We start from the raw sequence: 72,089 nt of genomic DNA on the forward strand, positions 1-72,089 counted from the left end.
TATCAAGCTAAAAAATTATTTGCTTTTGCTTTTATTAACATAATTTTTTGGCGAAAACACCATTATGGTCCCTACATTTTAGGGCCACAGTCAATTTGATCCCTACAATTTTAGTAGCGATCAATTTGGTTCATGTTATTTTTAAGTGGCAGTCAATTTGGTCCTTACTGTTAACTCAATAACGGAAAATATTTACATGGCAAACAGTTTGCACTGTTGGTGCATATGTGGCTAACATAATAATATAATATTAAGTAATTAAATATTTAAAAAGCCACCTAAGAATTTTAATTTAAAACAAAACCCTTGTAAAAACTGAATATATTAATTGAAAGAAAAAAAAATTGATTATTTTTATAGAAAAAACCTCAATTTCTTTTATTTTTTCTTCTATATTCTTAAAACATTTTCTTAGCTACTAACCATAATTTCCAGCAACACAACAATCTAAAGCTAAACAATAAGCACACAGTTATTTAGACTCATTTTTCTTTTACAATTATCTATTTTTATCTATCTTCCTAGCAATTTCACACAACCATCAAAAACCACCACAGTTAGATTCGACCATTTCAACCACTGATGATGTCGAAAAATCACCAATTAGTCACACGGTCCTCACAAGCTTGGAACAATTACTGCACAACAAAAAGAGAAGACCTAACAAAAAGCACTGATGTGGTGCCGGCCAAAAACCCTCCGAAGGTCAAGTTAGAACTTTTCACAACTCTAGAGTACCAGAGTTGGGATGAATTATGCGTACCTTGTATTCTGAGGGTTCATGGGTTTTTATAGTAGAGTCGGCCTCTATTTCTTGCGCATCAAGCCGTTTCCTTCTAGGGATGATCCTCTTTAACTAGCGTATATTATGGAATCCTTTACTTGTTAGAATTCTTCTTGTGTTGGGATTCTTTAATGTTAATCGTGAGACGTAAGTTAATTCCATTTAGGAATCCTTGGAGCTAAATCAAGACAGATGAATGCCACGTGTCACTTACATCCGTCCACTGTGTGTCCATGCACCTTAAATCCGTCGACTATCAACCCGCCAGCCTAACTTCATCACGTTTACTTAAATGGATCTGTCACCTACATCTTTCAATCCTCTTCAGCCACCATCAACATCCACACCATTGAAGGTTGAACCACCCAAGACCGAAATCCTCAACCATCAAAAATCAGTTTTTCCATTTCTAATCCAACAAAACATTCAAAACAACAAGGCCTAGAATAGTATCCCTACCACAGATATCGAACGGACGAGACCCACTTCTCCTCCTTGCATCGCCCACGACAAAATCCTTCGCTACTTTTATTCCCCTTGGGCATCTGCTACTGAAGCCTCGCACGAAGTTACTGATGTCCCTTCTTGCTCCACCATGCTCAGCCATGGTTATTGGAAATAAATATTTGGATTTCTGCGTGTGTGTGCGCGCGCGCGAGAGAGAGAGGCAAGGAAGCTTATATTATTGAAAAATAGATTGGATTTATGCGTGTGTGTAAGAGTGAATAAGATAGAGAGGTGGAGAAGTTTATATTCTTTGGTTTCAGATTGTGGCGTTGCTGGTTATTGTGTTTGGTATCTAAGAAAGTGCAAGGATGGAAAAGAAAATAAAAGAAATTCAAGATTTATTTAATAAAAATCATTTTCTTTATTTTTGTTCTTTCAATTAATATTTTCAGTTTTTTTATTTTGTCTGATGCAGATTTTGTTTTAAATTAAAATGCTTAGTTGGCTTTTTAAATATTTAATTATTTAATACTATATTATTATATTAGCCACATGCGCGCCAACACTGCAAACCGTTTGCAATGTAGACATTTTCCATTAGTGAGCTAACGGTAGGGACCAAATTGACTGTAACTTGAAAATAACATGAGCCAAATTGACTTTTACTAAAATGTACTTACATAGGAACCAAATTAACCATGACCCCTAAATGTAGAATAAAAACCATGTTTTCACCTAATTTCTTAAATAATTATGGATACTAAGTCATTATCATTTGTTGTCTTCTTTTTTAATACAAGTAGGACTCTTAGCCTTTAGCTATGCTATTCTGCTCTTTTTATTAAGAATTGATAAAACCCCATGAATCGATAGACGAAAGTGTGGTGGATTGAACTGACACCTTTGAGTTTTAATTAAGATCCAGACAAGTGAGTCCATCATTCAGATGCCCCGTGAAGATTATCATTTGTCTAATTAGCCCTGTACAAAAAGAACAGAAAAATGACATCAACACATTACGGTGTCGCTTCCTGGGGCCAATTAAACTTATAAATTAACGCACAAAATTCTTCACTGTGTATGTTATTTAGCGAAGCAACCCCTTTTGTTTGTTTTAATTCCTTTATGTGCATCTGCTATCAACTGCAGTAATTATCTCATTCTAAAAAATAAAAATAAAAATAAAACTATGCAATAGAACAATTAAAAGACAGCTTATGTTGAGGTGACTACCTTCTTGAACTTGAGAAAGGAGAACTAAATTTTTTTGGTTAAATGATTCCACCTCTTAAATAGTCATGCATACAAGAAATACATTAGGGATGTTCAAAATTTAAACTAATTCAAATTACAAACTGATAATCAAATACTAACAATTAAGCAAATCCTAAATTTCCATCAATTAAGCCACTGTTATCCCAACATAAGACCGGGCCATAACATTTTTTTTTTTATGGGTTTATTCTCAAATGTAACTCATTTATATACAATAGTCCAAATCATTGGTGAACAACAGATATGAATCATATGATATTTAATAATACACGACAAGCCACAACTTACACCCTGGCCCATTTGTGAATCAAGTGTAGTATATCTAAATGCTTGGACTGCTTTTTATACCACAAATTGAAACCAAAAGGATATGGTTACAGTTGAAACCAAAATGACAATCACAACATCCCAGCTCTTTTTCCTGGTCTTCACAGCTATACTTTTCTCTTCTGCTCATTTTTCTGCTCAAAGTTCCAATGAAGACGAAGAAGATGTAAAAAAATCCCACTTCCCAGATGGTTTCCTCTCTGGAACAAGCACTTCATCATATCAGGCATTATTTCTTTTTCTTTTTCTTTTTCTTCCTCTGTTTAGTTACAAATGAGCTTCGTTGTAATTGTTCATAAAGTCAAAATTGCACAGTATATGTTTAATGTGAGGCTTAATACATATCTATACAACCCGCACACTTCAACGTCAATTTGGGGAATCACAAGTTGAGTCTGAGATTTCTTTGATGCAATTAATATGTTATAGGTTGAAGGTGCATTTCTTGAAGATGGTAAGGGTGCTAGCAACTGGGATGTATTTTGTCATGTTCCAGGTAAAGATACATATAAATATATAATCACTTTTCAGCTAAATGCACTTTGATCAATATTGACTGTTTGATTATTTTAATGTTCAGGAAATATAATGAATAATGAAAACGGGGACGTTGCTGACGATCATTACCATCGCTACCTGGTATAAAGCTTGACATTAATTTTTCAATTCACAAACGTTTGAATTAGTCGGAGAAAAACTTATTTTAAAATAAGAACAAAACTTACTTACAATACTTAGGTTACTTAGGTGTTTCATAGGTTATCTTCTTTAAGATTAATCAGCAACGTTTGTTTGTTTGTTTGTTTTTTTTTTTTTTTTTTTTTAAATGAAAGTGTATTTTTAGTTAAGTACAATCACATAACTAAATTTTAAGAGAGGAATCTAAAGAACCGCGTTTAATTACTGTAACTAAATTTTCCCTTTAAATTAATAAACTAATAAATTCTTGCATGATTTCTTGGGGGTAAGTCAGTTATGATATTTAGTGAATTTGGTTTCTGAAGTTTCAAACGGTGTAAAATGATCCAATTTGGTCTGTAAGCTAATATTGACGTGACATATTTTTAATGAAAATATTGCGACTTTTATAAAAAGAAGATAAATTTAATATAATAATTAAAAAACATATCTATATACATTACTTTAAAAATTATATGCTAGCGATCTATTGGATTAAAAAAAATGTCACAGGGCAAGCACGATTCACATGGCCACATTTTGAATTTCTCGATTAACTTATAGTGAGCTGTCATGGTGGCTACGTGACCTTTTTTAATCCAATTAGTCTGTGGGCATGTGATCTGTAAGTCATATAAACTATTTATTTTTGTAAATGTATCAAATTAATCAAATTATATATTATCGCGTAGATTGCTGTGTAAGTTGAAACTCTAATAAGGAAAAAATTAATAGAATAGAATGAAGTTCAATGACCAAAATGGTTGTCCATCCTAATTCCTTCAACATGCACAGGAAGACCTTGAGATAGTGCAGTCTTTGGGGGTAAATGCATATCGGTTCTCGATTTCTTGGGCAAGAATCCTACCTAGTATGTATCTGAATTCTGAACTTGTCATTTACCCAATGCCAATCCATAATTTTACCAACTCATTATTTCTTGACCTTAACAGGAGGAAGGTTTGGTGAAATTAACCCAAGAGGGATCATGTTTTATAACGAAATCATAGACAACTTATTGCTCAGAGGTAACCTTCTAGGTTTCTTTAAACAACTTCCATATCTTAATTTCTTTATAATTTGCCATTAACTTATTTCCAATAAAGACATTTAGAATTCAAATCGTTTCACCCAATTATCAAATTAAATATATATATATATATATTTACAATTTATGGTCTCGATTCTCAAAATAACAAATATAAGCAAAGGATTTGATGCATGATGTAGGAATTCAGCCATTTGTGACCATACACCACCATGACATTCCACAGGAACTCGAGGATAGATATGGGGGATGGCTCAACCCTCTGATACAGTATGTTTCAAGTCTCTATATTCTCTACATCGCAACATATACATTATCAAATAAATAAAATAAAATAAATTCTTCTTCAACCACATATTTTGTCACAACTTGATGATATGTTGCACTTGAATCCATCGCCTTTTCTCCACCATTCATAGTTGCTCATGTCATCAAGTTAAGACAAAAAATAAGAATAATGTTTTCAAGTTATGGCAAAAAATAAGAATTATGTTACATTGTTACGTGTATAACATTTTTACAACAAATTTTATGTACCAAATTATTATTACTTTTAATTTAAGTGTACAACTAAAATGACTTTTTGCCCACTAATAATAATTTACTACTTAAGATTTAATATAAAATTGTTGTAAAAGTATTGTGGACATAACATTTAAAAAAAAAATAACTCTTGAAACATTTAAACGCATATCGAATTTCACAACTTATTGACTTATATGATTATGTGTCTCTTGAATTGTGAAATTTGGTGTCAAAAAATACGTGTGAAAATTTGGCTTAATTTGCCATGATTTTTAAGGACCTCCCAGTTCCATTACTTTGCGTCCCACTCCTAAAGGAAAATATTCAAATTTTCTTAAAATCTTACCCTTTGTTTGTTTGTGCCTAATAATAATGAGTTATGTAGTTGAAACTTAAAATGTATGACGGCTTTGGTGTAGGAAAGATTTTGTGTATTTTGCCGAAATTTGTTTTGAGAAGTTTGGAGATAGAGTAAAGTTCTGGGCCACAATCAATGAGCCGGGCCTCTTCGTCAATAGGGCCTATATATGGGGAACATACCCACCGGGCCACTGTTCAAAGCCTTTTGGAAATTGTTCTTCTGGCAATTCTGACATAGAGCCTCTTAGTGCCATGCACAACATGTTGCTATCACATTCCATGGCTGTTCATTTATATCGTAAGCAATATCAGGTAACTTTTAGTGGGCAACAATCAACAAGGTTCTTATATATTGTTTTTGTTAACCAATACCAGTACGTATTTTCCATAGTATTATTAACATTATTATTCTTTGGTGTTTTGGGATTGTTAATTACTAAAGATTGATTTTCGCGCAGATGAAACATGGTGGGTTTATTGGGATCGTTGTAAATGCATTAATGTATGAACCCCTTACAGATGAAGAATTGGATCGGCAAGCTGTTAATAGAGCATTGGCATTCAATTTGTATTGGTAAGGATTAAATTTAGAAAAGCTCTAAAATTAGTAATTCTATTTAAATATTTACAAATTTATTTGAAAATAAATATAATTGATGTTATATAATAATATAATATATAAATATTTCTTAATTATGATTTTTATTTTATCACTTTATGTTTTAAAAATTGACATAATATTTTATTGATCTATGTAATAAAATTTATGATATTTTAACATCAACTTAAATTTTATTCCACATCATATGACTTTAGGCAGGTGATGTTCCTCCAAATTTTGAACAACGGTAAATATGGGGCTTTAATTAGGAGCATTAGGATAAGGTTAAGTTTGGGGTCGTACTAGAAATAGGTAAAACTTTGAGGTATTCATTTTTGCTTTTTTATTTATTTTTTTTTTTGGGGGGGAGGGTGTGGTGGACAAATATGCGTGTCTAATACTCTAATGAAGAAAAAAAAAATAGAGACATTTTAAATATGAGATGCCCTAAGATATGAAAGTGGGAGAGAGTGATGGGAAATACAAGAAAACAATGAAAGGATCAAGAGAACAGTAAGTTAAAATTGACTTGATTTTGAAAGCTAAGAGATTAAATAACACAATTACTAGTCGAAAGACTAAAAAGTGATGGGAAATACAAGAAAACAATGCAAGGATCAGGAGAACAGTAGGTTAAAATTGAATTGATTTTGAAATTTAAGAGATTAAATAACACAATTACTAGTTGAAAGACTAAATTAGTAATTTAATTAACATTAAAATAGTAGTGAACTTTTACTTTTACAAGATTCTTTAAATTCATAACTACTTTATGATGGTTTTACAAATATTACTCTTGAACTATGATATGAGTGTCAATTTGTTTTTTGGATTTTTTTAAATTTGCATGATTAAACATTGGATATTAGGTCTGTGAGAAATTAAATCAAATTCCTTTTAACATTTTCCCTTACATCTTAATAGATTTAACCGGATGACGTACACATAGTGCGCATACGAAATCCCTTAGGATTTAACTTGAAAATATTTACAAAATATTTGGTCTGTCACAACTTCAATATCTAGGAGCTTAGTTATTGAAATCCAAAATTGACACTCCTCTCAAAGTTCATAAGTGATATTTCTAAAAACTCACTACTTTTTAGTGCCATGTTTGCCTTTTAGGGTTTTTTTTTTTTTTAAATCCTTTTTATTAACAATTAATGACAGTTTTATTCCCAACTATTTGCGGTTGACTCTAAAACATAATTTGTTTCAATTTATTATAGAAACTTGTTTCAAACTCTAAATTCTTAAAGTGAACAATATATATATATATATATATATATATATATATATATATATATATATATATATATATCACTTTAAATTACTAATGCGACAGTAGTTTTTTTTTTTTTTTAATTAATGAGTTGGGACAGTCAATTTTCCTGTATACATGCAGGATACTAGACCCCCTAGTCTTTGGTGATTACCCTCCTGAAATGCGGCATATACTTGGAAGTGAATTGCCAAGGTTCTCCCCTAGAGAAAGAAAACTTATAGAAGGCAGTCTCGACTTCATCGGCATCAATCACTATTCAACTCTATATGCAAAAGACTGCACCCATTCTGCTTGTACTGATGGCGAAGATCGCCCAATCCAAGGCTTTGTAAACACCACTGGATATCGAGATGGCGTTGCAATTGGAGGACTCGTATGCTAAATGCTAATATAATTGTGCCCTAGCTAGCTAGCTATTCCTAATAAGGCTCCCTCTCTTATTTATTTTTACAATGTAAGGTTTCTTGTTTCTTTGGCAGACTGGATTGCCAAGGTTTTTTGTCGTTCCAGAAGGCATGGAGAAGATCATTGACTACGTAAAGAAAAGATACAATAACAAGCCCATGTTTGTGACTGAAAATGGTGAGTGTAATAGCCCACTATTTTATTTTTTCCCCCTCTAAAAAGAATGAATTAATTTATTCATGTAATTCTAGTTTCCTTTTTTTTTTTTTTTTGGAGAAACAAATGTAATTCTAGTTTCAAGTTTAATTATTTGACATTTTTACCTTAACATATAGCATTATTTGAAATGCTTTTTTTTAAAGCACCTATTAGGTGTGAAAAATGCCTCCTGCCTAGAATTCAAACCGTAAAAACTGATGGTAATGTCTCTTGAATTTTAAAGTGTGACATTTCAATCTTTAACTCATGTTCAGGATTTACGCCACCAAAGCAACAGAGTGAACAGGTGCAGGACTTACTAGAAGATATAGACCGAATCAAGTTTCATAAGGCCTACCTTGCTGCTTTGGCCCGAGCAATAAGGTGGGAATGAACTTCTTTCTTAAAATCAGAGGCCTACCTTGTTCCAACCACATGAATAATGTCTTTACTCAACGAATTGAAAGTTCAAATGAGACATTGGTTAAATGGCACGTGCATTTAATATATGTGTCATGTTTTTTTTTTTTTTTTTTTTTTTTATGTACATGTGAGTTAAGAGAAAGCACTAGGATAGCGCACCCCATCCAAGTTGATAGCGTCAACCCATCCAAGTTGATAGCGTCATACCCTTATTGTGTATTGTGGTATTTATATATATATATATATATATATATATATATATATATATATATATATATAAATACAGTAGAATTTTAATCTAATAACATTTGTTTCATGATTATCACTTTTTATTATTACGTCAAGATACCAATTAGTTTATATGTAGATTAGATTTAAATTTTGAACAAAATTCTAATTTGAGAACAAAAATTTTTACTAATTGAGCTAACTAGCTAGGACCCATTAAATTTTAATTGTAGTTAGAATATAGGATAGGTTAAAGTTTAAGCAACTCTCATAAATTAGCTAACTCAGAACAATCAGAAATTTAATATTTATTTTTATTTAAAAAACTAAAAGGTTATTTCTTTGTGCATATATGTAATATTTTCATGGTAGAAATTTATGTAAAAATATAAACCATTCTATTATTTGCTTAAATGATTTAAATTTATAGATAACATGATTTTTAGTCATCAATAATAATAATAATTGATAGTGACGTTTTTAAGAAGGCTGACGGGAATACACAACCCGTCAGCCAATCTCATTAGGATGCCGCCTTTTTTGGCGTTCAGGGCTATATCCCTTACGTAGCGGCAATAAGCTGACGGATCACGTGGACGAGACAGGGCTGACGACCTTGGCTGTAAGGTCCTTGGCTGACGTCCTTGGCTGACGGATCACGTTGACGTACATAAGCTAACGACAGTGTAGGAGGTACACGTGGGCTGACGACCTTGGCAGGTGAAAGCTGAAGGAGTAATCCAACTTTCATTTTTAGCCTATCTTGACTTCTGCTTATGTGAATATAAGGAAAGTTCTTGCGCTACACGTTCGACTTTAGTCAAGAAGATTCCTATAAGGAAAGGGCTCAATACAATAGGCAAAGATCCGCGAATTACTCTTTTAAAAGGAAAGTACTTCTTCACCAAGGCGCATATTTCGGCCACATACCACTATATATACCCCAAGACCCTCATGACCCAAAGGTACGCACATTTATCTCAACTCTGGCACTCTATGGTTGTTTAAAGATTCTAACTTGATCGTCGGAGGGTCTTTGGCCGGCACCACACCGGTGCTCTCTGTCGATCACCTACTTTCTCTTCGCAGATGTTGCATCAATCGGTGGAGTACTCGCAGCTTACTGGTGGTTTCTTCGGCATCATCAGTTGGCGCCGTCTGTGGGAAAGATAGAAATTCAGCCTTGCTCTATTCCTGAGACAAAAAGTTGTATGGTACTCACTCGATCGATTGCAACAATCAACAACCAAGGCGACGAACCGCATGCTACAGTGCTAGAAAGGCAAGTTCAGACGCTGGCTGCTGCCATCGAGCGTCTTACTAAACAAAATCACGACTTAGAAGAGCAACTACGGCAGGTGACCGCGCACCAAAGTGCACCGGGGGAGGACCAGGAAGTAGCAAGCCCAGAAGGGAGGAATGCCGTCAGGCCTGAAGGTAGCACTGCACCAACAAGGCTGGAGCGGCCCGAGACAAACCCGCCATCTGCCTCGGACTCCCTACCACCTCATATCACAGCCGAGATGCAGGAGATGAGGGAACGCATGGATATGATGATGAACGCCCTCAGAGGACGGGTATCCAGCAATTTGGACGACCTAGTTCATAGAACAGATTCGCCTTTCACAGCATTGGTGAATTCATGCCCCGTTCCTCCAAAGTTTCGCATGCCCCATGTGGAAAACTACGACGGATCCAAAGACCCATTGGACCACCTGGAGTCTTTTAGAACCCTAATGCATCTTCAGGGTGTACCGGATGAAATCATGTGCAGGGCTTTTCTTACCACCTTGAAGGGGCCTGCGAGGAATTGGTACACCAGGCTGACGCCTAATTCTATCGGCACCTTCAAGGAACTGGGCGCACAGTTCGTGTCACACTTTATTGGAAGTCATCGACACAAGAGGTCTATTGCGTGTATACTGGGCATTAAGCAGCGAGAAGACGAAACGTTAAGGTCCTATATAGCCCGCTTTAACAAGGAATCCCTCTATATAGACGATGCGGATGACAAGATACTTGTGACAGCATTCACGAACGGGCTACGAGAGGGTAAGTTCTTGTTCTCTCTATGCAAGAATGACCCGAAGACTATGTCCGATGTATACTACAGGGCGACGAAGTATATGAACGCGGAGGATGCCTTGCTAGCCAGAGACGACCATAAACCCAGAAAAAGGGAGAGACAGGAAGATACGAAACCCGATAATGGACAAAAAAGGGGGAAAACCAGAGAGGGACGAGATGATCGACGACCCAAGGCGCCTACAGGAAGGTACACGAACTTCACTCCCCTGAATGCGCCCATCGACCAAGTGTTGATGCAGATTAAAGACGAGGAAACTCTGGCCTTTCCTGGAAAACTGAAGGGAGATCCCAACAGGAGACCAAGGGATAAGTACTGCCGATTTCATCAAGACCATGGCCATGACACCGCTGATTGCTACGACCTGAAACAGCAAATAGAAGCTCTCATTAGGCGAGGGAGGTTACAGAGGTTCGTCAACAAAGAGAGGGCGGACCCGCCACAAAATCAAGCCCCTCGGCGAGATAATGATCGCCCCAGGCAACCCGTAGGAGACATAAGGATGATTGTAGGGGGCACCACGAGGGTCGGATCTTCCAAGAAAGCCCGAAAGACATACATCAGAATGGTCCAGAACGTCCAGTCGGCAAGTCCTGCGCTTGGAAGGTCACGGATTGGAAATCCCCCCATTGAATTCTCGGAAGTAGACGCCCAGCGCCTTCACCATCCCCACGACAACGCTTTGGTCGTCACCATACGGGCGGGAGACTACAACATACACCGAGTTCTCGTAGACAACGGTAGTTCAGCAGACATCCTTTACTATCCTGCTTTCCAACAGATGCGAATTGAAAGGGAGCGACTAACTCCCGTTAATGCCCCACTCATTGGCTTTGGAGGGGCGAGGGTACATCCACTTGGCACTGTCACTTTGGCGGTAACCGTTGGAGACTACCCACAGCAGGTCACCCGGAGCGTAACATTCCTGGTAGTCGATTGCTCGTTGGCTTACAATGCCATCATAGGACATCCAACCCTCAACTCATGGAAAGCCGTAACCTCGACATACCATTTGATGATAAAATTCCCTACTGATCATGGAATTGGAGAATTGAGAGGAAATCAGGTATCCGCACGAGAATGTTACGTAGCCATGATGGAGATGGACAGTCACATTCAAGCCATGAACATAGAAGAACGTCGGGTGGCGACAGAGCCCGTCGAGAGGCTCGAAGACGTACATCTCGACGAAGCCCACCCGGAGCGAACGACAAAAGTCGGAACCCTGGCCGACCCGGCAGTACGTCAGAAACTCGCAACTTTCTTGAAAGAAAACAAAGATGTATTCGCATGGAGCCACGAAGACATGCCGGGAATCGACCCGTCGGTCATAGTGCACAGGTTGAACGTGTCGCCATCTTTTCCGCCCGTCCGACAGAAGAAAAGAACCTTTGCCTAAGAAAGAGACCAAGCAATAGCAGAAGAAGTCCGCAAACTGCAAGAAGCGGGATTTATCAGGGAAGTGTATTACCCCGATTGGTTGGCGAACGTCGTAATGGTCAAAAAGAACAACGGGAAATGGAGGATGTGCGTCGACTTCATGGACTTAAACAAAGCATGAAGCCCTGATAGCAGGTTTAGACCTTGCTCAAGTTGTAGGGGCCACGAACGTGGTTGTTCATTGCGACTCCCAAGTCGTCACAAGCCAGGTAAACGGCGAGTACGAGTGCAAGGGTGAAAGAATGAAGAGGTACTGGGAGCAAGCAAGAAAGAGGATGGACGGGCTGCAAGCCAAAAAAGTCCAAATTCCAAGAGGAGAAAACGAACATGCCGACCGACTTTCCAAAGCCGCATCTGCGGAACCTATGACCACCATCGATAAGGTACTTTCTTTCATTCAGTCCTCACCATTAATTGACGTTGTCTGCATACAGGAAATTGGTTCCGAAAACAATTGGACCACGCCCTTGATCTCCTACCTAAAAGATGGCACGTTGCCTGATGAGAAGGAGGCTGCCAGGAAGCTGAAGGTCCGGTCTGCACGATTTGTCTTAATAAAGGACGTTCTCTACAAAAGGGGCTTTTCTCGACCATACCTAAGGTACGTGGACCCCGAAGAAGCAAGCTATACTATGAGAGAAGTACACGAGGGGATATGCGGCAACCATTCCGGGTCACGGTCATTGGTACAAAAGTTGATTCGGGCCGGATACTATTGGCCAACAATGCAAAATGACGCCCAGGTTTATGTGAGAGCTTGCGACAAGTTTCAAAGGTTCAGCAACATCATTCAGCGACCGGCGGAAGAATTGACCCCCATAACTGCCCCATGGCCATTCGCCCAATGGGGGTTGGATATCATGGGACCATTCCCGATGGCAGCAAGGCAGCTGAAGTTCCTCGTCGTCGGCATCGATTACTTCACCAAATGGGTTGAAGCTGAAGCCCTAGCCACAATCACTGAAAAGAATATTAGGGGTTTTGTATGGAGAAACATTGTCTGCAGGTATGGAATTCCAAGAGTCTTAATTTCGGACAACGGTAAACAATTTGACAACGACTCCTTCCGAGCCTTTTGTTTAGAGTTAGGAATCAAGAACCATTATTCCTCCCCAGCCCATCCTCAGGCAAACGGACAAGTAGAAGTCACCAACCGATCCTTGCTTCGAATCATCAAGACTCGGCTCGAGGGGGCAAAGGGCGTATGGCCTGAGATGCTACCCAGCGTGTTATGGGCATACAGAACGACAGTACGAACCCCTACAGGAGAAACCCCTTTCCAGCTGACATACGGAAGTGAAGCGGTCATTCCAGCCGAGATAGGACTCACAAGTTATAGGGTGGCCAACCACGACGAGGGAAGAAATGATCAAGAGCTTCGTTTACAACTGGATCTAATTGACGAAGTAAGGGTGGTGGCTGAGCAGAGACTCGCGCGATACCAGGACCTCGTAAGCAAGCACTACAACTCCCGAGTCAAGCACCGAGACTTCGAAGTCGGAGATCTTGTTTTAAGGAAAGTAATGGGCACAGCCAGAGATCCCACACAAGGAAAGCTCGGCCCGAACTGGGAAGGACCCTACAAGATCGCATCATGGCGAAGAAATGGCACCTATCACCTAGAGACTCTTGACGGGCAAAAACTGCGACACCCATGGAACGCCGAGCACCTCAGAAAGTACTACCAGTAGAAGATAGCAAGCAGAACGTTACTCCTCATTACCAGTTTATGATCCTTAATTATTTGTCTTAGCTTATTCTTGCCTACAGTATATTTTAAGTCCAAAGGGCTGAAAACTTATCTTCCCTATTTTTGAACAAAATTTTACTTATGCATTCATCATAATAAGAGGAGGTTCATTCAGAAACGACTAGTGAATTTTTTATGTCTTGACGAAAACAACAGGTTCCCTACATCTAAGTCCACAAAGTGGACGACCTGCTTGTAAGTCCACAAAGTGGACGGCCTACATCCAAGTCCACAAGGTAGACGACCTGCTTATAAGTCCACAAAGTGGACGGCCTACATCTAAATCCACAAAGTGGACGGCCTACATCTAAGTCCACAAAGTGGACGGCCTACATCCAAGTCCACAAAGTGGACGACCTGCTTATAAGTCCACAAAGTGGACGGCCTACATCTAAGTCCACAAAGTGGACGGCCTACATCCAAGTCCACAAAGTGGACGACCTGCTTATAAGTCCACAAAGTGGACGGCCTACATCCAAGTCCACAAAGTGGACGACCTGCTTATAAGTCCAAAAAGTGGACGGTCTACATCTAAGTCCACAAAGTGGACGGCCTACATCCAAGTCCACAAAGTGGACGACTTGCTTATAAGTCCATAAGTGGACGGCCTGCCTCTAAGTCCACAAGGTGGACGATCTACATCTAAGTCCACAAAATAGACGACCTATTCCAAAGTCCACAAAGTGGACGACTTGCTCCTAAGTCCAAAAAGTGGACGATCCCGTTGCTGAGTCCACCTAGTGGACGGCGTCATAAATAAGTCCACAAAATGGACAATCTTGCACCTAAAATCCACAAAGTGGACGATCCCAATCTAAGGACAACAAGGTGGACGGCCTCATTACTAGAAGGCCTTACCACCAAGCGCATAAGATGTACAAGGGCAATAAAATGCTGATATATTCCCTCTTGAGCTCGTCACCTTGCCATGATGCAACAAGGTGACAGTGTTATGCTCAAAGTGACGGTGTTATGTTCAAAGCGACGGCCTAATAACGGCGTTATGTTCAAAGATTAGCTGACGGCATTGTTCGTAGAAATAATGGGCGTATTGCCAAATGGATACGTCAAGCTAGATTAGCTGAAAGAAAAGGGTGACGCCGTTAAGAAACTAAGGCATACAATTAAGTTGCCCAACGACGTCGCCCATGAAACTGACGGAATGATAAAAAACGACCCTGAGTTTTCATGGAAAAGAAGCTGACGCCGTCATCAGTTCAGAAATTGAATTGAAAGAGAAAAATCCCGTCACCCCTAAGCTGACGAAGCTCATAACGAACATAATTCTGAATTACAATAAAAAACACACATACTTGAAGCATAAAATGACATTAAAATTAAAGTAAGCAATGTCTTTACAAAGGCCCAGAAAAATGGGCGTCAAGTACTACTACTCCGTCTACACTTCTCAAAAAAAGAAAAGAAAGCTTTAAGTTCATAGGGGAGCGTCAATGTCCCCCATCGTCTTCGGCAGTAAAAGGCTGGGCACAAGAGAGAGAAGGGCTGACGGCATTTGGGTCGCCATTGTGAGGATTTGGAGTCAGAGTGACGGAGTGATCCGCAGCTGGCTGGGCTAGGACGACGCTGTTGTCTCTCTGATTATTGTCGTCAGCTTCTTCATGAACGGCATCGCCTGCAGGGGTTGACGGGATGGACTCATCCATTGAAATCCTTGACAAATCCAAGTCAGGATAGACAGATTTCACTTGCTTCAAGCAGTCCTCGAACCCGTCCCCGTAGTAGGCAACACAAGCGTCTATAAAGGCTGACGAATCCTTGAACTCCGCCACAGCGTCATTCCTAGCCGTCTCCACTTGGACTAGGATGGACCTCAACTCCTTCTCCGCCGTCACCTTGGCCTCCGTTTCCATCTCCCGTCGGCGGGTCTCCTCCGTCAGTTTTTCCTTGTAATCCTTCAGCTCCGTGCCCAAGATGCAGTTCGCATGCTTGAACTGCGCCTGACCGTCAGCTAGGTACTTGATGCGCTCGTTCAGACGGGTGATCACCCCTTCCTTGGCAGAGCACCTGCTTGACAGTGCCTTCATGCGAACCATAGCCTGAAAGAAAAAGGGGACAAGACAACGTCAGGGTATAAAAAGTTGGTCGGGCACCAAAGTAGAAAGCGAGACTCACTCTAGTAAGGTCGAAAAGGCCTGACGCCTTTATCTCGTCAATAGTCTGCTCGGCACAAGGGTCCATTTCCTCATCCTTCAAAATGGACTCCGTCACCTCTACAGCGTAATCTTTATGGGTCAGCAGGCGACGGGCAGACCCCTGGGAGATAGGGCCTGACGAGGTCATGGGCCCCTTTCCTGCCCCATGAACGGGCCTGGGAGGCGACGGTCTTCGTGAAGACTTGTCCCCGGGAGTTGGGGCAGTTTTCTTCCCTGGACGGTCTTCCCTACCGTCGGGTTTCCTCTTGGCCGCGACCTTCTCGACGGGCCTGAGGGCTGACGGTGGGGTTGACCCACCCCCAGCCTTCTCTTGCTGCTTCTTCTTGGCCGCAGCGGCAGCTCGAACCCGTTGTCTAGCTGACTCCATTTCTGCAAAGAATAAGGGTCAGAAAGAGACAGCGTTAGGATAAAGACGAAGTTAAAAGACACTTACGACGACGGGAATAAGCGTTCAATTTGCAAGCTTCCTCCATCGGTTCAGGACCCCCACAATATAAGTGAAGAGTATCTAACGTGATTAGATCCCGACACTTCCTCTCGTCCAAAGGAATGGCCGTCACTCGACGAATGAACTCCTCTTGCTCCTCGATAATACGTGGACGATTGTTAGCTGCAATGAAAAGTGACGGGTTAGGATAGCAAAAAGTAGACGAGGCGAGAAGGGTCGACGAGATTAACCTGAATCTCTAACATAAGCCCATGTGTTATCAAAACCATTGGGCATTGACTCCCACTCCTCCTGACGACATACCCAATTTGTTCCTTCTACAAAGAAGTATCTGCCCTTCCACTTCCTATTGGAGTCGGGCATATCTGACACTAACTTCAACTCCTTATCCCTCACTGCAAAATGATACACTCCTTTTGACGAGGAAATGTGCTGAGGACGATAACACCAAAAGAACTCGTCCAAGGTCAGCTGACGGTTCCCGCCGCTCAGACGACCCCACAAGATCTCGGCACCAATGAAGGTTCGTCAAGCATTGGGGGCAATCTGGCTGACGGATATCCCGAGAAAGTTAGCCAATTGACGGTGTAATGCCGTCAGCGGCAATCTCAGTCCGGCCGCGAACATGGCGTCATACATGCTGACGTCCGTGGTTCGTCCCGAGTAACACCTCTCACCCTCCTCAGGCAGACGGATGGGAATGTCGTCTGGTATTTGGTAACGGAACCGCAAACTTTTGAAAACATTCTCCGACATCGTCGGGAGAAAATTGTTGACGGACCACTCTGAGGGTAAGATGAAGGGACGGTCATCACCAGAGGATCCCGAGGTGCTCACTAAGGCTTCCTCGTCACCGTCACTCTCACCTCCGTCACTGCTACTTGCCCTTCCACGAACCCCCTGGTCTTTATCGGCTACCCCTTCTTCATCACCGTTCACCTCACTTCCTCTAGAACTCTCTACTTCACCGTCAGAAGGAGTTGACGATTCTCTTTCTGACAACCAGGATAGGCCCTCCGCGGGCTCACGACCTGATGGGAAAACTTCGTCGTAACCCGCTCCGTCGCGGATTGACGATTGATCACTCGGCGTCTCCCTAGACATCTGACTACCTACAAACGACGGGTTTTTCTAAGATCCTAGGCAGACGACTTCACTAAAGGGCGTCACTAGAAAAAGTAAAGAGGTAAAGTAAGGAAAACTTACGTGTAGGAGGACGGTCTCAAGAAGATGACGGTTGCACGATCAACGGTGTGATAAAATTGGCAGTGACGAATTCTCTCTCAAGATGAACAAGGCGAAAAAAGTGGAAAAAAGGTAAATAGTGAGGTATATATAGGAGAGAGAAGGCGCGAAAGACGAAGCGACACACCCGTCCAGACACGGAGCCAATCATTCTACGCCATGTGTCCCACCATTTAATGAAGATGGCACAAACTACCATGCACGAGCCATTTCCCCAATAACGAGAACTCCATGACCCGTCACTCATATCTGACGGGGTGATGGAGTGGGGGGCAGTTGATAGTGACGTTTTTAAGAAGGCTGACGGGAATACACAACCCGTCAGCCAATCTCATTAGGATGCCGCCTTTTTTGGCGTTCAGGGCTATATCCCTTACGTAGCGGCAATAAGCTGACGGATCACGTGGACGAGACAGGGCTGACGACCTTGGCTGTAAGGTCCTTGGCTGACGTCCTTGGCTGACGGATCACGTTGACGTACATAAGCTAACGACAGTGTAGGAGGTACACGTGGGCTGACGACCTTGGCAGGTGAAAGCTGAAGGAGTAATCCAACTTTCATTTTTAGCCTATCTTGACTTCTGCTTATGTGAATATAAGGAAAGTTCTTGCGCTACACGTTCGACTTTAGTCAAGAAGATTCCTATAAGGAAAGGGCTCAATACAATAGGCAAAGATCCGCGAATTACTCTTTTAAAAGGAAAGTACTTCTTCACCAAGGCGCATATTTCGGCCACATACCACTATATATACCCCAAGACCCTCATGACCCAAAGGTACGCACATTTATCTCAACTCTGGCACTCTAGGGTTGTTTAAAGATTCTAACTTGATCGTCGGAGGGTCTTTGGCCGACACCACACCGGTGCTCTCTGTCGATCACCTACTTTCTCTTCGCAGATGTTGCATCAATCGGTGGAGTACTCACAGCTTACTGGTGGTTTCTTCGGCATCATCAATAATAATAATAATCATCATCATCATCATCATAAAGAAGGGTGGCCAAAAATCTCTCTTTGCTTCTAATTTTATTGCTATACTTGATTAATATCAGAATAAGAATTTGGTTTGGATGATATTGACAGGAATGGAGCCGATGTGCGAGGATATTTCATATGGTCCTTGATGGACAACTTTGAATGGGTACATGGTTACAAAAAAAGGTTTGGACTTTACTACGTTGATCGCCAAACGTTGAATCGCACTCCGAAACGTTCTGCTAGATGGTTTACAAGTTTCCTTACTAACAATAGTCACAGCAATAAAGATAAATTTTGGAGAGACTCGTTCAGAAACAAAGACATGCTTAAAAGATCAGGGGATAAGAAAGCAGATATATAATTATATCATAAAATCATTCTGATTTGCTGTTTATTATTGTTCTCTTATTCTTGTGGTGCACAGCCATTGTTTATTTGATTAGATGATACCGAATAAGCAGTAAGCTTCACCAAATACAAAATGTTAGAAGATGCAGTAAGCATGATGTTAAAGATAAAGAATAGTGCAAAATGTTGTGGCAATGTCTCCCTCTATTTCGGTGTTACATTTTTTGTTATGAACAGCAATTATCAAAGAGGTTTGTACTTATAATTTAATTTTATCAAAACATATCTATTAGACCAGCTTTATTATGGACTGAATATTGGGCTGTAAATAAGTACTATATATTCATGATGAGTGTAGGAAAGATATGATTTAAAATGAGAAATCTGTTTTAAAATAAGGGTGGCCCATATTGATGAAAAGATGAAGGAGAGTCATTTGAGATTATTTAAGTATGTTTTGTCATAATTAAGAGTGGGTAAGAGATGTCATGTTATCTCCATAGTGAAATAACTAAGTCATCCACAATTTAATTGTCTCTTTGAATTGAGATCTTGGAATCTCCAATTAGTTAGATAAGGGGTTTTTTTTTTGGTGATTTTCTAAACTCATTCCCCTCCATGGACAATTTCTCACTCTCTAGTCAAATCTTTTTTAATGGATCTGCTATATGACTTTTTAAGTCGATTGAAATATTCCTTTTGAGAGAAATTGCTTCACTATTTTGTTTCTATCTACATGTCAAGAATTATCATTGTACATATGACTATGCCCCGCCAATCATTGATTGGCCATCACAGTTTATACAAATAGGAGGCATAGGTTTCATCTACATTGGCATGTCCTCTAGGACAACAAAATCATTCTACTTCTACTCATGCTTTAATCAAAGTGATAAAGTTTGATTTTGTTGTCGACCTAGTAATGCAGGTTTGTTTAGAATATTTCCTAGATACAATTGCACCACCAAGTGCAAAGATATATCCACTTATGGATTTTGTTACTTATGTATCTTTTAAGATATATCCACTTACGAATTTTGTTACTTTTATATCTTTTATATCAAATATCACGTTCGCATCATTGTACCCTTCTAGTTTATTTGGATACCTAGTGTACCATAATCCATCGTTTAGGGTGTATTTCAAATACCTTAGTCCTAACTATTTCCTACTAGTGGTCTTCCTCTAGGTCACTTGTGTATCTACTCAACTTGCTAACAAAGTACATACACTATGCTTGTCAAGTGTAGTTCATTATGTACATAAGACAATCAATTATTCTAGCTAAGATGTAAATTTACATCCATAGGTGCTCTCACTGTACTACCATCATTATCTCCTGAATTTCTCAACTATTTTCTTAATACAATGTGGTTGAGATAAGATGAGTCCATTTGATATTATAGTAATCTTCATTATTAGTATCACACCAACAATACCTAAATCCTTCAGTTTGAACTTATCAATCAAAATCATGTTGGTATCTCTAATTAATTATGTCATTATTGCTACCTATAATGAGTATATCATCAACATAGAGACACATAATGATATAGCCACTTGTAGAATCCTACATATACACTTTTCACATTTGTTAATACTAAACTCATTTAACATCATTGCATTGTCAAATTTTCAATGTCTTTGCTTTAAACCAAACAAAGATTTAACAAGAGCCTACACACCTCTTTTTTTTTTTTTTTTTCTCTTGTACAGAAATAATGAACCCCTAATGTTGTTCCACATAAATTTACTCATTCAATTTGCCATTCAAGAATGTAGTTTTGATTTTCATTTGATGTATATCAATGTTATGCAATGCTTCAAATGACCAAATTAACCTAGTGGTGGATATAGGTTGCTTACATGTCCGCTTTTGAGATCTAATATGTACTCCGTATAGACCATATCATATCATTTATGTTAGAATTATAATGATAAGCTGACCAGAGGTCAAATACTATTTTAAAAATTCAAGAATTAAATTTACTTAATTGATAATTGAAGGACTAAATTGAACTTTGTTCTGTAACTAAAGGACCGAATGAGTATTTTAGACTTTTACTTATTTTTAAAGATTTGGCGTGGTAAGATATTATTGGATCATGCCAAAAGTAGCCCAATCCAAGAATTTTGTAGTTCAATTGACACTTCCTAGTATTTTTAATAAAAAAGTCTAAGTTCAAATCTTTTATTTCTATTGTAATTATTAAATTATATAAAGCTAGATAGTGGAAAAATAGTTTAATTTATATTGTAATTAATCCAAAATTGAACCTCATTTTTTTGTCCTTTTTTTTTATTTATAGATTCCTAGACAAGAAAAGTTTTTATTTAAAAAAAAAAAGAAAGAAAAGAAAAAGAAAGTACTGATTTTTTCTGTGTTTGCCACACACTGAGGTATAAGTGGAAATAAACTGTCACCGTCACCGTCTAGCCTAATTTTCCTAAAGCGATATTGATTCCGTCATTTTTTCTTTTTTTTTTTGGAGAATCGATTCCGTCATTTTAAAGCGCTAACCAGAAAAGGTATACCTGGAGTTGGTCTGGCTGGGGTGGATTGCTTCTTTTTTTTTTTTTTTTTATCACCCCTTTGTTCTGATACGATTTGAATTTAAGTTCTATCGTAATAGATATGATCCCACCTTTTAATGACTTGAATCAACTATTGAATAAGATTTTTTTGAATTAATTAGTACACTCTAAATTTCTTAAATAATCAATATCTAAATTATGGATAATATGAAAATATCTAAATCATTTAGTTTACTTTTAATAGATATATGATTTAAAAAAAATTATGATAGAATTATCCTATAAAAGATAAATATTCTACCTAAAAAAAAAAATTTAATCCGGATCTTTTTTTTTTTTTTTTGAGTGGTGCTTTTGTGGATAATGGCATTACTTTTTGTTGTCAACTTTGTCATTATGCATGAATTGCCTTGGATACCTTCAGTAACGCCAGAAGGCCCAGAACCATGAACTAGATAAGACACTTTCTTTTGTATTTTATTTGGGGAGAAAAAAAATCTGAAACCACAGGTTGCTAAAATTCCATAAAATGAATTATTGTACGGATTGGAGAAAGGTGACCATGCGTGGCAGGCACGACCCAGTTCAAGACTGTTAGTTGGGACTGGTTGGGACTGGGAGTTAATACAATTAATCAATTATCTGGAACACCAACCTTGCAGAGCGTGAAGACAATCTAACACTATCCACATTCCTCGGCTCTTGCCTATCCTATTTCACACTCAAAAACAACATATAATGTAATCCACAAATATAGAGAGTTAAAGACTTAGAATCAACTAGTGGAGGTAGAGGACCATTGTGACCAAAAAAAGAAGGCGAAATGCAAGAGAGAAAAGGAGAAAGAGGGACATGAGCTTTGGAATAGAGATAGCGATGGCAGTAATGGGGTTATGGGCATTATATTTAAGGCCGATGGTGATGAGATTCGCAGGAGAAATGGCAGAAGTGATGGGCTACGCAATCTACCACCTATTGAGAGGCAGGCCTTCTTTTGCTTTCTCTACCTATCTTCCTTACTCGTCTTCTTTTCTTTAATTACAGAGGAGACATGGTATATATATTTATGTAGCTAGGTCACTGGATTTATATTAAAGATGAACAAGAAGCAGCTATAACAGTACATGAATTAGAAAATTTACCTTTTGCCATTTTTATCATGGCACAAAGTCTCTTCAGGTCCTCCATTCCACTGCCACTGCTTGCTCTTCTTGATATCGATGCTGATGAAGGAGTTGATGACAAAAATCATAGGCTTGCTCTTCTTGTAGAGTAATGTTTATTTCATACACTTATTTACACATATATTACACACACACACAACTTTTGCATAAAAATTATAACTTGAAGTCATCATTTTAGTTCAAAAGGTCGAGTGTGTGTACTGCGTATATAAATGACTATGTGGAATAAACATTTCCATATTGTTATACAACAATGTTGTAAGCTCATGTTTAACATGAAAAGCTTTCATATTTGTAATGAATATAGAGCATGATAAGATGTTATGAGACATTGATTCTTGGTTTTCGTTATCCTCTTAATTGCTAATTTTATATTTTTATTTATTTCAAATTGAATTGTAGGAGAATTACTATTCTTTCATAAAATTTTAGTCACTTTGATGAGTCGCATCAAATAATATGGTTATTTTCAAAAGTAACACGAGTTAACAAGACGACATTTGGAGTGCAATAAAGGGTCCACTGAAATTATTCATCTTAAATTATTAGATATGTTTTGTCACTACTTACAAAATCTCATAAGAAACACTGGTTCAGAAAACCCCCCCCCCCCTATTTTACTGCTAATTAATAGCAATTTTAAGTTAAATACAAAATTAAGTACAATTAACTAGCCAATTGATATATGCATAGCTACACAATTACATAAAAGCAAATCAAACAATCATAAGCACCCAAAAACTACAAAGTGTTTACAGAGAGAAAAAAACCTTATTGATACCTGTTTTTGATAATCCAAGCCCAAAGGCCCAATAGGAAGAAAAGCCCAAACCAGCCCAAAGAATGGATTGAAAATGGACAAAGACGGCAAATGGGCCACACCCCAAAAGCCCGAAAAGTAAAAAAATACAACCCAAGCAATGGTCCAAAGAGAGAAAGTACCCATGGAAATTAGAGAATAAAGCCCAAAGTGGGCTCATTGGCCCTCTTTAAGATAAGGGTAGTGCATAGGAGGCAGCCATGGTAGAATGGCCCTCCTTGAAGAGTAAGAATAGGCCTTCAAGAGGCCGAAGAATAAAAGAATAAGAAAAGGCACAGCAGAGTCACCTAGCAGAAACCAATGAGAAGTAAGGAAAAGGGCACCAAGAGCTAATGGGCTCAACCTAGCAAAATGAAATGTGGCAAGCCCAAGAAGCCCACGTTACTCTTGTGCAAGGGACACAGATAAAACTCTAGATTTCACAAGAGCAAAGGGCAACGAAAAAAAACCAAGCAATAGTGGCAAAAAACGCATGGGAAATGAAGAGAAAAAATGCAAGGAAGAAAACAACAATATGGGATAGTCAAAGTACCACTAACTTGTAACCCAGTCAATGTAAGGGAGGTGGGACCCATGGCTAGAGAGATTACAAAGAGGATGGTTTGGTGGAAGGGGAAAAAGAGCCTAGTTTCGGTATTCTGATAGGACCTTTTTGGGAGATACTCTGTTGGGAAAGTATCTTTACCAAAACGGGTAATAACCTAGCCAGGATTGTCTGATGCATAATAAATAGAGAAGGTAAAAAGGGACTTATAGGGCTTTGCCATTCGGAAAGAGAGAGGAAGAGAGGTATTCACAGTAGATTGGGTCTTGCCTAAAATAAGAAAGAGCTTTTCGTAGAGTGAGTAGTGGAGGAGAGAGAAAGCCCTTGCCCTCAGTCAAAAAAGTAGTGGGATTGAACCCATTACATACAGCTAGAAGGTAGTGGGCAATCTCCTAGCGTGGTATGTCTATAGTAGACAAAGATAGTTAATGAAGAACAAAGATAAAAAGGAGAAAACACATAGACTTGAGTTGGGATATAAATAGGAACAATACCCATAAGGGAAACAACACAGTAACCTATGTAATATGAATAGGGAATTGAAAGTGAAAGAAGAGTAAAGGGAAACAAGAAGTGAAACTTAAGAAAAAGAGAAGAGTAACTATGGTAGAAACAACATGCATCACTAGGCAATCTTTTCCCTCCCTCACATAACAAAACCAAAATCTTTGTAATCTCATTTGAAAAAGTAGCTATTTTGACCTATTCTCCAAATCCCACAAATTTGTAGTTTCCTATGGTGATAAGGTTGTGTAAGTTGGAGTTTGGAATCTTTTTAGTTTACATCCTACAAAGATTCCTTTTTTACGTGCATTATTATGTCTGGCATTCTAACTATGCATAACCGCTAATGGAATATTTGGACTAATAATCATTCTGCTACTCTATATTTATATAATTTTGTTTTGGAGTGTTTGTCTTGTGCATAGATTGGTTCTAGGAGAATCTCGCGAAGAGAGTCAGGCCCAACTCCCTTACCCTTTCTAGAAACTTTCTACAAAGGCATGAAAATGCCCCTACAAACCCATACAGTACAAAAATACTTTCCAAGGCATATAACACCAACCAATTTACTAGTAAGAATAGTTTCAATACTTCACATTTACAAACTCTCCAAGATATTTAAATGAAATAATATTCAAGCTCCCCTGAAATGACAAGCGAGGGTCAAGCAAGACTCACTCTGCCTAACTAATTCTCAGATTTTGGTAACTCGCTTAACATATTGCCAGACATCCTAATCTCTCTCAATTGATTCTTTAGTCAACGGCTCCATTTACAGCAATTGGACTCTCATCTTAAATACAATCATACCCAAAATGTACAAATACATGAAAGTTTATTTGCATGAAAATACACAGAAATTTGACATATTTTCAACACTTAAATTCCCAACACCTCATATTCATACATGCCAATTACATTATATTTGAATAAAGTTTACCATGAACTATTTATCTCTTTATTTAAGAGGAGTTTAAATGGCTAAATATAACTAGAGAATGTAAATATGAGTTAACATGGATATATTTGAATTATATTAGATAAGAGAATATATGCATATGAATTTAAAAGGTTTGATGTGATAAATACACAATTGAAAGGTGTAAATATGATGCTTTGAATTTATGCTTCATATAAATTTGTTACATTTTAGGTTACATATCTTGGCTAATTCCCATATATAACAAAACAAGTGAGGTTTGTATTAAAATAAATATAGAGTTTGGCTTTAAACATGTTTGGAGTCTTGGGTTCTAACCATCAATAGAAAGATGACATTTATAATTGTCTTATACGATACACATGATTCATGTTAGGACATATGTGAATCATGTTAGGAATATATATCAATATAGAATTGACTAATCATTTGACAAAACGCGTTTTACTTGTAAGTGGGTAGCTCTAGGATATGTTTAATACTTCAAGAAATAATGTTTCAAGTTCAAGTGTTAAAACCATGCAAATCTGTCCAATAATCAAGTAAAGAAGTGCTGGATTTTAAAACTCGATAGTTAGCTCGATAGATAGAATCTATCGAGGTTTATAAGGCAGTTTTAGCCCAATACTCGAAAATTGATTGATAGATAAGCTATCTATCGAGATTTATGAAAATCATAATTTTTAGTTCTGATTTCATTCCAATCCGTGAGTACATGTTTAGGCTTTCTTTTCTCACAACCCTAAACATATATAAGGATTATTTTAAGAGCCGTCAAAGGTTGTACAATTGCGCGAGTGTGAAGCAAAGTTTGCTTTTTGTAAATTGTGACTAGAGACAGAATTTTCCCTAGTTCATCTTTCTCTTGAAGAAACTACTGCGTTTGTACACCGTTGAGTTTTATGACCAAGGAGTTTTGTGATCCTCATCGTGTTGATGAACTAAAGAACTTTGCAACCAACATCTTTCTCAGGTTGGTGATTATGTCACATACTAGGATCTGTGCATCTATTGGTTAGTCACGTACTGGGAGTCGTGCATTGAAAATGAGAGATTGTTATTATAGAACAAGTCTAATTGGGTACTGGGGTAAGGGTTCAACTGTAGATTGGTATAAGGTACTGGGATTCCTTTACTTATAATCGCTTGTTTTGATAATAGTAGATTCTAGGGAGTGGTGACCTTAAATTCACCCGGTGGGGTTTTGCCTTGGTGGTTTTCCCCATTCGTAAACAAATTACCCGTGTCAAATTTAATTTCTGCTGCATTCAATTATTTGGTGATTTGTTTGTGCTACCACGCGTTATGCATGTTAATTGGATTAATTAATTAACTTGGCTAATTAATCAATTAATTTATCACAAAAGGTCAATACATTCTTGGTCTATCAAGTGGTATCAGAGCAAACACACTCTGATTATGGTTAATCTTTGCTGTGTGATCCATTAACATCTGTTTGTCATGGATAGAGAACAGTCACTCATTATACCTCATTTATTTGATGGCACTAACTATGCATACTGGAAAGTACGAATGAGAGATTCCTTGTAGTCTTTAGATGAGAAAGTGTGGCAAGCTGTGGAGATAGGCTGGACTAAGCCGAAGGAAGCGTCGGCCAATTATGATGATGTTATAATCAAGGTGGCAAACTTCAACAGTAAGGCATTGAATGCTTTATTCAATGCGGTCACGAATAAGGAATTTAAGAAGATATCATCTACAGAAATTGCAAAGGAAGCACGGACCATCCTCCAGACAACCTATGAAGGAAGGAACCAAGGCTGTCAAGGATTCAAAACTTCAGAGGCTTACTACAAGCTTCGAAGAGATCAAAATGGAGGAGGATGAGTCATTCAATGAGTTTCATGCCAAGCTCAAAGACATAATGAACTCAGCCTTTAATATTGTGAAAACCATTCCCGAACCCAAGATTGTTAGAAATGTGCTCAGATCTCTACCCAAGAGATTTCATGGCAAGATCACCGCGATTGAGGAATCAAAGGATATTGATAAAATTCCTACGACAAAGCTGGTTGGCAATTTGCAGACCTATGAGTTGGGTTTGTCTAGGATCGGAAAATCGAGCAAAAGTAAGAGCATGACACTGAAGGCCAAAAGCAATGACACCAATGAGTCTTCTGATGATGAAAATTCTAAAATGAAATCCTACATCACCAGGCAATGGGAAGGGCTTCGACAAGGACCGTAATCAATCTAATTCTTCTCAGTTTAAGAGCTAAGACAAAGGGAAGAAGGATGCTTGAGATAGTGGTCAGTACACTGTTCCCTCAAGACCTAAGTGTTTTGGGTGTTAAGGCTTTGGACATATGAAACATGAGTGCCCTATATATCTCAAGACCATTGGGAAAAGTAAGGCAGTTGCTACTACATTGAGCAACACCAAACCTAAGGGTGATGGAATCCTAAATGCCTTCATTGCCACTGTCAATTCTACTGAGGGGGTTGTAGAAGATGTGGATGAAGAAGAGGACTTGGTGGAGTAAGTTTAAAGAGATGGATGAACAAGATGACATCCACACAGCCTATGCAAAGTTATACAAGGTCTCGAAAAAGCATGAGAAATTGTATAGGTTGGCCACCAAGAAGCTTAGTGATGTGGAGCTTGAACGAGAAGAAATTTCCACAAAATTTGATGAAGCCAATTAGACTATTGGAGCACTAAGATTTGAGAATAATTTCTTGGCTAAAAAGACCAAGAAGCTTGAGGTAGAGCTGTTCCAAGTTAGAGCTCAGCTGGAGAAGACTTCAAATACAAAGTTTGATGAGATGCTCAGCCTTTAGAAATCTGCTTCTGATTGAACTGGTTTAGGGTATGATTTTTTTTCTCCTAATATTACTTCTTCCAGTATTACTGTTTTTGTTTCTCCTACTAATAATGTTGAATTTGAGAACACTGATATCAAGACTGTTTTAACTAGTGAGAACATAGACAATGGTAAATCTATCATAGGAGCGCCCCCTAAGCTTGCTAAGAAAGAAACTAAAAACTCTAGGGCTAAGAAGGGTAATACCCAAAAGCCTAAACAAAAGAAGCAATATTTCTGCCATCACTGTGGAGCATCTAGACATACTCAAGGTAATTGCTATAAGTGGTTAGCCACTTAACAGAGCAACAATATGATCTCATCGAAAAACCAGAGTCAGTTTCCATCCTCTCTTGCTCCTCTTGGAGATCTACTCAAAGACCTCATGTTCCTTTCGAACTTGAACGGTTGCAACTTTTACCGCACTTCACCGGTTGAAGAGTTCGCTAAAAGGAAAGGTTCTACCAAGGTGTGGAAGAAAAAAGGCTCAAAGTGCTTGCATTACTTGTGTGTTTTTGTTTTCTTGTTTTGAGTCAGTCTAGTTTTATGCATTGCTTTGTTTAACATGTTTTTGTTTGTTTGTTTTCAGTTTTGCTTTTTTTTTTCATAAAAAAAATTAAAAAAAATTGAAAAAACAGAAAAATACAAAAACAATGTGTGTTTGTGTACATTGGTACTTGTGTACCTTGAATGACCATTGAAACAAAGTTTTCTAAACTTAGTATCTCTTATAGCTTAAATGAGCATCTCTATGCACAACTAAGCAAGTGAATTTTGTAGCTCGTGTTTGTGATGAGTAAGATTAAGTAATATTTTGTACTTAACACTCGTATCACTCTTTTTGACGGGTAGGACTAGAAAATCCTAAGAGAAAGGCATAAATAACTATCTTCCCACTATTGTCCACCAATCATGAAATGACATATGTATGCTTCAGTATAACAAAAGTGCAATGTCAAAAGCTAAACATAATTGGGTATTTCTTTTTTCTCTCTTATATGTCCATGCATGATATGCTTAAAAGAAAATATGCAAAGAAAAGTAAAAGCACAAAGATTCAAAATGCTTTATATATATGATTGCAAGCGTGTCTTCTAAGAGATATGCGAGTTATAGGATGTACCTCGAAGGTGATGTACCTCGAAGGTGATAGTCCTCGTCAAGCAATTATAATCATGAGTGAGTTAAATGGATTTGGTCATATCTCAAATCGTCATAACATGTAGACACCTATACAATCTTGCAATGTTTTTCACCCACAACATGAAATATTTTTTACTACTCTTAATACATGTGTAAGTATAATGTGATTTAGCCATCACAAGGAATACATGTGTTAATGTATGCCTACTAAACTGTCTTGACTTGTTTTTTAAATATAAAATTGGTTAAACTTGTTTAGTGTGTGTGTGTGTGTGTGTGTGTGTTTTAGATCTAAATTCTTGACATTTTTCTTGTTGAGAGATGTTTTTGAGAGCTCATAATGTTGTTTGGATCTTTGGTTGAGTAGCATACTTGATTGCAATCATGTCTGTATTTTTCTCTTATTTGAAAAGCTGTTTTAAACAATCTCGACAGCTTCTCGATGCCTCTCAACAGCTAGGCTATCTAACGAGCCTCTTGAGCCTCCTTTCTCGGCAGCTGTTATCGAAATTTTGATCTATTGAAGTTTTTGAGAATTTATCTCGATAGCTTCTCGACAGCTTCTCGACAGCTTCTCGTTTCATCGAGAAAGTTTTTATCTGCTCGATAGTTTCTCGATCCATTGAGGTTCCTTTGCTATGGATACCTCTTGATAACTTCTCGATAGATCCTTCTGACCATTTTAATTCTCGATAGCTCTCAACACCTCTTGATCCATCGAGAAAGGTCAGCGCAACATTTCTCTCATTTCTCCTCGATCTCTCTCGACAGAACTTGTCTCCTCACCTTCCCAAACTCATTTCTCTCTCTCTAAACCTTAAACCCAGAAGCTTTTCATTCTAAAGATCATTTTCTCCATCTGGTATGATTTCTTTTCACTCATTCTATCATGCATTTCATATTTTTTGACCTAACTTTAGGGGTTTCTAAAACGTTTTGGGGTTTTTCAAAATTGATGAGTTTTCCACAAAATCTTTGGGTTGGTTTTTGTTTAAATGGTTTTAAATCATCATGCATTGCATCACATTTACATTTTAACAATGATTCATGCATTTTAGATGTGTGTTTAATTTGTTGCAAGTATGTGTGCTAGTAGGTTTGGATTGAGCTGAGCCCATGATGTCTTTAATGTTGCATGTCACATGTTTATGTATTTTTCATGCATACGTACCTTCATTTCTTTATATTTTGATATTAAACTATTTGGTGCTTTTCTAATTGTCCCTCTCTCTCTCTTTCTTTCATTAGCTGCTCTATGGCACCTAAATGAAAATTTGTTTCGTCTCGGAACCCTCTTTGTTCCAGGGCATCTTCCTCTGATTTTACTCCTTCTCATCTTCGGTTCCGTGATGAGAAAGTCCGTAAGGACTTCTCTAGAACTTTTCTCTACGAGGCATTCATTCGGAACGCTAAGTCATCTTATTGGATTTTTTCGATACTGACCTTCCCACTATCATCCACAGTAGGGGTTGGGAGTCACTGTGTGGCGTCTCTGTCACTTGCCCCTCCATGATCATACAGGATTTTTACTCCAACATGTACGAATTTGAATATTCAGTACCTCTTTTTGTTACTCGCATTCGGGGTACGCGTATAGTGGTCATTCTGGATATTGTATCCAAGGTGCTCCACGTCCCGAGGGTAGCGCATCTTGACCACCCCAGCTATGATCGTCTTAGGACTGTGTCCAAAGACAAGCTCATGTCTCTATTCTATGAGACACCTTCTTCTTGGGGTGATCGTCAATACACCTATTGCTCGACCTTTGCTAAAGGTCTGAAATTCCTTAAAATGGTGATGACATTCGTTCTCCATCCATTGTCTCGCTATAACTTAATCACAGAGTATCGTGCTCAATTTTTGTTATCCCTCTTAGAGGACATTTCTATTGACTTCCCTTCTCACTTCATTCTATCCCTCATAAATGTCTATAGGGATACGGTAACCCATGATAAGCTCATTTTTCCTTCAGCTATCATGTGGATCATTGTCCATTTTTTTGTCTCCTATCCCAAGTATGATCACTTTTTCATCATGGGTGTCATTGACACTGCTACCATTAGACGGAGTGATGCCCAGCTTCGCCCGAGGTGGCCACAGACCGAGACAACAGAGCCTCCGACTTCTTCAGCCCTATCGACATCTGTTCTTTCTTCTTCTACGAGTGGTGTAACTCTCGATGCAATCATGGCACAGCTTCAATGCATGGATTCTCGCCTTGACACTCTCAATGATGAGTTGTGTTAGGTGAACACCCGTGTCGGTCGTCTTGCATGACGACAGGCTCACCTTGGTGGCTTCGTAGGGTCTTCCTCTCCTTCCCCAAAGGCATCTGAGGACAAGGATGATGATAGTGACTCCGATGGTGGTGATGCTAAGGATGATAGTGCTAGCTCTTCAAGTGATGATGCGATGACTGCTTGAGTTACTTGCCCTTTGTCATTCGTGACAAAAAGGGCAAGTAGTTTTGGGATGAGAGTAGTCATGTATTTAGGGAGAGAGTTAGCATAGGACATTTTTGATAGGAGGAGTGTCTATACTTTAAGGGATGTAGTGAGGACTTTTTTATCTTTTCTTTTCTTTACTTTTTAGATACATTGTTCTTACTTTGTGATAGCAAACCCTGTATTCATGTTGATATATATATTGAGATTGTTATTACATTTTCACTTATCTCTTCATGTCTTTTTTATTTTCTCTCTTTATGCACATGCTTCTTATTACTTGTATGCAATCTTTTATTTCTATTTCACACTAAGATGCCGTGATGAGTTTTGTTTAAAGTGTTTCAAAAATACAGGTTGTCAAAATCTTTCTTGCCATGAACTCACTTCTTGCAAAGTTTTTTAAGATTTTGTGTTAGGATAGATTTTATTGCATTCAACAAGTAAGTATGATTTGAGTGATTTATGACTTCTCTCATATGTTCTTTTGTTTGTTATGGTTTTGTCACGGATTGCTAAAGGGAGAGATTGTTAGGACATATGTGAATTATTTTAGGAACATATGTCAATATAGAATTAGCTAATCCTTTGACAAAACATGTTTTGCTTGTAATTAGGCAGCTCTAGGATGTGTTTAATACTTCAAGGAACAAGGTTTCAAGTTCAAGTGTTAAAACCATGCAAATCTGTTCAAGAATCAAGTAAAGAAGTGCTGAATTTTAAAACTCGACAACTAGCTCGACAGATAGAATCTATCGAGATTTATAAGGCAGCTTTAGCTCGATGCTTAACAACTGCTCAATAGATAAGCTATCTATCGAGATTTATGAAAATCAGATTTTCAGTTCTGATTTCATTCCAATCTGTGAGTACATGTTTAGGTTTTCTTTTCTCACAACCCTAAACATATATAAGGATTATTTTAAGAGTCGTTAAAGGTTTCACAGTTGCACGAGTGTGAAGCAAAGTTTTGTTTATGCAAATTGCAACCGGAGACAGAATTTGCCCTAGTTCATCTTTCTCTTGAAGAAGCTGCTGCGTTTGTAGGCTGTTGGGTTTTGTGACCAAGGAGCTTCACGATCTTCATCGTGTTGATGAACTGAAGAACTTTGCAACCAACATCTTTCTCAAGTTGGTGATTAAGTCACGTACTAGAATTCGCGCATCTATTGGTTAGTCATGTACTGGGAGCCGTGCATTGAAAATGAGAGATTGTCACTACAGAACAAGTCCAATTGGATATTTGGATAAAGGTTCAACTGTAGGTTGGTATAAGGTACTAGGATTCCTTTATTTGTAATCGCTTGTTTTCATAATAGTGGATTCTCGAAAGTGGTTATCTTAAATTCACCCGATGGGGTTTTGCCTCGGTAGTTTTCCCCATTCATAAACAAATCACTTGTATCAAATTTAATTTCTACTGTATTCAGTTATTTGGTGATTTGTTTGTGATATCATGCGTTTTGCATGTTAATTGGATTGATTAATTAATTAACTTGCCTAATTAATCAATTAATTTATCACAAGGGGTCAATACATTCTTGGCCTTTCAATTCACTTGGCCCAACTAACAAAGTGAGTCATGTGCATTGCACAAAATATGACACATGTCATCTTTCTGTTGGTGGTTGGAGCCAAACATTTTCCTTAAAATAATGTGGTTATGTCTTAAGTCAAGTTAAGAAGTAGCTTAGAATGAATCAAGTTTCTAAAGGATTACTCAAGTGAAAATAGTTTCTCAAGCTAACTTATCCAAATAGAATGTTTGTGCAACTCTTGTTGAACAAAAATTCAAATAGCAAGTTTACTTAAGCCTTTCTCAATATTCGCTTAACCAAGACTTTGATAAATGAGGAACTAACTTAGTTAGCCTAACGTATTAACCTATTATTTTCCTATATATAAGGCCAACTATGAGCGCATCACTCGTCCATAGGCTCTATGTGCTTGCTCTAGGGAATATGTCTTAGCCAAGTGAACCAAAGGAGGACGGTTTGGGAGTTGCCACCTAGTTTAGATCTAGGAACCAACTAGGCCCCTTGCTAAGGGCCATGTATATCCAAATTCAAGGTCCAAAGTTAAGTGACTGAGTTGAGAAGGTAGACACCCAACTCCTTCAAGATTTTGGACTGGTCTCCACTCATGATATTTCATATCTTAATTCTATTAATGAATCCTCTAATAGGCTATTCTAACATGTATACAGACACTCACTTCATTTGTATTGCACACAACATATTATCTTCTTAACATCAACACATACATCCACATCATATTCATCACATAGTATACATCCACATCATATTCATCACATGGTATATGTCTTTTATTTTATGTGTTGTGAAATCAAGAATTTATTTTGGTTTACTTGCATTTTCCACATGTGTATATGTGTTTGTTGAAGTGGTTCAGGAACATACAAGTTAATTTAGTCATGGCTGCTGTCTACACTAGCAACTGATAGATAGTAGTTAAGTTGAATTGTGTTTAGGGTATTTTAATTTTAAATTGGCTGTTTTGTAATTTTGAGTATTTCATGTTTGTGATGTGTTTTGTCATGGATTGCCAAAGAGGGAGATTGTTAGGTTCTAAGACCTTACAGACTAATGTATTAGAACTTCAATGTGTACTCTGTTGGTAAACCATGATCAAAACATATAATCTAGGTTTAGGCTTGCTCAAAGTATGTTTTGTTGTAAAGTTGGAATCAAGTGATTGCAGAAATTAGTGGACAAATTTTACAAGGCTCAATTGATCAAAAATTAAACTCGATCGATCGTGCAGAATTAATTTTCTGCAGAATTTTCAACTTAGTCCAAGCCCGTTTGACGTGTAGGAGAACTTGTGGTTGCTGTAGATCAAGAGAAATAAGTAGTCTGTAGACTTGGAGTTGTCACGTGGTCATGGTAGTAAGTTTTCTACTCGAAGTAGCAACAGGATGTTAGTGCTCTAAGTTCTATTGTATAAACTTCAATTCTTTCATAGTGGATCTGTTTTACCTTGAAGATAGCTAGGTTAAATCCTCCCCAAGTTTTTTACTAGTTTGATTTTCCTAGGTTATTAGATCTTTGTGTTCTTTATATTTTTTGCATTAATTTTGTTTTACACATATTGGTTTAACCTAGTTTTAATTAACAAACTTGTTAATTAACTTGAAATAATATTAGGTTAATCATACTGTGTTAAGGAGTCTTAAATTTTACAGAGACTGCACCACCAAAGTTGAAAATTCATGTTTTGTGGATGAGGAAAAATTCTTTGAAATGAGTGTTCATTTACGTTGTCCTTGCTATAACACTTCCAATCTTTTGAAGAACAACATCGCTTGAATTTTTTTGCTGCATTTTCTTTTCAATATTTGATTTCTCAAAGATCTAAAAACATTGAAAAGTAATTGACAAGAAGATTTTTTGACCTGTGTATTTTGTTTGTTTTTTTAGTGTTGAAAGTCTTGAGATGTGTTATCATTAATATAAATATCTTTCTCTTGACTTAGAACATGCTTGACATTGTGTAAATACTTAGAAAGTACGTGTAAGCAGAACTAGTACATAACTATTTTAAGGTAAATGAAAATTTGTATTGTCAATCTATAAAAGTGATATATAGATTGTACTTTCTATTTTAGTACATGAACCCCCATTTAAAACTCATTTGTACATTAATTTTATGAGTTAAACATTCATTGAAAAACCTTACATTTTTAATTCAAGCATTGCTATGAATTTCAATGTTTCATTGTCTTTTTTATAAACTTCTATTGGAAAAAATAGTAGAAATGACTACCTTGACTTTAGTGTGAAGCTACTATGTTGCACACATCTTAGAGAGAGTTGCCAATTTTCATAGTGTGAAAATCACCCTTCAATATAGCATAAATAACCATGAAGAGATAAGGTTGCAAAAGAAAAATCCTGCGAAAAAAGAATAAAATACTACACCATCAGAATATTCTTTCCCCAAGTAAATCACAGAGACTTACTACTTTTACTACATAAGAAGGTAGCATCATCTCAGTCAGTTTCTTTGTAGGCTAATAAAAGGTTAAAGAGAGGTGTGAGGACCAGAGGACCTAAGAACCCGAGGACCCGAAGAAAGAAAGACCAACATTAGAATGAAAGATGCGGTCTCTCCGGGTGTGCCCGAAGATGAGGTGGCGTGGACGATAACTACATAAGGGACACGTTACAAATATCTGGATGTATTAGGCTTATTTGGAAGGTTGCATTAAATGCTTGGCAACAACCATTCTGGCCGCATTAATTAGCGAGCATCACCTCTATCCGTCGCATTAATGTGGACATGACCTGAACAGTGCGGGATGCAAAGTGGAAACTTGTTCCATTGCCGACGGACAAGTGTCACGGGAAAAGGACCGCAGATTGCAAGGTGTAAGGCTACGATGAAAACAGAGAATAGTATAAATAGGAATCAAGAGACTACGAATAAGGACTTTTGTTGTTGAACCCTCTCTACCAAATGTATTGTATGAGGACTCTTACATGAATAAAGCAGCAGTAACGTTTGGAAGCTGATTTTATGAGTTTTTCGTCCTCACAAGAGGAATTTGGGGTTTTTGTTTCATCCAAGGGCGAGGGTTTGGGCTTGGAGAGGCAATCAACCCATTGTGTAGCCAACTATAGTTATTACTATTATTATTATTATTATTATTATTATTATTATTAACTATAGTTATTTTTCGAGTTTTGGATCCATATAAATATTGTATTCCGTTATCATATAATTTTCTTAAGTATATTTCGAACCTTACGAGTAAAATTCGGGGTTTATTTGTGTTAAACCGGTATACTTAATGCCTCTCATCAATATATTCCCTTAGTAGTGACATTCGTTTGTCAATTCAAAATTAATAAGAAGCCCGATAAACATTGTTTACATATACAATTACAGATGAGAGAGAGAGAGAGAGAGAACAAGCACATGAGGAGCAAGATGGTGCTGATTACATTTCTTTTGATCAGCAACACTGATAATTATAACAACTATGAACTTTTACATAAATAAACTAATGAACAAATATGGATGTCTGCTTACATATTCTTATTAAACACATATTCCTTTATTTTTTACACCAAGATTGGAAAAAAATTTGTAGTACTTTGTGTTAGCATCTAACATGTGGTTCCCTTTTACAAACAAACAAATGAAGCAATTAGCAAAAGATAAAAAAATGGACATTAGATCAACAGAAATGATGCAGAACTAAAAAAGTTAATGAAGGACCAGTTATCGATCAGTGTATCATTTCAATATTCCTTCATTATTGATTTGGTTGGCACCATCGGTACTGGTGTTTTATTAGGAGAGCCGAAATTGGTATACATCAAACTTTCTTCTTTGTCAAGCTCTATCAAGCTCTTGATCACTATTTCTGTAGCACTTGTTACAACTTCTGACAAATTCCTACAAGCACAATAGAAAAATTAATAACGGATGAATTCCAATTTTTCCTAAACTGGAGAATCGAAGGATTGGCAGAACTATATATTGGAAAAATTTTGTGCTAGTAAATGGAACAAAACTTAGTTGTAGTTTTTTAAATATTGTATCTTAAATTTTCCAATTAAATTTAATTATATAGTTGCATTAACTAATAAATCACAAACAATATTATCTTTACTCAGAAGCAATTAAATTCAACCATATAGTTCATTGATCAATGAAACTACATATTTGAATTTAATTAAGGTACATTAGGCATAACACTTAAGAAATTGTATCTGAATTTTTTTCTCATAAGTAATATAATCCATGGGTTCAAAGTCCTTTAAAAAAAAAAAAAACTGAACTTGTACATCTAAGTATTCTCTGGTGCAGTTTCATTTGTACTACAACTACGTAGTTATTTTGACTACATCAAATGATCGATTTCAGAGGATAACTTCTGTTTAGAACAATTGTAATTAAAGTATGTAACAAAAAGAATATTTGAGAATGCCATCCAAAGAAGTTGGTAAAAGTCTAAAGGCATCATGCTATAATAGAACACTATCTTAGGATGCTGCTAAAAGTATCCATGAGGAGTGTGCAGTGGGTCAAAGAGTTAAGGATCAACTAGTTATTGGCTAATACTAGGACAAATAAATGAATAAAAACCTTTTTTCCTAACTCTTTGGTAAAGATTTTATTGTTAAAACTTATAATTACAGATGCATGCATGTGATATGATAAAGTTCAAAAGAGTTGAGGGCTTTGTTCCAATTCGTTGATGAGTGATAATTCCTTTAGTAGATTATTTTTCTTGAGGTAATGATTGTATCATTAACCTTACTTAACATAGATAGAGATGAATTATTAGGAGCCTCGGACTATCTAAGATTAATCATTCAAATGTATGAAAAGTACTTGCTACTTTTGAATATAGAGTAAAACTAGTGCCTTGGAGTCTCTTAATTGGTAAAGATTGATACAACATGTTAGGAAACCATTTTAAAAAAGAATTAGCTTGCACAACTAGTCTTTGCACCAATGAAATCACTGGCTCTAATATTACTTCTTGGTATTATAGGTTTATCAGTAATGTATTAGAGTTGAATATTAACACTTTGGAAAAATTCACTTTGTGAGTGCTGAAAATGCAACAAATTAGAATACTACTTAAACTGAAAAGTCTAAGCCAATAGTGAAAATATCATATCAATCACTTATTCTTGTTAATTAGTACTACTCTTTACGTAACAATCTAATAAAGTTCATAAAATTTACTTGGTAAAAATGAAAATGGACATACTATTGCAGCACCAATTGTGCTGAAACAAAATAATAGTAATAATAATAATAAGGAAGATTGATCTTACCCCTTGGAGGAGTCAAAGGTAAGCCCCACGGTGTTCTTAGCCTCATCAAGAGCCCAGTTAAACCTCCGAAGATCCTTCTTGTCACATATTACATTTCTTGGAACACGTAGTTGAGAAGGCTTAATGTCACAAAATATAGGTATGACCTTCTTCTTGGTCTCCATGAATAGAGCCAGTTCATGAAGACAAAAATACGATTGACAGTAATTAGGCGAAAACATTGCTACGCCTACCTTGCAGCCATGTATTGCACCATCAATCTTTTCAAATAGTTTGTCTCCTGGCTTCATAGTTTTGTTGTCCAAGAAAGGACGTAGGTTAAACCTGGAAAGATAATCATAGAGCAAAGTGGCTATTGTTCGCTTTGTGTCAATCCCTCTATGGTTAAGGAAAACATCACATGTGGGTTTAATCACACGTTTGGCCAATTGGGTTTTGCTTCTGTTGGAGAATAATCGGCTTTGGAATTTCAAGGCTGGTGAACGATGCATGATTTCTCTAAACATTAGCGTTATGCCTTGCTTGGTATAGGTGTTGTATTAGGGTATTATGGGTTTCTTTCCTAAATTGGAATGTAGGTGCTGTTTTGTAAGATTGTATTTATGGTATGCTGGCTTGCATTGCCTTATATATAAGGAGGTTCAAATTTTACTTTTCATTGTATTTTTTTACTCTTTGTTGTTTGGTATTAGTAAATTGGAAGCTTCAACTTTAATTGAACTTTTTAACTCTTGAATTGATTTTGAAAGAAAGAATTTTTATGGAAAGAGATTGAAAATCAACATACAACCGTGTTTTAAATTTGATAGAAGAAGGAGATCGATGAAAATCAACATGTCCCTTCAAACACGCTTATTGACTCTCTCTCACACCCAAAGTGCCACCGCAGATACAGGGTCCACATTCGATTAGAAAAATTCCAGTTTTTTTCAACCTTAAGATCGGGTCGAATATATTACAGCGTGGAGACATAAAAACATAACATGCCTGAACTCGATTCAGTGCTTCAACTTTGGAATTTAATGCAAGAAATTCAAAGTAATTTCCTTAGTCTGAACACCCTTTTCTTTTAATTTTCTAACAAAAATGAAAGTACCTGGTAACCTTAACGTCTATATTAGTATTCAATACCAGTTTTCTGTATAGCTTACTACCAACCTGAAGGGTTTCTTTGACTGTTTGAATACAAAATTCTGGTCACAGTATAAAGTTTCCTCGCACCAGGTGATGTAGAATAACGAGAATAGAACTGATAGAAATGGGAGTTCGTTTTCATTATACATGAACTTTATTTCTAATAGTAATGATTTTTTATGAATATATTATGGTAGGCGTGATCTGGTGGACTATATAGCAAGGACATAAAGAGAGAGACAGTACAAATACAATAATATGATTTTGGAGAAAAGCCTAACTCCTTTTGCCTTTCCGTGTAAGACAATTGAGCTTTTTTTTTTTTTTTTTTTTTTTTTTTTTTTTTTTTATAACTTTTGTTGTACCCACATCGTGATCCTTGCAATACCTTTTGCCCTACCACGGAGCTTGACTGAGACAACCATTGCGACACAGATATGGCAAAGTATCCCATTTGCAACATTATGTCCAAGAATATTAATGTAATAGATGATGTGATGGATGTGGCTATCGTGTTGCAGATTTGCTTTTGTTCATCTCCAATAACTGATTGGTTGATATTTTGCAATAAATCCTAATTAATGTTGCATTTCATGACATGTAACCTATTGACCTAAACGTGTTACTCAAAAGCACTTTGAATTGAATGGAGTGTAATAATTAATGAAGATAGTGTAGGAGATATACTCAAGATTTAATGGTTAAAAATAAGGCAAATTGATGACACCCCCCCCCCCCCCCCTTGAATTTTTATTATTATCACATTTACCTACTTTTAGTTTGAAATAAGACACTCATCTATCTTTAAATGCAAATTATTTATATTTATCTCCCTTGGACGATTGAAAAATAACTTTGATAAATCTCAAATTTCAAATTTCAAATTTTCTACTTATATTGTTATTCATATGTATCAGGATTTTTATGGGAGATGAATAAAATGTCTTAATTCAAACTAAAGAGGAGGTGAGCGTAAGAAAAAAAATCTCAAGGAATGTTAGTTTTCCTTTTAAAAATACTAATTATCTTTAGTATGTAAATGTGATTCTCTTATGAAATTTTAGGTTTTATTACTATACATGTGAACTCAAACAAAAGAGTCTAGATGGTAAAACAATCATGTTCTTATAATTCTAATTTTAGGATACATTGGAGGTTGAAGAAAGTGGTTAATGGGGTCTAGTTCAACTCTCCCTTCTGAGTTTTAGGGGAGAGTTAGGTTGTGAGTTCAAGATCTATAGGGTACATATATAACTCATCAATTAAAAAAAAAAAGTTGAAGAAAGGGTCCAACCCTCTTCAAGGATTTAGCCCTAAACCTATCATAACGATTTTACCCACCCTTAAAGTATGTGACATTCACGGGAGGGTAAGTGGTGTTCATAGGAGCATTCTCAAAGTCTTGGGATATTATGTTATATATGTAATATATATTCATCATTCTCATATGTATAGGGAGCCAACACGTACTCATTGTCTAGCATTCTTTGTTCCATCCGAGAAAAATAAAAATCCATTGACTGCTTTTGGTTTGCCATACAACTTTTTCCCTATTATATTTTCCAGTTTTCAGATGTTTGACCCAACATGAAAAATGTTGATAAAAAATTAGGAGAAAAAAAAAAAGATTTGATTAGCAAAATAATAGTTTTGGGGCGTAAAACAATTTCCACTAAAAAAACCTAATTTCCCACCCACCTATCAACCACCACTATAGTCTTCGTTACTCCTCCCCACTACACTACCATACTTTTTTGACTCAGTCACCTTCGATTGGTAAGCCACCACCCCTTCCACCGGAGACAAATGCTTTTCCAACAATGAACTTGTAGGGGTATTGGGCCCAATAGTATATGAAGGATGGCCCAACGAAGTATTTTGGGCTGGAAACCCAAAATCCGAAGACATCAAAATGGTCGTGGACTATTTACATATCCAAACACGTCCGAGGAGTAGATTTGTCCTCGGATTTCAAGGCCGAGGACATAGAAAGAGAAGTTTGGTATCCCTGGGTTATATTATAATGAGTCCTACAATTATGGGGATGCACGGTATACGTGGAGGGCGAGAGAAAGAACGGTGGAATGCCTAAAAATAAAGCTGCTACCACCGCCCATACATTAAAAGCTCTGTAAATTGATACGCTGACTGTATAGATGGAAGGATGGGACCTGAACATCGAGCTTGGAACTTGGTCCCTAATCCCAGCGGGCTTTAGGGAAGAATGGATGGGACAAGTATCCAAAAAGGGGGATTGCAACCAGAAAAGTGGAAGGTGATGAAGGGAAAGGAAAGGATATAAATAGGAGGAAAGGCATACGAAGAAGGGAGAGACTTTTCTGAGTAAAAGAGATAGAGCCAATAGTAAATGATAATCAACACTTGTATCCAAACTTGAGAAATATCATTAGAAACCATCCTCGGACACAATCCGAGGACGATTTCTCAGTCTTACTCTTTGCAAACGATTCTTTGTTCTGTTCTATTGGGCCCAAAGCCCGTTCTTTTTGTAATTGTCTAAACCATCCTTGAAATCTAAATTACAAGCCCATCCTCTACAAATTCATTGTAAAGAAAGGCCTTTCAAGCCCATTTTTCTCCCATTCGTAGTTTGGGAACTTGAATTGTGTCCTTACAATTGGCGCCGTCTGTGGGAATTTAGTCTTTAAGGAAGTTTAGGACATCATGGTAGGATCAGGACCACAACGCAGTGCGGAGTCCGTGGGCTCTCAGCGTGAGGATCTCTCCTTGCATCCTGATCACGGAGAGAACCGAGAGGGAAGTGTACATACTACACATACCATCAGAAGTGCAAGTCATTCGCAAGGAGGAAGCAGAGCTCCTTATGAAAGAAATGCCAGGGCCATGCAGAAGGAGATTGACGGCCTAAAGAGGAGATTGCGCCACGAGAGGCGAAGGAGAACTCCTCCGACCTCTGACCCCTCTTCGGAAGGATCCGAGGATGACAATTACGGGCAAAGATCCAGAACTCCCCCAGGTGAATATGCCTCTTCCGAAGAAGACAATCTGCATGGGAGACGTGGCAGAGACTACCCCCCTAGGGGCTTAGGAAATGACGCAATGGGAAGAGCATTGCACCAAATCTCCAGGTCACCCTTCGCGCGCAGATTGGAAGAAGGAAGGTTGCCTCGGCGCTTCACACAACCGGCCTTCACTCTTTACAATGGTCGGACGGATCCTGTAGAGCACGTAAGCCACTTCAGCCAGAGAATGGCAGTGCATTCCAGGAATGAAACTTTGTTATGCAAGATTTTTCCTTCTAGCCTAGGGCCCGTAGCCATGAGATGGTTTGACGGCTTAAGGGCAAGCTCCATTGATTCTTTCAAAGAGCTTACTAGGGCATTTGGTTCTCGCTTTATCACGTGCAGTAGAGTTCCTCGTCCATTGGATTCTTTACTATCCATGGCCATGAGGGAAGGGGAAACCCTGAAAACATATTCGGACCGGTACTGGGAAATGTTCAACGAAATTGACGGAGACTTTGACGATGTAGCAATAAGGACCTTCAAGGTCGGCCTACCAACAGAGCATGACTTGAGGAAATCCTTAACGAAGAAACCTGTCAGAAGCGTACGTCGACTGATGGATCGCATCGACGAGTACAAAAGGGTTGAGGAAGATCAGCAGCAGGGAAAGGGCAAGGCGAAGGTTATCCCACAAGAAAGGAGGGATTTCAGGTCGGACCGATACAACAACAATAGGCCTACGCGGGATTTTTCCAGGAAGGCTGCCACATACCCCCACAAGTGGTCAACACCGTCTTCGGGGAGCCGGTGCAGAAGAATGTTGGAGAAAATAAGGCATGAGCCTTTTTTCAAATGGCCAAATAAAATGGCAGGGGACCCTTTGAGACGCAACCAAAATCTCCACTGCCATTATCACCAGGAGAGAGGTCATACCACCGAGGACTGTCGCACTTTGTGGAATCATCTGGAACAATTGGTTAAAGAGGGAAAGCTGAAGCAGTTTCTGTACCAACCCAACGGGCGAGGAAACCAATCGGGAGTGGCAAACCACGACGGTCCTTCATCCAGACCTCCTCTAGGTACTATCAACGTCATTTTTGCGGCACCTGGTAGGACTGGCTCAGCTCCTTTCAGGGTAATGTCAGTTGCTCGAACATTGGCCGAGGAGTCACGGGATCAGCCGAAGAGGATCAAGGCAAGTATCCTGCCAGTCCTAAGGTTCTATCAAGAGGAAAAGATGGGGACCATCAAGCCTCAAGATGAAGCCTTAGAGGTAACAATCAGAATTGGGAACTATGATGTAAAGAGGGTAATGGTTGATCAAGGTAGTGGTGCAGATATCATGTACCCTGACCTATTTAGAGGCTTGAAGTTAAGAGTTGAAGATCTTATGCCATATGACTCACCCTTGATAAGCTTCGAAGGGAGAGCTGTCGTTCCAAAGGGACAGATTAGACTGCCTGTGCAATCAGGTCCGGAGGTAGTAGACGTAGATTTCATCGTGGTCGATGCCTACTCTCCCTATACGGCTATTGTGGCGAGACCTTGGCTGCATGCGTTAGGGGCTGTTTCCTCAACCTTGCATGTCAAAATCAAATTTCATTCTGGAGATCAGGTGGTGGAGTTACTTGGGAGTCAGTCTGTGGCTCGACAGTGTGTCACGGCTGCAATTCTGCGTCGACCAGAACCAGACTCCCCGTCCTCGGCTAACGGTGAAGCATAGCAATCAAAGTCTCTTCCCATAGCCGAGGTAGATGAAGCAACGTGTGAAGAATTGGAGAAAATTATCATAGACAATGATCCTGAAAAGTTCTTCCAGGTTGGAGTTCAATTGCCGCAGGAAGAGAAGACAGAGCTGATTTTATTTTTAAAGAAAAATATGGATGTATTTGCTTGGAACGCGTATGAGGCCCCTGGGGTTGATCCGAACTTCATATGTCATCATTTAAGGGTCAATCCAACCGTAGTGCCGAGGAGGCAACCACCTCGGAGGTCCTCAAAGGAACATTCGGAAGCCGTCAAAGAGGAAGTGCTCAAACTCAAAGCGGCAGGGGCTATCAAAGAAGTGTTTTATCCTGAATGGTTAGCCCATACTGTGGTGGTGAAAAAGAAGAATGGGAAGTGGAGAGTATGTGTAGATTTCACAGATTTAAACAAGGCTTGCCCAAAGGACTCATTCCCGATGCCTCGGATTGATCAACTGGTTGACGCTACTGTTGGACATCCTCGGATGAGTTTTCTTGATGCTTTCCAAGGTTATCACCAGATACCTTTAGCCGTTGAGGACCAGGAGAAGACAGCATTCGTCACTCCTACGGGAAATTATCATTATAAGGTAATGCCTTTTGGCTTGAAAAACGCAGGGGCTACCTACCAAAGGATGATGACGAGGATGTTTGAGGCACAGCTAGGAAAAAATATTGAGGTATACGTGGATGATATGGTAGTAAAGAGTAAAGAAGTTTCTGCACATCTGGAAGATCTGAGCAACACTTTTCAGAAGCTAAGAGAGTATAAATTGCGGCTCAATGCCTCTAAATGCTCTTTCGGTGTGGGGTCGGGCAAGTTTCTAGGATATATGGTGACTAAAAGATGAATTGAATTGAATCCTGATCTTGTTATTGCAATAAGCAGCTTACACCCACCTCGGAATCCTAAAGAGGTGCAAAGGCTAACAGTATGACCGTCGCTCTCAACCGATTTATATCTCGGTCCGCGGACAGATGCAGGCCTTTCTTTCAGTTATTAAATAAATGGAAGGGTTTTGAATGGACCGAGGAGTGTGCAACAGCTTTCCAACAGCTAAAAGAATATCTCTCGCGACCACCAGTTATGTCTCGACCGCAGGTTGATGAGATTCGTTTGCATATATTGCGGTGGCTAAACATGCGGTTAGTCCGGTTCTTATCCGAGATGACAATAACATCCAGAGACCGGTGTACTATGTAAGCAAATCTCTGCATGAGGCGGAGCGGGGTAATTTGCCACGGGAAATAGCTATCTTGGCTGGGGTGCCTGCTCCACGACGACTTCCCCATTCCTTCCCGTCTCATACGGTTGTTGTTCTTACACAACTCCCTCTCAAATCAATTTTGCGAAGTGCAGATTATATGGGAAGAATTGCCAAATGGGGAACTGTCCTAGGAGCTTTCGATATCAAGTATATGCCTCGCACCTCTATAAAGGGGCAGGTCATCGCGGACCTTGTGGCAGAGTTTGCTGAGCCTTCGTTAGAAGACTATCAAGAAGGCATGGGTAAAAAATCAGTAGGCATGATTTCGTGTGAAGGGCCTCCGTTATGGAAAGTCCATGTTGATGGAGCAGCAAATCAGAGGGGATCAGGTATCGGATTAGTTTTGATATCCCCAGAGGGTATTACTTTTGAGAAATCCCTAAGATTAGGATTCTCGGCCACCAACAACGAAGCAGAGTATGAAGCGGTCCTCGCAGGGATGAACATGGTTCATAAAATGGGAGGAAAGGCGGTGCAAATGTTCTCGGACTCACTATTGGTGGTAGGCCAAGTAGAAGGGAAGCTAGAAGCAAGGGATTCCAGAATGCGAGAATACCTAACCCAGGTCAGGTTTATGCAATCTAAATTTGAGTCTTTTCTACTATTGCATGTATCCAGATGTGGCAATACCCATGCCGACTCATTAGCCACGCTCGCGACGTCCTCGGCACAAAGTCTACCACGAGTTATCCTCGTTGAAGATCTGTTGAAGCCCACTGGGACGGATGGTAACTCCACTCAAATTCTTCAAATTAGGACAGGACCTAGTTGGATGGATCAAATAGTAACATTTCTCAGAAATGACATCCTACCTGGAGAAAAAGCTGAAGCGGATAAGGTTCGCAGAAAAGCCACTCGTTTCTGGTTATCCGAGGACCAAAAATTGTACAAACGTTCCTTTTCGGGACCATATTTGCTATGCATACACCCCGAGGCAACAGAGCTACTTTTGGAAGAGCTACACGAAGGGATTTGCGGAAGTCACACAGGAGGAAGGTCTTTAGCTCACAGGGCCCTTACTCAGGGCTATTGGTGGCCAAATATGCAGAGAGAAGCGCAAAATTATGCAAAGAAATGTGACCAATGTCAAAGGTTCGCTCCAAATATACATCAACCAGGTGGAGTCCTAAATCCTCTATCTAGCCCATGGCCTTTTGCCCAATGGGGCTTGGACATTGTTGGACCCTTCCCCAAAGCAACGGGAAACCGACGGTGGCTTCTCGTGGGAACAGATTACTTTACCAAATGGGTTGAAGCTGAGCCATTATCAAACATCAGAGACCCGGAAGCAACAAAGTTTGTATGCACGAATAACGTTACCAGGTACAGCATCCCTCATACTATCATTACAGATAACGGTTTACAATTTGATAGCAAAGCCTTTCGGAAATACTGCTGTGATCTGGGCATTACGAATAGATATTCCACTCCGGCTTATCCCCAAGGAAATGGGCAAGCCGAAGCGGTCAACAAAGTAATAGTGAGCGGACTCAAAAAGAGGTTGGGTGACGCCAAGGGGAGGTGGGTGGAAGAACTGCCACATGTCTTGTGGACGTATAGAACTACACCACGAAGATCCACAGGTGAAACACCCTTCGCCATGACTTATGGAGCCGAGGCAGTAATCCCCTTAGAAACTGGGTTCCCAACCCTGAAGAAAAGCTCCTTTATTTCAGATAGCAATGATGATCTATTAATGAGAAACTTAGACTTAGTTGAGGAACGGCGAGAAAGCGCCATGGTTCAACTAGCTTATTATCAACATAAGCTCAAGCAGGGATATGATTCTCATGTGAAACTTCGACCTCTTGGACCAGGTGACTTAGTATTAAGGAAAGTTTTGGGCACGATGAAGAATCCTGCGTGGGGAAAATTGGGGCCCAACTGGGAAGGACCTTATCGTATTACTTCGGTCGCAGGAATAGGGGCCTACAATCTGGAAGATTTGGACGAGAATGTTGTACAACGTCCCTGGAATGTAAATAATCTACGAAGGTACTATTACTAAATAAAGGGCACTTCGGCCGTTCTTTGTTGTAAACTACATTATATTCGTTATCTTCATTCGTCTAAGTATCAAACTGAAACTTGGTATGCCTGGATCCTCGGACCACATACCTCGTCTAAATTGATATTCTTTACTAAGTGTTAAACAGAACCTAAGTTACGTCTGGTCCTCGGATCATCTACTTTGGGAAAATTAACACTTTAAATTTATTCATCTAAGTATCAAGCTGAAACTTGGTATGCCTGGATCCTCGGACCACATACCTCGTCTAAATTGATATTCTTTACTAAGTGTTAAACAGAACCTAAGTTACGTCTGGTCCTCGGATCATCTACTTTGGGAAAATTAACACTTTAAATTTATTCATCTAAGTATCAAGCTGAAACTTGGTATGCCTGGATCCTCGGACCACATACCTCGTCTAAATTGATATTCTTTACTAAGTGTTAAACAGAACCTAAGTTACGTCTGGTCCTCGGATCATCTACTTTGGGAAAATTAACACTTTAAATTTATTCATCTAAGTATCAAGCTGAAACTTGGTATGCCTGGATCCTCGGACCACATACCTCGTCTAAATTGATATTCTTTACTAAGTGTTAAACAGAACCTAAGTTACGTCTGGTCCTCGGATCATCTACTTTGGGAAAATTAACATTTTAAATTTATTCATCTAAGTGTCAAGCTGAAACTTGGTATGCCTGGATCCTCGGACCACATACCTCGTCTAAATTGATATTCTTTACTAAGTGTTAAACAGAACCTAAGTTACGTCTGGTCCTCGGATCATCTACTTTGGGAAAATTAACATTTTTAAATTTATTCATCTAAGTGTCAAGCTGAAACTTGGTATGCCTCGATCCTCGGATCAATTACTTGGGAAAAATTAATACTTCTGTTCTTTTTTTTTTGACATAAACATCAGATATTTGCATAGACCATATGCCTTATCTTTACATAGTTCAAACTAGAGATCCAAAATGAAGAATCAAATACTCAAAAAAAAACATCACTTTATGCAGTTCCCGGCATAATTAAACCCTCCTGGAGTATCAAATTTCAATTCAAGTTGTTGCTAGTAACTTTGGTAAAAGACAAGAAGATGATATTTATGGAATGATATGATCAGCATAAAAACAAAAAAAATATATATGTATAAGAATCATCTAAAAACAAACATTCATTCTTGTATTAAATTCCAAAAAAGTACTTTTGCACCTATACTTAGGTATTACACTTGGAGACAAAATAAAAATAAAGAAAGGAAAGACAACAAGCAAGTCACTGTTTCAGCTTAATCTTCAGAGGGCCTTTGGAGTCTTGAGGAGATGGAAGCTGAACCGAGGACCCAACGGCAATTCCTTTGCCTTTGGGATCATCTATCAAGGTTATTGGGTTAGCTTGATCACCCAACTCATCCTTTGAAGATTCCCGAAGATCACTTGAAGGCTGTACGTCTTCAATTGCCTTTTCTTGTGCAGGGTCAAGTTGTTCAGGGGCATCTTCAGGAAGAGTTGAGTCTTCAGCCAAATCACCCCCCTTATCCTCGGATGATCCCTGGGCAGCTTCTTGTGCAGTGTCAGGAATGGAAGAAGCGCGAATTGCAGGAGGATAGTAGACACTCTCTGCTTTCCAAAGAGTGGAAGAGGCATCAACCCCAGCTTGGGAAAGTGCCTCATTCCACACTTGGAGGCAGTAGTGCCTACATACCTCGGGAACCTGAGCCTTGAAGGTTTCAGTGACCTCCTTCACGCCTATATCATAACCGTCTTGTTCGGCTTGGTCCCTCGAGTTCTCGGCCTCTTCCTTTGCTTTCTCAGCCTTTTTCTTCTCCTCAATGGCTTCTTCTTTGCCCTTGATGGCTTCTTCTTTGGCCTTCTCAGACTCGTGCAGATCTTTCTTAAGATCCTCTACGAGCCTTCGTGCTACTAAGAGGTTATCCTCAGCTTGGCGAAGCATTAGGCACTGATCCTCGGCCTGTTTAGTCGTCGTTTTCAGATCAGCCTCTAAGCCCGCCTTGGCACTCTCAACCTTAGCCAATTTTGCTGTGACCTCCTGCAGTTTCTTCTTATGAAGGTCCGAGATCTTTTGAGCAGTTTCACGCCTGGACTCCTCGGCCCTCAGAGACGTCTAGGAATTCATGGCAATCTCTTCCGCCCTAGGGGCAGATTGAACGGCCTACAAACAAAACATATAAACCTTAGACGTATAGATATATATAGGAAATAAAAACAAAAGTCAAGGTTTTAGAGAAAACTCACCATTGCAAGCTCCTTCTTCAAAGTCATGAAGACGGTGTGGTCCCTTTTCTTTCTCAGCTCAATCATATCCTCGGGGAGTAACAGTGCTTGCTCCAAAGCATCTGCGACGCATGCCGCTGTCCCTTCATCGGAATTTCTAATGGACGCATCCACGGTGATGACCTCATCGTCCATAGAAAGGTCAGGAAGCCATACAGGGGCGCGTACGACCGCCTGTTGGTCGGTTCTTCTTTCCGACCTAGTCTGTATGGTGCGGGCTTGCTTTGCACCCTTTTCAACCTCGGGCTCCTTGGATACAGAACCCTTTCCTACCTCCACAACTTCCTTCCCTTTCGGCTGATCCCTTTTTCTTTTGAGATCAGCTATGTTGGCACGTTGAGTTTGGGAGGATGGAGGAGGAGGAGGAAGCCTAGCTTCAGGGCGTTTGTCAGCACCCTTTTCTTGAGTCCGAGGGCGCACCTCTTTTGGAGGTTCTTGGACTCTAGGGTCCTTGTCAGCGCCCTCAAGGACATCTTTCAGGCTGGGTTTAATCTTTCGTTGAATGCCCATAACGTCAAGTTCTTCAGTAGTAACCTTTGAGATTTGGGTAGAAGTGCCGAGGATGGAAGTTGAGTCTTCAGGAGAGTGGAGTTGATTAAAAACCTCGAACTCGTCCTCGGAATCTGGTACGTCAACTTCTTCTTCTTCTTCTTCTTCCTTTACGTAAGGTAGGAAGATGCGGCTTCACCAGAGGTTAAAATTGTGGAGAAAGGAACCGTGGGAATCCCAACCGGAACAAATGGTGGCGGTTGGATTGGTTGGGTGACCAAGGTACCTTGAGGAATGGTAGTCCCCCCGGTAGCAAAAAACCCTCCACGGCAACGCTAATCCGAGGAAGACGAGGATCGCGGGCTTTAATCACGCACTTCGGCGCCCGAAAGGCTTTTGATATTGGAGTGTAGCCGAGGATCGATGAGCCGCACGGAGTTGACCGTCGGTGTGCACGAAGATCTCGGCTTGTAGGATCCTATCCAATCGCCCGAAATCCACAAGGTTAGGATGACGATCCGCCGCGTGTGGATCCGCAGAGTTGTCCAAGTAAAAGTGGGTAAGAGTAAGTAAAAAGACGAAAGATAAAAGTATGTAAAAGAAACTTCACCTGGAGTCCCTTCCCTTGTCGGACGGGGAGGCCGTCGTGCCAATTTCCCGATATGATCGGGAAGTCATTTTTTAGGCCCTTATTTGATTCAAAGGCGGACATTGAATTAGCCTCGACTTCGGGTGTCTAGACTTTAGGTAATATTCATCTTTTTTGCTTAGGTGATGGAGGTTATAAACCCAGTTCACGTCGTGGTGAGTGAGCCCTAGGTTCATCTTCTCATTTAAAGCGTCTATGGAACCTAAGATCCTAAAGACATTTGGGGCACACCGGGTGGGAGCCAACCTAAAAGCCCTAAGATAATCCCTAGTCACAGTTCCCATGGGGATTTTCATTCCCCCTTCGATGAACGCAATCATCGGGATTACAACTTCCCCCGTTTTTCTTTTTGTATAAAACTCTTCCTCGTTACAGTACCTAATGGATACATCCGAGGGAATTTTGTACTTAACCTTAAACTCGTTCTATTTTTTCGTTTGAATCCACCAGGACGCAAATCTACCCATTCTTTTTGAAAAAAGGGGGGGTGTGGAGAAAAAATAACTATGCCGAGGATGAAAGACACAGTGAAAAAGAGAAGATGGGAAAGAAAAGAAACAAAAGAAAACAAAAAAGCTGATAAGGAGGGGCAGAGTATTGAAGAACTTACTTTTAAAAAGGAAGAAAGCACGGTCACCTCGGACAGGGTACTTGATAGACAGAGAGAGAGTACGGGGAGATGAAAAGTGTGGCAGGTACGTTATGAGGTTTCTGTAGTGTGAAGAATTTTGAAGAAAATTAGTATTTATATGTCAGAAGATGTTTTAAAGCGGGCGAATTCCCGCCTCAACCCAGGAATCGCTCTCGACCGTTGGATATGTGTCATATTAATGAAACGTGGGGGACATAGAAGCGCCAACAATCAATTCGGGGGCGTTTCGCATACCGAAGCATTGGGAACACGCGATGGGTGAGTGAGACGTTATTTCGTCAACAATGTTGCCAAAAGTCTGCAGGGTAACAGGGTCTTTTTAAGTCGAGATTCTATTTTTCTCCCGAGGTGAAAAAATAAAGAAACTCGAGGGGCTATTGTAGGGGTATTGGGCCCAATAGTATATGAAGGATGGCCCAACGAAGTATTTTGGGCTGGAAACCCAAAATCCGAAGACATCAAAATGGTCGTGGACTATTTACATATCCAAACACGTCCGAGGAGTAGATTTGTCCTCGGATTTCAAGGCCGAGGACATAGAAAGAGAAGTTTGGTATCCCTGGGTTATATTATAATGAGTCCTACAATTATGGGGATGCACGGTATACGTGGAGGGCGAGAGAAAGAACGGTGGAATGCCTAAAAATAAAGCTGCTACCACCGCCCATACATTAAAAGCTCTGTAAATTGATACGCTGACTGTATAGATGGAAGGATGGGACCTGAACATCGAGCTTGGAACTTGGTCCCTAATCCCAGCGGGCTTTAGGGAAGAATGGATGGGACAAGTATCCAAAAAGGGGGATTGCAACCAGAAAAGTGGAAGGTGATGAAGGGAAAGGAAAGGATATAAATAGGAGGAAAGGCATACGAAGAAGGGAGGGACTTTTCTGAGTAAAAGAGATAGAGCCAATAGTAAATGATAATCAACACTTGTATCCAAACTTGAGAAATATCATTAGAAACCATCCTCGGACACAATCCGAGGACGATTTCTCAGTCTTACTCTTTGCAAACGATTCTTTGTTCTGTTCTATTGGGCCCAAAGCCCGTTCTTTTTGTAATTGTCTAAACCATCCTTGAAATCTAAATTACAAGCCCATCCTCTACAAATTCATTGTAAAGAAAGGCCTTTCAAGCCCATTTTTCTCCCAGTCGTAGTTTGGGAACTTGAATTGTGTCCTTACAGAACTCATGGCTAAAATTGATCAAATAGGAAAAGAAAAATGATGCTCAGCAAAATAATAGTTTTAGAGTGTAAAAACAATTTCCCCATGAAAAACACAACACCCCACCTATCTGTCAACCACCACTATTGTCTTCATTGCTCCTCCCCACTACCACCATCATTTTATGTCTCAGTCACCATTGATTGGTAAGCCACTACCCCTTCCACCCGAGACAAATCCTTCTCTAACAACAAACTCATGGCCAAATTGAGATCAACAATCAACCCATGACCCTCGAATTCCATCCAGGTATGGTTCTTGTATATTTTCATATATTTTTTTCAAGTTTTAGAAAATTAATCCCCCATCTAAAGATATGCAAATCCTATAGTATTTTGCTTGTATAGTTTAAGCCTGGCTCAAAATTTGTGGCATTGAGACTTGAGAGTATTGAGGTAATAGTCTTTATTAGAAAATAATTTTATCCTTTGATCTAGTGTTGGTTGGATTTTTTGAGTTCATTATGTTATATTAGTGAAATTAACAGTTAATCAGATGTTGGTGCTATGGATTTGTGTTCGTTATCAGATGTGATATTATATATACTATGCTTTATTATATAGTATATACTATGTTAAAAGTTGGTATTATGGGGTTTTTTTTTTTTTTTGGTTCGTTATGAACAGAAATGGTTCTTTCATTTCCATATAATAACTTGGAATCTAGCTTTTTTTTTTTTCCACGCAGGTGAAATGCATAAAATATTTTTTGAAATATTATTAGAAATACAATCAAATGTATAGGAAAAGAAATTGTTATTTTGAAAATGTTTTCACCTATCCAAAAATAGTTTATACTATAAAACAAATACAGCCTTATACCTTCTTTGCTTGCTATCCTACCAAATTGTTCTATAAATGAAAAAATCAATATATATATATATATATATATATATATATATATATATATATATATATATATATAATTTGCCCTAACGCTGGTTAAGCTCGTTCGTTGTTTGACCCATATAAAATTTGCCCTAACGCTGGTTAAGCTCGTTCGTTGTTTGACCCATAAAAAAGAACGGAGTTATTGTTTTCAAGAATAGTAAACGATTGGTCCAGCCCATTGTTTACTTTTTGAAAAGGTCAGAAAATGATACAACTAAGAAACTCAGACCAAACGACAAACTATCTAGAAATTTCTTCCTGTTTGTTTGTTTGTTTAATTTATCTGTCAAAGTCATATACACTGAAACCATAGTGTAGTCACATGCCAACTTTCTTTTTATTCCCACAGTCTTGACTGACACGTACTGCGTCTTGGTAAGTGTTAAACAAAAGTTTTTTTTTTTTTTTTTCCTTAAAGTTTATTTAAGCAGATAAGATTTAATAAAACTTAGAGGCAATTTAATAATGTTGTTTTAGTAATATTATTTATATTTTTTAGAAATATGTATAGGTAAAAATGTATATATAAATACATGTAATATTATTTAAAAACTGAAAATATGTATTTAAATATATGTACCAAACGAGTCTTTAAATGTCTTAGCTATTAATCCTTAAATTCATCTTTTGTCTGTTAGATAGTTGAATCTTAAAAAGAGAACTTAAGGAATAACACTTATTGTACATAAATTTTGTTATATTTAGACATTATACTTATACATAGCAGTAATCAAGAGTTCCCCAAATAAGAGGTACCCGTAAGGCTTGTTTCTTCTAACCATGGTTTAATTTAGATTCTTAGAGTCCAGTTTCATGAACTACTTGCTTTTCTGGCTAGGTATACAACGATTATTTCATTCAAAAGTGGGAGAAATTATTTTTTTCAATTGGACTTATGTATTCAACAAAGGCATTTAAGATTTATTAAAAACAAAAATATTGCGAATAATGCAAAAACTCTTTGCATGCTTAATAAAGGAAACAAGGGCAGTAGTAATACTAAAGTGTGTAAATTACAACAACAAAAAAAAAAAAAAACATAGGTAACAATAATAAGTTCTAAACCTTAGTAAAAAGAGTGGCCTAGCTTTTATGGAACAGGATACGATTTGCCATTACACATACAACGATATGATATAGGGCACGTCTCTGCCTGAGTTAGCGAGGCACATAGTACAAAGCTCACCATTACCAATCGACATGGTGAACAGGAGCCACAAGCATGAGTGCAATCGGGTAACCTTGATCCAGCAACTTGCATTGGATGGGCTTTCCTGAGTTGCTTTTGACCTTCCAGGTGCGAATGTGATTGCACCATTATGCTGGCCGTACTTGCCAATGTTGCTTGCTCTTGTTCATGGTGATCGTGGCCATTATCTGTCAATCATGAGAACCACTGTTGTAAGAGTACTATTGTGCGACAAAATAGTAAATAATATTATCAATAATTTCAGAATCAGTGAAAATAATCAGTATTTTTTTTTTTTTGTAGAATCGATAATCAATTGATAATGATAGACAATTAAATAGTGTTAGTGATTGACCTATATAAGAATCAATAACAACTTATTAACTCAATAGTTATGAAAAATATTGTGTCTATAATATTACTCTAATAGGTTAGGGGTGGCAATTTGTTTTAGCGGTGTTGTGTCGAGATATGAGTATTCGAATACTTGGATCAATCCTAACTTAACTATTTAATAATTGTGTCAAACTCCCTCAAATTTAACACAGCCTATTAATTAAGCGGGTTAACAAGACACGACTCACTTTTTAACTTGTTTAATAGGCAATCTAAGAAAAAATTAAGTAAAAAAATGAGTTTTTTATTTGTTTTGGGTAAAACGGTTAGGAATTTTTTGAGTTTTAATGAATAATTTATCGATATAACCATTTAAAATTATTTTAATGACTTAATTATGTTTTGTATTCAAATTCATTTTAAAGAAAAGTTATATGTATTTATATTAATCATGTCATTTTATTATGATTATGGGTTAAGTAGGTTAACATAGAATTGACCGATTTATTAATTATATTGAGGTGTGTCTACTGTCAACCTGTTTTTGCCACTAAATCATTTATGCTAGATACTAAGCTACAAAAAATCATGCCATGTTCATAGGTCGTGTCCAATATTGTCATCTCATATATATTATATATCACCGGCACATAATTATATTATACAACAAAGGAGTAATAGAACATGACGTTCTCGTGTGGGTTTAGGTTCATTTTTTAAATTATTGTTTTTATCAAATGAATTGAAGAATGAGAACGAAAAAAAAAATTATTAAGGACAAGTCAAAGATTACATTAAAAGAATATTTTTCTTATTCGGTGGTTCAAGCATAACATTAGAACCTACCTTATACGATACTTTGTTGTGATGAGCATACATGTGTGTCGATATAACGTCATACATCAATAACGAACGAAGAGTACTGTATATAGCAAATAGTCATTTATTTTTGCTTAGTATAAACAGCTTGATTCTAAAATATATTGGTCTATGATAAGCTACTATTTAACGTAGTACAGACTTAATTACCACATTTCTTGTACTAAAAAATATCCTAATATATTTGAAATGTTAACTAAATAGAAATAGTTTATCAAGATACTAAGAAGCATACATGACCGAGCCCATCCGATGGCAAACATGTTGGCTACAATGAGTAGTAGTACAGCAAGGAAGATGGAAATCCTCATGGCCTTGGAGTTTCTCTATTATGCTTCCAAATTAAAAGAGAGAAAAATGAGAATGGTGAGGCTTAGTTACTGAGAGATGGATATGTATATATTATATAGTATTTAAAGAAGGTGAATGAACCAAAGAAAAGGTATTCAAGTGTATCACAGGCCGTATATGCATGGAAAAAAGGTCACATGAAAATGGGTGAGCTCAAAAGGTGGTCACAAGGTTTTCTCTTCTTCACTGAATTGCACAATGCACATGAACTTGAATGGTACAGAACAGTGAAATGGCTGCGTTGAACAATATCTGGGTGCTTCTATTACTCCACATGATTTCATGGCACTCTGTACTCAGCAGCTGGTTGAGCCATGCAAAGGGCATGATTCTTAGAAATTACTACTAGTTTTGAAGCCTTGTGTGCCTTAATTAAAGAGATCTCACTCTGACTCACTGTATAGACATTAATTACCTGACTCGACTCTCGTATCTTCTCGTCACTCGTGGACGTACTATATATAAATTGTAATAACCTGGAGGTAATTACATAATTCAACATAAATTCAAATTGAATTTTTTCATACCTATGACTTTGTGAAGCACGCAGTTCCTGCCAAATTTTTGTTTGTTAGCTTGTACAAAAAGAGGAAACTCCTACGAAAATTTTCATATACTATTATTCAACATTTTGAAAAACATTGAATGGAAAATTTTCATAACATTTAAATAACTTTGCTTGAAATATCAATTATTTCTTGTAAAATACTACTCCATTACCATTTTTATAATCCCCTTTAAACTTTTTGAGGGCTAGCATATTCTTTTAGGAGAAACCAAGTCTCAGATACTAGGGACAACTCTTATCATAACATTTTTTTTATAATTAAATTATATCATTTTTGCATTAATCTACATTGACATCATTGTTATTAAAATAATTCTAAAAACATATTCAATCGTACACTCAATTTTATAACTTATTAACTTATGCGACTATAAATAGTAAACACTTTCCACTACTAATCATATGGATTCATTACAGTCACAAATCAACAAATTATTAGATTGAATGTGAAAATAAGTATGTCCATAGGTGGACTGCTAATACTTCATGTTAGCAATTTTTTTTTTTTTTTAAATATTTAAAGTTTTAATTTTTTTATATACCTAAACTTATTGTTCAATTTAGGAATGAGGTATCCTTTAAGATCAATTTCATTTTGGTCACATGAAGAGGATTAAATTGACGAAATTAATTAATTATACTTAAAAAGTAGGAATTAAATTAACTCAAATAATTTTTTAAGAATCAAATAATACTTTTTGCCTTAATTTAACTTATTAGAAATTTTATAATTCCATTGGTTGACACCTTACGATATTTATAACGAAAAAACCCATGATTCAGATCTCTCTACTCTCGACTTTACCTTATCAAATAAATAAATAAATTTAAAAGAGAAAGCAGATAAAGTTACACAATCTGTCACTGCAGTTGTACTTCTACTCGTGATTCGTACGCGCTTCAAATGGTTGTGGGTCTTGCACCATTTTGACTTGCATGCATGAAGGGAAGTAAATTACACACCTGGGACATTATGTGAATGCATAAATATTGACGAGGCCCAAATTATGGGCTTATGACTCAGTCTACTTTGTTTCGTTTCCCACTCGGCCTTTCTCTTCCCAACCCTTTCATTAATTTGCCTTGTCTTTATGTGAAGAGTTTTGGGACATGCATAGAAGATTTTGAAAAAGTCACCAATTTCTTTTATTTTTATAAATTCGATTGTTACAATAGGAAGAAAGAGAGATTTAAACCTGAATATCTCAATTAAAAATATCATAAAATGCGAGTTCTAATTGCAAAGCTCTAGGCGAAAGTCACTAAATTTATGAACAGGTGATTCTATAGGACCAACAGAGAGTCTACCTAAAGAAGCTACAAACTTTTGTTCCCTATGATATTCTCCTTGATCATGTAGTTCGCATTTGTCTTTTGGTTGTTTAGAGATGATTGGGAACAACTAATGCAATTTTCAGTGTTGGATTAGTGACACTTTTATGGTTCAGCCTTTGAAAAACCCAGCTACTATAGCACCAGAGATGTTATTACATGCTCTAATTTGTTTTGCAAATTTGCCAGTAAAAGAAGACAACAATTAATGAGCGGTTAGTTGTTGTGTTGAGACCTTGAGGGTTAATAGCCCACCTAACCCTTGACCATATTAGCAGTCAGCAGCTAGCCCAACAAAGCCTGGGTACATTGGGCTAAACTTTTCATATTGGACTTACGGCATCTCAACTATTCCTTCAATAATATCTTAGGAAACGCACTAAGGATAACCAAAACGGGTTCAAGCCCACTGAACCCAGCATGTAAGAAAGTTGAAATTCTATAATAAGCTTTGTTTGGAATGGTTTTTTTTTTTTTTAAGGAGTTTGGTAGGTTTTTTAAGTTGTGTTCTCAACACCTAAAAAATAACATAACCTTGTGGTTGTGAGGTCCATTAAAAGAAAAACGCACTGTGTTTTTTAAAGCTATTTTTTATCTTAAAAAGCATGTCCCTTCTTCATAAATAAATAAATAAAATCATATCCCAAAACCAATGATCATATTTTGGTGTTTTCAACATCAATTTTCTATGCTATGCTTTTCCGAAGTAAATTAATAAATCAATTTTCTATTCTTTGAATTAGACAAGGAAAAATTTGTAATAAAAGACAGGCGTCCATAATTTTTTTTCCTGTATAAATTTAAGAAGTCCTATTATGATTTATAAGCTCAGAAAATATACTAGCTCTGGATGTCATCTACTCATCTTTGGAAGGGTAAAGCAGGAACAAAATCGCTAAAATAGTAAAATAAAATAAATACTAAGATTTAAAATTAAATTAATAAATAAAAAGATAAAACTAACATCTATTCATTATTAACAAATATGTCTAATATTCTTTTGACTAAATATCTAAATAGTGTTACAAGCTAAAATATATAGTTTCTAAAAAGAAAAGTAAAATATGTATACTCTAAAAAAAAGTTATGTATATGTCCAATAAACACACAGTTATATTAGCAATTTGTTGAAAGTCTAAACTCTAAAGCTACTTAGGCTCAGCAATCAGCATTATATTTTTTTAATAAGTCTAATATTCTCAGAGAGAGAGAGAGAGAGAGAGAGAGATTTTTTTTAATACACAGATATTTGGGTGTGGAAATATTTGAACCATGAGTCTTTATGGGAAATACCAAAATGGAGATGTTAATTACGCTACAAATCTCTTGATAAAATATGTTGTTCCAAGAATCTTAGCTACATCATCTTCCAAACTTTGGATCCCAAATAGTCACTGTAAGGACACAATTCGAACTCCCGATCCACAATCAAAAGGGAAAGGGCTTGAAAGGCCTTTTTACAATAAATTTGTAGAGAGTAGGCTTGATATTTAGATTTCGAAGGTGGTTTAAACAACAAAGAAAGAAAAGGTTTTGGGCCCAATGGCACAAATAAAGAGTTATCTGTAATAATATGAATGAAAGCTCCTCCTCGGACACAATCCGAGGATAGTTTATAATATTGCTTCTTAAGGTCGAGTACAATGGTTTATACTATTTTTTTTCTTTCTTAAAGAAAAGCCTCCCTTCTTCCGAAGGTCTTTTCTCTTATTTATACTCCCTCTTTCTTACATTCTCATCTTCCACCTCATAGTTATAACGCTGGTTTTAGATACTTGTCCCATCAAATTTCCCTAAAGTCCTCTAGGATCAGGGACCAAGTTCCAAACCTCATGCTCAGGTCCCATTTCTCCATTAATGTAGTCAGTATATCAATTGCAAAGTCTTTAATGTGTGGGCGGTGGTAGCAGCTTTACCTTAGATATTCCACCGCCTTTTCTATTGTCCTCCACGTGTACCGTGTCTTCCCATAGCCATAGGAATTTCTATAACATACCCTGGGGATATTAAACCTCTCTTCCTATGACCTCGGCTTTACTATCCGAGGACAAAGCTTTCCTCGGACATAATTTGTCCACACGTTATCACATCTTTACCTAGCCTTTTCTTTACAAGGTACATTCATGTACCCCTAGATCATTTGATGTCCTTGGATTGGGCTTTTAGTCCAAGAGATTTTTTGGGCCATCCTTTATAAATTACTGGGCCCAATGTCCCTACAATAGCCCCTCAAGATTCTTATTTCTTCAACTCGGGATGAAAAGAGGATCTCGACTTAAATCTCCTTTTATCTTGCGGATTTCTGGCAATATTGCTGATAGGGACAATGACCTTTGAACTACCCATCGCATGTTCCCGATGCTTCGGCATGCGAAGCGTCCCTGAATTAAATTTTGGCGTCTCTATGTTCCCCACGTTCAGCGATGTGACATATATCCAACGGTTGAGAGTTGCTTTTGGGCTGAGGAGGGAATTCTCCCGCTTCATAATTCCTATTGATATATAAATACTAATTTCTTTCAAATCCTCTCACACACTACAACGCTCCTATAACGTACCTGCCACATTTTGCCATCTCCACGTGCTTTCTCTTTTTACCAAATACCCTGTCCGAGGTGACCGTGCCTTCTTCTTTTTCTTAAAGTAAGTTCTCTCATACTCTCTCCATTTCTTATCAGCTCTTGTTCTTTTTGTTTTTCTTCCTTTCTTTTTCTCTGTACTCCGTTGTCCTCGGCTTAGTCTATTTAGTTTCTTTACACCCCTTTTTTTCAAAAATGGGTAGATTTGCATCCCTGGTGGATTCAAACGAAAAAATAGAGCAATTTAAGGCTAAATACCGAATTCCCTCGAACGTATCAATTAGATATTGTAACGAAGAGGAGTATTTTGAAAAAAGAAAAACGAGGGAGGTAGTAATCCCGATGATTGCATTCATCGAAGAAGGAATGAGAATCCCAATGGGGACTGTGACTAGGGATTATCTTAGGGCCTTTAGATTAGCTCCCACCCAGTGCGCCCCAAATGTCTTTAGGATCCTAGGTTATATAGATGCCTTAAATAAGAAGATGAACCTAGGGCTCACTCATCATGATGTGAACTGGGTTTATAACCTCCATTACCTAACAAAAAAAAAATGAATATTACGTAAAATCTAGACATCCAGCAGTTAGGTTAATTCAATGTTTGCCCGAATCCAATAAGGGTCTAAAAAATGACTTCCTGATCATATCAGGAGATTGGCACGACGGCTTACCTTGTCCGACAAGGGAGGGGACCCTAGGTGAATTTTTTGGATTTTATTTAAAACCCTTAAAAACCACCCCTTTTATCTTTTTATTTATTCTTACCTTGTTTTTTTTTTTCTTCTTTCGAACAATTCTGCAAATCCACACGCAGCGGATCGTCACCCTTTCCTTGTCGATTTTGGGCGATTGGACAGAATTTTACAAGCCGAAGTTTTCGTGCATACAGACGGCCAACTCTGAGCGACTCATCTCATCCTCGACTACGATCCCATTTCCAAAGCTTTCCAAGCGCCAAAGTGTGTGATCAAAGCCAAGGACCCCCGTCTTCCCCGGATCAGCGTTGCCGTTGAAGGTTCCATACTACCCGAGGGGGCCCCTATTCCTCAAGGTACTCTGTTTACCCAACCCGTACAACCCCCACAACCCGTTCCGGTTGGGATTCCCTTAGTCCCTATTTCAACACCAAACATACTTGGTGAAGCAACCTCTTCTCAGCCTAGCATAAAGGAAGAAGAAGAGATTGTCGAAGTACTTGATTCCGAGGACGAGTTCGAGGTTTTTAATCAACCCCACTCTCCCGAAGATTAAATTTCTATCCTCGGCATATCCTTTCAAGTCTCACAAGATATTATTCAACAGTCCGACGATATGGGTATCCAGCGTAAGGCCAAGCCGAGTTTAAAAGATGTACTCGAGGCTCAAGCGGGGTCTCAAGAGCCTCCTAAGGAACTTCGCCCTAGGGTCCAAGATAAAGGTGCTGAAAAAGGCCCTAAATCTAGGCTCCCTCCTCCTCCTCCTCCTCCTTCCCAACCGCAGCGTACCAATCCGGTTGACCTTAAAAGAAAATGGGATCAGCAAAAAGGAAAAGAAGTGATGGAGGTAGGAAAGGGCTCTCTTCCTAAAGAGCCTGAGATTGAAAAAGGTGGAAAGCAGGCCTGCATCGGGCAGACGAGGTCAGATAAACGAGCCGAATCTCACGTGGTCATACACGCTCCGCTCTGGCTCCTTGACATGACTATGGATGACCGTGCCATTACTGTTGACGCATCCATTAGAAATTCTGATGAGTTGACTGCTGCATGCGTAGCAGACGCATTGGAGCAAGCTTTGTTGCTCCCCGAGGACATGGGTGAGCTCAGAAAGAAAAGAGACCACAATGTCTTTATGATTCTAAAGAAGGAACTTGCCATGGTAAGTATCTTTTCTAAACCTTGCCCATTTTTTATTCCTGTTCTTTCGTAAAACTTATAACTTTATCTTTTTTTGCATTGTTGTCTTTTCGTTCATAGGCTGTTCAATCTGCCCATAGGGTAGAAGAGATCGCCATCAACTCATACAAATCTTTGAGGGCCGAGGAATCAAGGCGCGAAACCGCCCAAAGGATCTCGAACCTGCAGAAGAAAAAGCTGCAGGAGGTCTCAGCCAAACTGATTAAGGCAGAGAGTGAGAAGTCAAGTTTGGAGGCTGCTCTCAAAACAACTGCCAAACAGACCGAGGACCAACGATTGCTGCTTAGGCAAACTGATGAGAATCTTGCTGCAGCACGAAAGCTCATCGAGAACCTTAAAAAATATTTGAAGGAGTCTGAGAGGGTCAAAGAGAAGGCCATCAAGGCAAAGAGAAAGCCCTTCAAGAAAAAGAAGAGACTGAAAAGGCAAGAGAAGAGGCTGAGAATGCAAAAGACCGAGCTGAACAAGAAGGTTATGAGATCGGTGTGAAGGAGATCACAGAAACCTTCAAGGCTCAGGTTCTTGAGGTATGCAAGCATTACTGCCTCTAAGTGTGGAACGAGACACTTTCCCAAGCTGACGTTGATGCTTCTTCTACTCTTTGGAAAGCAGAAAGTGTCTACTATCCTCCAGCCATTCGAGCCTCTGACATTCCTCAAGCTGATGATGATGCTGCCCAACTACCATTTGAGGATAAGGAAGGTGAGCTGGCTGAAGACTCTACTCTTGCTGAAGATCAACTCCCCAAGCAAACTGATCCAATAGAAGGAAAGGCACTAGAGGACACACAGCCCTCAAGTGACCTTAATGAATCTTCCATGGATGTGCTGGGTGATCAAGCGAATCCGATAACTTTGAAGGATGATCCAAAAGGCAAAGGAATTGATGATGAGTCTTCGGTGCAGCCTCAACTTCCTCAAGACCCTAAAGGCCCTCTGAAGATAAAGTTGAAGCAGTGACTGTTCTCCTCTCGTCTTCATCATTTCCTTTATTTCTTCTTAGTGTAATTCTGATAATTCGCAAGTATTTTTGTAATTCCAAAGAATTTTGAATTTAATGAAAGCACAAGTTCTACTTTCTTTATTTTGATGCTTTTTGCCTTTGTTTTGCCTTGATCATATCACTTCATACTTGTTTTGCTATATTTAGAACAGTAATCCTTTTACCCTTGTTAACTTACTAAAGTCAAAGCAACAACCTGGATTGAACTTTATACCATGGACATGTTCAATATGTCTGTAGATGCATTAAGTGATGCTCATGGATTTTTATCCATTTATCACTATCTTAGGGAGACTTTAAGATATAAGTGGTTGAATTTCATTTAGATGGGGCACATCTAAGGGTTCAAAACCATTAGTAAGTTTTGTTAAATACTTAAATAAGGCATATGGTCCAATGATCTAAGCATACCAAGCTTCAGTTTGATATTTATTGAAAAGAAAAAGAATGTTAATTTCCCCAAAGTTGATGATCCGATGACCAAACATAACTAAGAATATGTTTAACACTTAGTAAAAAGAAATGAAATGTTAATTTTTCCAAAGTAGATGATCCGAGGACCAGACATAACTAAGATTCTGTTTAACACTTGAAAAAAATAATTGAAATGTTAATTTTCCCAAAGTAGATGATCCGAGGACCAAACATAACTAAGGTTCTGTTTAACACTTAATAAAAAGAATTGAAATGTTAATTTTCCCAAAGTAGATGATCCGAGGACCAGACATAACTAAGGTTTTGTTTAACACTTGGTAAAAAATAATTGAAATGTTAATTTTTCCAAAGTAGATAATCTGAGGACCAGACATAACTAAGGTTCTGTTTAACACTTGGTAAAAATTATCAATTTAGACGAGGTATGTGGTCCAAGGATCTAGGCATACCAAGTTTCAGTTTGATACTTATATAAACTAACTGAAATGTTAATTTCCCCAAAGTAGATGATCCGAGGACCAGGCATAACTAAGGTTCTGTTTAACACTTGATAAAAAATATCAATTTAGACGAGGTATGTGGTCCGAGAATCCAGGCATACCAAGTTTCAGTTTGATACTTAGATAAACTAACTGAAATGTTAATTTCCCCAAAGTAGATGATCCGAGGGCCAGGCATAACTAAGGTTCTGTTTAACACTTGATAAAAAATATCAATTTAGATGAGGTATGTGATCCGAGGATCCAGGCATACCAAGCTTCAGTTTGATACTTAGATAAACGAATGAAATGAACGCAATATAGTGTCAATAAAAATGGTCGAAGTGCCTTACATTTAATAATAGTACCTTCGTAGGCTATTTACATTCTAGGGACGTTGTACAGCATATTCATCTAGATCTTCAAGATTATAAGCCCCTATGCCTGCGACTGAGGTAATATGATAAGGTCCTTCCCAGTTAGGCCCCAATTTTCCCCATGCTGGGTTCCTTGTTGTGCCCAAAACTTTCGTCAGTACCAAGTCCCCAGGTGCAAGAGGCCGTAGTTTGACATGAGAATCATACCCCTGCTTGAGTTTGTGTTGATAATAAGCTAGTTGAATCATGGCATTCTCTCGTCGTTCTTCATCTAAGTCTAGATTTCTCTCCAATAGATTATCATTGCTGTCTGGAGTGAAGGAGTTCTTCCTTAGTGTTGGGAACCCAGTTTTTAGAGGTATTACTGTTTCGGCTCCATAAGTCATGGAGAAGGGTGTTTCTCTTGTGGACCTCTGTGGTGTAGTTCGATATGTCCACAAGACATGTGGCAATTCTTCTACCCATCTTCCCTTAGCATCACCCAACCTTTTCTTGAGCCCATTAACTATCACTTTATTGACGGCCTCAGCTTGCCCATTCCTTTGAGGGTAAGCTGAAGTGGAATATCTATTCGTGATGCCTAGATCACCACAGTATTTCCTAAAGGCCTTACTATCAAATTGTAGACCATTATCTGAAATAAGAGTATGAGGGATTCCAAACTTGGTGACAATGTTCTTCCATACAAACTTTTTTGCTTCCATGTCTCTGATATTTGACAATGGCTCAGCTTCAACCCATTTGGTGAAATAATTTGTTTCAACGAAGAGCCACCACCTATTTCCTGCTGCTTTTGGGAAAGGTCCAACAATGTCTAAGCCCCATTGAGCAAAAGGCCAAGGGCTAGACAAAGGATTAAGAACACCTCCTAGTTGATGTATGTTTGGAGCGAATCTTTGACATTGGTCACACTTCTTCGCATAATCCTATGCTTCTCTCTGCATATTAGGCCACCAATAGCCCTGAGTAAGGGCTCTATGAGCTAAAGACCTTCCTCCAGTGTGGCTTCTGCAAATCCCTTCATGTAACTCTTCCAAAAGTAAATCTGTTGCTTCTGGGTGCATACATAACAGATATGGTCCCGAAAAAGAGCGTTTGTATAATCTCTGATCCTCGGACAACTAGAACCGAGGTGCTTTCCTGCGAATTTTATCTGCTTCGAACTTTTCTTTAGGCAAGACATCATCTTTGAGAAATGTCACAATTGGATCCATCCAACTAGGCCCTGTCCTAATTTGAAGAATTCGAATGGCATTATTATTCGTCCCATTGGGTTTCCACAGATCTTCAACAAGGATGACCCGAGGTAGGCCTTGTGCCGAGGACGTTGCGAGTGTGGCTAAGGAATCAACATGAGTATTCCCACACCTGGACACATGCAATAAAGAAAAAGACTCAAATTTGGATTACATATACCTGACCTGGGTTAGGTATCCTTGCATTCTTGAATCTCTTGCTTTTAGCTTCCCTTCCACTTGGCCTACCACCAATAGTGAATCCGAGGACATTTGTACTACCTTCCCTCCCATCTTATAAACCATGTTCATTCCAGCGAGGACGGCTTCATATTCTGCTTCATTGTTGGTGGCCGAGAACCCCAATCTCAAAGATTTCTCAAAAGTAATTCCCTCAGGGGATACCAAAACTAATCCCACCCCAGATACTCTTTGGTTTACTGCTCCATCAACATACACTTTCCACAACGGTGGCTCTTTGCACGAAATCATGCCTACTGATTTTTTGTCCATGCCTGATCCTTTAATATACTTTTCTAATGAGGGCTCAGCAAACTCCGCCACAAGATACCCAATGACTTGCCCCTTTATAGAGGTGCGAGGCATTTACTTGATATCGAAAGCCCCTAAGATAGTTCCCCATTTGGCAATTCTCCCCATACAATCCGCACTTCGAAATATAGACTTAAGAGGGAATTGTGTTAAGACAACAACTGTATGAGATTGGAAGTAATGGGGAAGCCTTCGCGTAGCATGTACCACCGCCAAGATTGCTTTCTCCAGTGGTAAATAATTGACCTCGGCTTCATGTAGAGACTTGCTTACGTAATAAACTGGCCTCTGCACGTTATCATCATCCCGTATAAGAACCAAACTTACTGCATGATTAGCTACTGCAATATAGGCGAACAGAACTTCATCAATTTCTAGTCGAGACATAACGGGTGGTTGCGAGAGATATTCTTTAAGCTGTTGAAAAGCCACCGCACACTCCTCGGTCCATTCAAAACCCTTCCATTTATTCAACAATTGAAAGAAAGGTCTGCATCTGTCCACGGACCGAGAAATAAGTCGGTTGAAGGCAGCAGTCATTCATGTTAGTCTCTGAACCTCTTTAGGATTTCGAGGTGGGTGTAAGTTGCTAATGGCCTTGACCTGAGCAGGATTCACCTCAATTCCCCGGTGAGTTACCATATAACCTAGAAACTTGCCCGACCCTACGCCAAAAGAACATTTAAAGGCATTGAGTCACAATTTGTACTCTCTCAACGTTTGAAAAGTGTTGCTCAGATCTTCCAAATGCATAGAAACTACTTTACTCTTTACCACCATGTCATCCACATATACCTCGATAGGTTTTCCCAGTTGTGGCTCAAACATCTTCGTCATCATCCTTTGATAGGTAGCCCCTGCATTTTTCAAACCAAAGGGCATCACCTTATAATGATAATTTCCTGTAGGAGTGACAAATGCAGTCTTTTCCTGGTCCTCTACAGCTAAAGGTATTTGGTGGTAACCTTGGAAAGCATCAAGAAAACTCATCCGAGGATGCCCAACAGTAGCATCAACCAACTGATCAATCCGAGGTATTAGGAAAGAATCCTTCGGACAAGCTTTGTTTAAATCTGTGAAATCCACACAAACTCTCCACTTCCCATTCTTCTTCTTTACCATCACTGTATGAGCTAACCATTCAGGATAAAAAACTTCTTTGATAGCACCCGCCTTCTTGAGTTTGAGCACTTCTTCCTTCACAGCTTCAGAATGCTCCTTGGAGGATTTCCGAGGTGGTTGCCTCCTTGGTACTATAGCTAGATTGACTTTTAAATGATGACAAATGAAATTCGGATCAACCCTAGGGGTTTCGTAAGCATTCCATGCAAATACATTCATATTTTTCTTCAAAAACAAAATCAGCTCTGTCCTCTCTTCCTGTGGCAATTGAACCCCCACCTGAAAAAACTTTTCAGGGTCATCATCTATGAGAATCCTCTCCAATTCTTCACATGCAGGTTCATCTACCTTGGTAGTGGCCAAAAGCTTTGATTGCTACGACTTTTCGCTAACCGAGGCCGAGGACTCCGGTTCAGGTTGACACAGAATTGCAGCCGTGACACATTGTCGAGCCACAGACTGACTCCCAAGCAGTTCCACCACCTGATCTCCAGAAGGAAATTTAACCTTGACATGCAAGGTTGAGGAAACGGCACCCAAAGCATGCAACCAAGGTCTTGCCACAATAGCCGTATAGGGAGAATAGGCGTCCACTACAATGAAATCTACGTCTACCACCTTTGGGCCTGATTGTACAGGCAGCCTAATTTGTCCCTTTGGTATGACAGCCTTTCCCTCGAAGCTTATCAAGGGAGAGTCATAAGCCATAAGATCTTCAAGTTTTAAATTTAGCCATTTAAACAGGTCAAGGTACATGATATCTGCGCCACTGCCTTGATCGACCATCACCCTCTTCACATCATAATTCCCTATTCTTAAGGTAACAACTAAGGCATCATCATGTGGCTGGATAGTCCCAATTTTGTCCTCTTCCGAGAAACCCAAAACTGGTAGGTTATTCGCCTTAATCCTCTTCGGCTGATCCCTTGACTCTTCGGCCAAGGTCCGAGCCACAAACATCACCCTAAAAGGAGTTGAGCCAGTCTTTCCAAGTGCCGTGAAAATAACATTGATTGTACCTAGAGGAGGCCTTGACGAAGAACCACCGTGGTTTGCCGCCCTTGAATGGTTTCCTTGCCCATTAGGCTGATACAGGAATTGCTTCAACTTTCCCTCCTTAACCAATTGCTCCAAATGATTCCACAGAGTTCGACAATCCTCGGTGGTATGACCCCTCTCCTGGTGATAATGGCAATGGAGATTTTGGTTGCGTCTCAAAGGGTCCCTTGCCATCTTATTGGGCCACTTGAAGTATGACTCATGCCTGCTTTTCTCCAACAACTGCTGCACCGGTTCCTTGAAAACGGTGTTGACCACCTGCGGGGCCGTAGGACCAGCTTGTCTGGAAAAATCCCTTGAAGGCCTGTTGTTTTTGTATCTGTCCGACTTGAAATCCCTCATCTCTTGAGGGATAACCTTCACTTTACCCTTTCCTTACTACTGATCTTCCTCAACCCTTTTGTACTCATCGATGCGATCCATGAGCCGACGCACGCTTCTAACAGGCTTTTTTGTCAAAGATTTCCTCAAGTCATGCTCCGTAGGTAGGCCGACCTTGAAGGTCCTTATCGCCACATCATCGAAGTCCCCATCAATTTCATTGAACATCTCCCAATACCTGTCCGAATACGTTCTCAGGGTTTCCCCTTCCCTCATGGCCATGGATAATAATGAATTCAAAGGCCGAGGAACTCTACTGCATATGATGAAACGAGAGCCAAATGCCCTAATAAGTTCCTTGAAAGAATTGATAGAGCCTGCCCTCAAGCCATCAAACCATCTCATGGCCACGGGCCCCAGGCTAGAGGGAAAAATCTTGCATATCAAAGTCTCATTCTTGGAATGTACTACCATCCTTTGACTAAAATGGCTCACATGCTCCACAGGATCCGTTCGGCCATTGTAAATAGTGAAGGCCAGTTGTGTGAAGCGCTGAGGTAGCCTCCCTTCCTCCAACTTGCGTGTGAAGGGTGACCTGGAGATTTGGTGCAACGCCCTGCCCATTGCATCATTTCTCAAACCCCTAGAAGAATAATTCCTATCCTGCCGCCCATGCAGGTTGTCTTCCTCGCAAGAGAAAGATTCATCTAGGGGAGTTTTAGACCTCTGCCTGTAATTGTCATCCTCGGAACCCTCCGAAGAAGGATCGGAGACAGAAGGAGTTCACCTTCGCCTCTCGTGACGTAATTTCCTTTTTAAGTTGTCAATTTCTTTCTGCATGGCCTTGGTATTTTCCTCATGAAGAACTTTGCTTCCCCCTTGTGAATGACTCTTACTTCTGGTAGTGTGCGTAGTATGCACACTACCTTCCCGGTTCTCTTCGTGCTCAAGATGTAAAGAGTGATCCTCGTGCTGGGAGCCCACAGACTTTCCACGGTGTTGTGGTCCTGATCTCACCATGATGTTTTAAACCTCTTCAAAGACTAAATTCCCACAGACGACACCAATTGTAAGGACACAATTCGAACTCCCGATCCACAATCAAAAGGGAAAGGGCTTGAAAGGCCTTTTTACAATAAATTTGTAGAGAGTGGGCTTGATATTTAGATTTCGAATGTGGTTTAAACAACAAAGAAAGAAAAGGCTTTGGGCCCAATGGCACAAATAAGGAGTTATCTATAATAATATGAATGAAAGCTCCTCATCGGACACAATCCGAGGATAATTTATAATATTGCTTCTTAAGGTCGATTACAATGGTTTATACTATTCTTTTTCTTTCTCAAAGAAAAGCCTCCCTTCTTCCGAAGGTCTTTTCTCTTATTTATATTCCTTCTTTCTTACATTCTCATCTTCCACCTCATGGTTATAACGCTGGTTTTAGATACTTGTCCCATCAAATTTCCCTGAAGTCCTCTAGGATCAGGGACCAAGTTCCAAACCTCATGCTCAGGTCCTATTTCTACATTAATGTAGTCAGTATATCAATTGCAGAGTCTTTAATGTGTGAGCGGTGGTAGCAGCTTTACCTTAGATATCCCACCGTCCTTTCTATTGTTCTCCACGTGTACCGTGTCTTTCCGTAGCCATAGGAATTTCCATAACATACCCTGGGGATATTAAACCTCTCTTCCTATGACCTCGGCTTTACTATCCGAGGACAAAGCTTTCCTCGGACATAATTTGTCCACACGTTATCACATCTTTACCTAGCATTTTCTTTACGAGGTACATTCATGTACCCCTAGATCATTTGATGTCCTCGGATTGGGGTTTTAGCCCAAGAGATTTTTTGGGCCATCCTTTATAAATTACTGGGCCCAATGTCCCTACAATCACAAACATCATTAGTCAATTAGAAACTAATGAGAGAGTAACAGAGACAAAGAGAACTTATGAAAGTGGAGTTGTTTGTGCCCATAAAAGGGGGGCAAGCCGCAAGGGGAGGCTGAGAGTCCTTACAAGGGTTTGTTATGGATGAGCTAGCTAGAGATGATAATTGTAACACTTTTGGACCACTGATAGTTGTTCTTCTCAAGAGCACTACTTGGATTTGGATCCAATGCTATGGGAATTCACACCCATATGAGATGTAGTTAATTGGTATTTTTTTTTCTTTTAAAAAAAATAAACTTTTTACACTTTTACCCTATTG

At 38.6% G+C, this 72,089-nt stretch overlaps 2 protein-coding genes across 2 annotated transcripts; one reads left to right on the plus strand and one right to left on the minus strand.

Moving 5' to 3' along the window:
- The first annotated feature begins 2,876 nt into the window (after positions 1 to 2,876).
- On the plus strand, positions 2,877 to 19,336 carry LOC142639062 (beta-glucosidase 18-like). The gene is made up of 12 exons (XM_075813156.1): positions 2,877 to 3,059; positions 3,263 to 3,329; positions 3,414 to 3,472; positions 4,307 to 4,382; positions 4,465 to 4,539; positions 4,742 to 4,829; positions 5,504 to 5,756; positions 5,903 to 6,018; positions 7,451 to 7,703; positions 7,810 to 7,912; positions 8,209 to 8,317; positions 18,813 to 19,336. The coding sequence occupies exons 1-12, from the start codon at positions 2,877 to 2,879 to the stop codon at positions 19,066 to 19,068; spliced, it is 1,638 nt and encodes a 545-aa protein (XP_075669271.1). The 3' UTR covers positions 19,069 to 19,336.
- A 17,711-nt stretch (positions 19,337 to 37,047) lies between these two features.
- LOC142638367 (putative 2' cyclic ADP-D-ribose synthase BdTIR) lies at positions 37,048 to 39,385 on the minus strand. Its single transcript, XM_075812388.1, has 2 exons — positions 38,813 to 39,385; positions 37,048 to 37,418 (listed from the first exon to the last, which is right to left on the minus strand). Exons 1-2 carry the CDS (start codon positions 39,316 to 39,318, stop codon positions 37,262 to 37,264), a joined length of 663 nt encoding a protein of 220 aa, XP_075668503.1. The 5' UTR covers positions 39,319 to 39,385; the 3' UTR covers positions 37,048 to 37,261.
- Positions 39,386 to 72,089: the final 32,704 nt, after the last annotated feature.

The sequence above is a fragment of the Castanea sativa genome, chromosome 6, assembly GCF_040712315.1.
Source record: "Castanea sativa cultivar Marrone di Chiusa Pesio chromosome 6, ASM4071231v1".
NCBI lineage: Eukaryota > Viridiplantae > Streptophyta > Magnoliopsida > Fagales > Fagaceae > Castanea > Castanea sativa.

Coding starts and splice junctions, on each gene's coding strand:
- LOC142639062 (XM_075813156.1), top strand. CDS start 2,877: ATGGTTACAGTTGAAACCAAAATGACAATCACAACATCCCAGCTCTTT. Junction 3,330..3,413: donor TGTATTTTGTCATGTTCCAG/GTAAAGATACAT, acceptor TTTAATGTTCAG/GAAATATAATGAATAATGAA. Junction 4,540..4,741: donor AGACAACTTATTGCTCAGAG/GTAACCTTCTAG, acceptor TGCATGATGTAG/GAATTCAGCCATTTGTGACC.
- LOC142638367 (XM_075812388.1), bottom strand. CDS start 39,318: ATGTTTAGAGAAATCATGCATCGTTCACCAGCCTTGAAATTCCAAAGC. Junction 37,419..38,812: donor ACCTTTGACTCCTCCAAGGG/GTAAGATCAATC, acceptor TTGTGCTTGTAG/GAATTTGTCAGAAGTTGTAA.